This window comes from Carcharodon carcharias, chromosome 31 (genome assembly GCF_017639515.1).
Source record: "Carcharodon carcharias isolate sCarCar2 chromosome 31, sCarCar2.pri, whole genome shotgun sequence".
NCBI classification, from domain to species: Eukaryota; Metazoa; Chordata; class Chondrichthyes; order Lamniformes; family Lamnidae; genus Carcharodon; species Carcharodon carcharias.
The window spans coordinates 8,859,153-8,931,241 of record NC_054497.1 but is presented as its reverse complement, the minus strand read 5'-3'; positions in this window follow the sequence as shown (position 1 = coordinate 8,931,241).

The following is a 72,089-nucleotide window of genomic DNA, read 5'->3' as shown; positions in this document are numbered from 1 at the left end:
TAACACACTCCAGCCTGTTTTAGTCTGTATCTAACACATTCCAGCTTGTGTTAGTCTGAGTCTTACACACTCCAGCCTGTGTTAGTCTGTGACTAATACACTCCAGCCTGTCTTACCCTGTGTCTAACACATTCCAGCCAGAGATACACTATGTCTAACACGACTCCAGCCTGTGTTACACTGTCTCTAACATACTCCAGGCTGTGTTACACTGTGTCTAACACATTCCAGCCTTGTGTTACCCTGTGTCTAACACATTCCAGCCTGTGTTACCCTGTGTATAACACACTCCAGCCTGTGTTAATTTGTGTCTAACATATTCCAGCCTGAGTTACCCTGTGTCTAACACATTCCAGCCTGTGCTAACCTGTGTCTAACACATTCCAACCTGTGTTAACCTGTGTCCAACACATTCCAGCCTGAGTTGATCTGTGTCTAACACACTCCATCCTGTGTTACCCTGTGTCTAACACATTCCAGCCTGAGTTAAACTGTGTCTAACAAACTCTAGCTTGCGTTAGTCTGCGCCTTACACACTCCAGCCTGACTTACCCAGTGTTTAACACATTCCAGCCTGAGTTACACTGTGTCTAACACACTCCAGGCTGTGTTACACTGTGTCTAGCACCTTCCAGCCTGAGTTACCCTGTGGCTAATACATTCCAGCCTGAGTTACCCTGTGTCTAACACACTCCAGGCTGTGTTAGTCTACGTCTAACGCACTCCAGCCTGTGTTAGTCAGTGTCGAACACACTCCAGCCTGTGTTAGTCTGTGTCTAACACACTCCAGCCTGTGTTAATCTGTATCTAACACACTCCAGCCTGTTTTTCCAAGTCTAACACACTCCAGCCTGTGTTACCCTGTATCTAACACATTCCAGCCTGTGTTACCCTGTGTCTAACAGACTCCAGCCTGTGTTAGTTGGTGTCTAACACATTCCAGCCTGAGTTAACCTGTGTCCAACATACTCCAGCCTGTGTTACCCCCTGGCTAACACACTCCAGCCTGTGTTACCCTGTGTCTAACACACTCCAGGCAGAGTTCCCCTGTGTCTAACACACTCCAGCCTGAGTTACACTGTGTCTAACAAAATCCAGCCTGCGTTAGTCTGTGTCTAACACACTCCAGCCTGTTTTAGTCTGTATCTAACAAACTCCAGCCTGTTTTACCCTGAGTCTATCACACTCCAGCCTGAGTTACCCTATGTCTAACACGCTCCAGCCTTTGTTACTCTACGTCTTATACACTCCAGCCTGTGTTAGTCTGTGTCTAACACACTACAGCCTGTGTTACCTGTGTCTAAAACACTCCAGCGTGAGTTACCCTGTGCCTAACACACTCCAGCCTGTGTTACCCTGTGTCTAACACACTCCAGCCTGTGTTAGTCTCTGTCTAACACACTCCAGCCTGTGTAACCTTGTGTATAACATGCTCCAGCCTGTGTTACCCTGTGTCTAACACACTCCAACCTGTCTTACCTTGTGTCTAACACAATACAGCTGTGTTACCCTGTGTTTAAAACACTCCAGCCTGTGCTAGTCCTTGTCTAACACATTCCACCCTGTATTAACCTGTGTCTAACACATTCCAGCCTGTGTTACCTTTTGTCTAACACACTCCAGCCTGTGTTAATCTGTGTCTAAAACACTCCAGCCTGTGTTACCCTGTGTCTAACACCCGCCAGCCTGTGTTAGTCTGTATCTAACACACTCCAGCCTGTGTTAGTCTGTGTCTGACACAATCCCGCCTGTGTTACCCTGTGTCTAACACAATCCAGCCTGTCTTACCCTGTGTCTAACACACTCCAGCCTGTGTTACCCTGTGTCTAACACACCCCAGTCTTTGTTACCCTTTGTCTAACTCACACCAGCCTGTGTTAGTCTCTGTCTAACACGCTCCAGCCTGTGTTACCCTGTGTCTAACACACTCCAGCCTGTGTTACCCTGTGTCTAATGCATTCCAGCCTGAGTTAAACTGTGTCTAACCATCTCCAGCTTGTGTTACTCTGTGTCTAACACAATCTAGCCTCTCTTACTCTGTGGGTAACACACTCCAGCCTGTTTTAGTCTGAATCTAACACACTTCAGCCTGTGTTAGTCTGCGTCTTACACACTCCAGCCTGTGTTAGTCTGTGACTAATACACTCCAGCCTGTCTTAACCTTTGTCTAACACATTCCAGCCAGAGTTACACTGTGTCCAACACACTCCAGCCTGTGCTACACTGTGTCTAACACACTCCAGGCTGTGTTACACTGTGTCTAACACATTCCAGCCTGTGTTACCCTGTGTCTAACACATTGCAGCCTGTGTTACCCTGTGTCTAACACATTCCAGCCTGTGTTACCCTGTGTCCAACACATTCCAGCCTATATTAGTCTGCGTCTAACACACTGCAGGCTGTGTTACACTGTGTCTAACACATTCCAGCCTGTGTTACCCTGTGTCTAACACATTCCAGCCAGTGTTACCCTGTGTCTAACACACTCCAGCCTGTGTTACCTTGTATCTAACACAATCCAGCCTGTGTTACCCTATGTCTAACACACTCCAGACTGTGTTAGTTTGTGTCTAACACATTCCAGCCTGTGTTACCCTGTGTCTAACACATTCCAGCCTGTGCTAACCTGTGTCTAACATATTCCACCCTGTGTTAACCTGTGTCCAACACTTTCCAGCCTGTGTTACCCTGTGTCTAACACATTCCAACCTGTGTTAACCTGTGTCCAACACTTTCCAGCCTGTGTTACCTTGTATCTAACACAATCCAGCCTGTGTTACCCTATGTCTAACACACTCCAGACTGTGTTAGTTTGTGTTTAACACATTCCAGCCTGAGTTACCCTGTGTCTAACACATTCCAGCCTGTGCTAACCTGTGTCTAACACATTCCAACCTGTGTTAACCTGTGTCCAACACATTCCAGCCTGTATTAGTCTGCATCTAACACACTCCAGCCTGTGTTACCCTGTATCTAACACACTCCAGCCAGTGTTACCCTGTATCTAACACACTCCAAGCTGTGTTACCCTGTGTCTAACACACTCCAGCCTGTGTTAGTCTGTGTCTAACACATTACAGCCTGAGTTAACTTGTGTCCAACATACTCCAGCCTGTGTTACCCCGTGCTAACACACTCCAGCCTGTGTTACCCTGTGACTAACACACTCCAGCCAGTGTTACCCTGTGTCTAAAACACTCCAGCCTGAGTTACACTGTGTCTAACAAAATCCAGCCTGCGTTAGTCTTTGTCTAACATACTCCAGCCTGTTTTACACTGTGTCTAACACACTCCAGGCTGTGTTACACTGTGTCTAACACATTCCAGCCTTGTGTTACCCTGTGTCTAACACATTCCAACCTGTGTTACCCTGTGTATAACACACTCCAGCCTGTGTTACCTTGTATCTGACTCAATCCAGCCTGTGTTACCCTAAGTCTAACACACTCCATACTGTGTTAGTTTGTGTCTAACACATTCCAGCCTGAGTTACCTTGTGTCTAACACATTCCAGCCTGTGCTAACCTGTGTCTAACACATTCCAACCTGTGTTAACCTGTGTCCAACACGTTCCAGCCTGAGTTGCCCTGTGTCCAACAATCTCCAGCCTCTATTACTCTGCGTCTAACACAATCCAGCCTGTGTTACCCTGTGTCTAACACACTCCAGCCAGTGTTACCCTGTGTCTCAAACACTCCAGCCTGAGTTACACTGTGTCTAACAAAATCCAGCCTGCATTAGTCTGTGTCTAACATACTCCAGCCTGTGTTAGTCTGCGTCTAACACACTCCAGCCTGTTTTAGTCTGTATCTAACAGACTCCGGACTGTGTTAGTTTGTGTTTAACACAGACCAGCCTGAGTTACCCTGTGTCAAACATATTCCAGCCTCTGCTAACCTGTGTCTAACACATTCTAGCCTGTGTTAACCTGTGTCCAACACATTCCAGCCTGAGTTCCCAATGTCCAACACACTCCAGCCTGTGTTACCTTGTGTCTAACACTCTCCAGCCAGTGTTACCCTAAGTCTAACACACTCCAGCCTCTGTTACCCTGTGTCAAATATACTCCAGCCTGTGTTACCCTTTGTCTAACACCCTCCAGCCTGTGTTAGTTTGTGTCTAACACATTCTAGACTGAGGTACCCGGTGTCCAACTCATTCCAGCCTGAGGTACCCTGTGTCCAACACATTCCAGCCTGTGTTACCCTGGGTCTAACACACTCCAGCCTGTGTTTGTCTGCCTCTAACATTCCAGCCTGTCTTGGTCTTTGTCCAACACACTCCAGCCTGTGTTACCTTGTGTCTAACAGTCTCCAGCAAGTGTTACCCTGAATCTAACACACTCCAGCCTCTGTTACCCTGTGTCAAATATACTCCAGCCTTTGTTACCCTTTGTCTAACACACTCCAGCCTGTGTTACCCTGTGTCTAATGCATTCCAGCCTGAGTTAAACTGTGTCTAACCATCTCCAGCTTGTGTTACTCTGTGTCTAACACAATCTAGCCTCTCTTACTCTGTGGGTAACACACTCCAGCCTGTTTTAGTCTGAATCTAACACACTTCAGCCTGTGTTAGTCTGCGTCTTACACACTCCAGCCTGTGTTAGTCTGTGTCTAAAACACCCCAGCCTATTTTACCCTGTGTCTAAAACCCGCCAGCCTGTGTTAGTCTGTACCTAACATACTCCAGCCTGTGTTAGTCTGTATCTGACACAATCCAGCCTGTGTTACCCTGTGTCTAACACACTCCAGCCTATGTTAGTCTCTGTCTAACACGCTCCAGCCTGTGTTATCCTGTGTCTAACACACTCCAGCCTGTGTTACACTGTGTCTAACACACTCCAGCCTGTATTAATCTGTATCTAACATACACCAGCCTGTGATGGCCTGTGTCTAATACACTCGAGTTTGTGTTACCCTGTGTCTAACACACTCCAGCCTGTGTTACCCTGTGTCTAACACAGTCCAGCCTGTGTTACCCTGTGTCTAACACACTCCAGCCTGTGCTAGTCTGTGTCTAACACACTCCAGCCTGTGTTACCCTGTGTCTAACACCCGCCAGCCTGTGTTAGTCTGTATCTAACACACTCCAGCCTGTGTTACCCTGTGTCTAACACACTCCAGCCTGTGTTACACTGTGTCTAATACATTCCAGCCTGTGTTACCTTTTGTCTAACACACTCTAGCCTGTGCTACCCTGTGTCTAACACACTCCAGCGTGTGTTACCCTGTGTCCAACACACTCCAGCCAGTGTTACCCTGTGTCTAACACACTCCAGCCTGTGTTACCTCGTGTCTAACACACTCCAGCCTGTGTTAGTCTCTGTCTAACACACTCCAGCCTGTGTAACCTTGTGTATAACATGCTCCAGCCTGTGTTACCCTGTGTCTAACACACTCCAACCTGTCTTACCTTGTGTCTAACACAATACAGCTGTGTTACCCTGTGTTTAAAACACTCCAGCCTGTGCTAGTCCTTGTCTAACACATTCCACCCTGTATTAACCTGTGTCTAACACATTCCAGCCTGTGTTACCTTTTGTCTAACACACTCCAGCCTGTGTTAATCTGTGTCTAAAACACTCCAGCCTGTGTTACCCTGTGTCTAACACCCGCCAGCCTGTGTTAGTCTGTATCTAACACACTCCAGCCTGTGTTAATCTGTGTCTGACACAATCCCGCCTGTGTTACCCTGTGTCTAACACAATCCAGCCTGTCTTACCCTGTGTCTAACACACTCCAGCCTGTGTTACCCTGTGTCTAACACACCCCAGTCTTTGTTACCCTTTGTCTAACTCACACCAGCCTGTGTTAGTCTCTGTCTAACACGCTCCAGCCTGTGTTACCCTGTGTCTAACACACTCCAGCCTGTGTTACCCTGTGTCTAATGCATTCCAGCCTGAGTTAAACTGTGTCTAACCATCTCCAGCTTGTGTTACTCTGTGTCTAACACAATCTAGCCTCTCTTACTCTGTGGGTAACACACTCCAGCCTGTTTTAGTCTGAATCTAACACACTTCAGCCTGTGTTAGTCTGCGTCTTACACACTCCAGCCTGTGTTAGTCTGTGACTAATACACTCCAGCCTGTCTTAACCTTTGTCTAACACATTCCAGCCAGAGTTACACTGTGTCCAACACACTCCAGCCTGTGCTACACTGTGTCTAACACACTCCAGGCTGTGTTACACTGTGTCTAACACATTCCAGCCTGTGTTACCCTGTGTCTAACACATTGCAGCCTGTGTTATCCTGTGTCTAACACATTCCAGCCTGAGTTACCCTGTGTCTAACACATTCCAGCCTGTGCTAACCTGTGTCTAACACATTCCAACCTGTGTTAACCTGTGTCCAACACATTCCAGCCTATATTAGTCTGCGTCTAACACACTGCAGGCTGTGTTACACTGTGTCTAACACATTCCAGCCTGTGTTACCCTGTGTCTAACACATTCCAGCCAGTGTTACCCTGTGTCTAACACACTCCAGCCTGTGTTACCTTGTATCTAACACAATCCAGCCTGTGTTACCCTATGTCTAACACACTCCAGACTGTGTTAGTTTGTGTCTAACACATTCCAGCCTGTGTTACCCTGTGTCTAACACATTCCAGCCTGTGCTAACCTGTGTCTAACATATTCCAACCTGTGTTAACCTGTGTCCAACACTTTCCAGCCTGTGTTACCCTGTGTCTAACACATTCCAACCTGTGTTAACCTGTGTCCAACACCTTCCAGCCTGTGTTACCTTGTATCTAACACAATCCAGCCTGTGTTACCCTATGTCTAACACACTCCAGACTGTGTTAGTTTGTGTTTAACACATTCCAGCCTGAGTTACCCTGTGTCTAACACATTCCAGCCTGTGCTAACCTGTGTCTAACACATTCCAACCTGTGTTAACCTGTGTCCAACACATTCCAGCCTGTATTAGTCTGCATCTAACACACTCCAGCCTGTGTTACCCTGTATCTAACACACTCCAGCCAGTGTTACCCTGTATCTAACACACTCCAAGCTGTGTTACCCTGTGTCTAACACACTCCAGCCTGTGTTAGTCTGTGTCTAACACATTACAGCCTGAGTTAACTTGTGTCCAACATACTCCAGCCTGTGTTACCCCGTGCTAACACACTCCAGCCTGTGTTACCCTGTGACTAACACACTCCAGCCAGTGTTACCCTGTGTCTAAAACACTCCAGCCTGAGTTACACTGTGTCTAACAAAATCCAGCCTGCGTTAGTCTTTGTCTAACATACTCCAGCCTGTTTTACACTGTGTCTAACACACTCCAGGCTGTGTTACACTGTGTCTAACACATTCCAGCCTTGTGTTACCCTGTGTCTAACACATTCCAACCTGTGTTACCCTGTGTATAACACACTCCAGCCTGTGTTACCTTGTATCTGACTCAATCCAGCCTGTGTTACCCTAAGTCTAACACACTCCATACTGTGTTAGTTTGTGTCTAACACATTCCAGCCTGAGTTACCTTGTGTCTAACACATTCCAGCCTGTGCTAACCTGTGTCTAACACATTCCAACCTGTGTTAACCTGTGTCCAACACGTTCCAGCCTGAGTTGCCCTGTGTCCAACAATCTCCAGCCTCTATTACTCTGCGTCTAACACAATCCAGCCTGTGTTACCCTGTGTCTAACACACTCCAGCCAGTGTTACCCTGTGTCTAAAACACTCCAGCCTGAGTTACACTGTGTCTAACAAAATCCAGCCTGCATTAGTCTGTGTCTAACATACTCCAGCCTGTGTTAGTCTGCGTCTAACACACTCCAGCCTGTTTTAGTCTGTATCTAACAGACTCCGGACTGTGTTAGTTTGTGTTTAACACAGACCAGCCTGAGTTACCCTGTGTCAAACATATTCCAGCCTCTGCTAACCTGTGTCTAACACATTCTAGCCTGTGTTAACCTGTGTCCAACACATTCCAGCCTGAGTTCCCAATGTCCAACACACTCCAGCCTGTGTTACCTTGTGTCTAACACTCTCCAGCCAGTGTTACCCTAAGTCTAACACACTCCAGCCTCTGTTACCCTGTGTCAAATATACTCCAGCCTGTGTTACCCTTTGTCTAACACCCTCCAGCCTGTGTTAGTTTGTGTCTAACACATTCTAGACTGAGGTACCCGGTGTCCAACTCATTCCAGCCTGAGGTACCCTGTGTCCAACACATTCCAGCCTGTGTTACCCTGGGTCTAACACACTCCAGCCTGTGTTTGTCTGCCTCTAACATTCCAGCCTGTCTTGGTCTTTGTCCAACACACTCCAGCCTGTGTTACCTTGTGTCTAACAGTCTCCAGCAAGTGTTACCCTGAATCTAACACACTCCAGCCTCTGTTACCCTGTGTCAAATATACTCCAGCCTTTGTTACCCTTTGTCTAACACACTCCAACCTGTGTTAGTTTGTGTCTAACACATTCTAGACTGAGGTACCCTGTGTCCAACACATTCCAGCGTGTGTTACCCTGTGTCTAACACACTCCAGCCTGTGTTAGTCTGCCTCTAACACATTCCAGCCCGTCGTGGTCTGTGTCTAACACACTCCAGCATGTGTTACCCAGTGTCTAACACACTCCAGCCTGTGTTAGTTGGTGTCTGACACATTCCAGCCTGAGTTAACCTGTGTCCAACATACTCCAGCCTGTGTTATCCCGTGGCTAACACACTCCAGCCTGTGTTACCCTGTGTCTATCACACTCCAGCCTGTGTTACCCTATGTCTAACAGACTCCAGACTGTGTTAGTTTGTGTCTAACATATTCCAGCCTGAGCTACCCTGTGTCAAAGACATTCCAGCATCTGCTAAACTGTGTCTAACACCTTGCAGCCTGAGTTAACCTGTGTCCAACACATTCCAGACTGGTTTACCAAATGTCCAACACACTCCAGCCTGTGTTACCTTGTGTCTAACACTCTCCAGCCAGTGTTACCCTTTGTCTAACACACTCCAGCCTGTGTTAGTTTGTTTCTTACACATTCTAGACTGAGGTACCCTGTGTCCAACACATTCCAGCCTGTGTTACCCTGTGTCTAACACACTCCAGCCTGTGTTTGTCTGCCTCTAACACATTCCAGCCTGTCTTGGTCTGTGTCTAACACACTCCAGCCTGTGTTACCCTTTATCTAACACACCCCAGCCTGTGTTACCCTGTGTCCAACACACTCCAGCCTGTGTTACCCCGTGTCTAACACTCTCCAGCCTTTGTTAACCTGTGTCCAACACACTCCAGCCTGTGTTATCATGTGTCTTACACACTCCAGCCTGTGTTAGTCTGCATCTAACACACTCCAGCCTGTGTTAGTCTGTGTCTAACACACTCCAGCCTGTTTTAGTCTGTATCTAACACACTCCAGCTTGTGTTAGTCTGAGTCTTACACACTCCAGCCTGTGTTAGTCTGTGACTAATACACTCCAGCCTGTCTTACCCTGTGTCTAACACATTCCAGCCAGAGATACACTATGTCTAACACGACTCCAGCCTGTGTTACACTGTCTCTAACATACTCCAGGCTGTGTTACACTGTGTCTAACACATTCCAGCCTTGTGTTACCCTGTGTCTAACACATTCCAGCCTGTGTTACCCTGTGTATAACACACTCCAGCCTGTGTTAATTTGTGTCTAACACATTCCAGCCTGAGTTACCCTGTGTCTAACACATTCCAGCCTGTGCTAACCTGTGTCTAACACATTCCAACCTGTGTTAACCTGTGTCCAACACATTCCAGCCTGAGTTGATCTGTGTCTAACACACTCCATCCTGTGTTACCCTGTGTCTAACACATTCCAGCCTGAGTTAAACTGTGTCTAACAAACTCTAGCTTGCGTTAGTCTGCGCCTTACACACTCCAGCCTGACTTACCCAGTGTTTAACACATTCCAGCCTGAGTTACACTGTGTCTAACACACTCCAGGCTGTGTTACACTGTGTCTAGCACCTTCCAGCCTGAGTTACCCTGTGGCTAATACATTCCAGCCTGAGTTACCCTGTGTCTAACACACTCCAGGCTGTGTTAGTCTACGTCTAACGCACTCCAGCCTGTGTTAGTCAGTGTCGAACACACTCCAGCCTGTGTTAGTCTGTGTCTAACACACTCCAGCCTGTGTTAATCTGTATCTAACACACTCCAGCCTGTTTTTCCAAGTCTAACACACTCCAGCCTGTGTTACCCTGTATCTAACACATTCCAGCCTGTGTTACCCTGTGTCTAACAGACTCCAGCCTGTGTTAGTTGGTGTCTAACACATTCCAGCCTGAGTTAACCTGTGTCCAACATACTCCAGCCTGTGTTACCCCCTGGCTAACACACTCCAGCCTGTGTTACCCTGTGTCTAACACACTCCAGGCAGAGTTCCCCTGTGTCTAACACACTCCAGCCTGAGTTACACTGTGTCTAACAAAATCCAGCCTGCGTTAGTCTGTGTCTAACACACTCCAGCCTGTTTTAGTTTGTATCTAACAAACTCCAGCCTGTTTTACCCTGAGTCTATCACACTCCAGCCTGAGTTACCCTATGTCTAACACGCTCCAGCCTTTGTTACTCTACGTCTTATACACTCCAGCCTGTGTTAGTCTGTGTCTAACACACTACAGCCTGTGTTACCTGTGTCTAAAACACTCCAGCGTGAGTTACCCTGTGCCTAACACACTCCAGCCTGTGTTACCCTGTGTCTAACACATTCCAGCCTGAGTTACATTGTGTCTAACACACTCCAGCCTGTGTTACCCTGTGTCTAACACACTCCAGGCTATTACCCTGTGTGTTACACATTCCAGCCTGAGTTACCCTGTGACTAACACATTCCAGCCTGAGTTACCCTGTGTATAACACACTCCAGACTGTGTTAGTTCGTTTCTAACACATTCCAGCCTGAGTTACTCTGTGTCTAACACATTCCAGCCTGTGCTAACATGTGTCTAACACACTCCAGCCGGTGTTACCCTGTATCTTACACACTCCAGCCTGTGTTGCCCTGTGTCTAACAAACTCCAGCCTGTGTTAGTTGGTGTCTACCACATTCCAGCCTGAGTTAACCTGTGTCCAACATACTCCAGCCTGTGTTACCCCGTGGCTAACACACTCTAGCCTGGGTTACACTGTGTCTAACAAAATACGGCCTGTGTTAGTCTGTGTCTAACACACTCCTGCCTGTTTTAGTCTGCGTCTAACACACTCCAGCCTGTTTTCGTCTGTATCTAACACACTCCAGCCTGTGTTACCCTGTGTCTATCACACTCCAGCCTGAGTTAAACTGTGTCTAACACGCTCCAGCCTTTGCTACTTTGTGTCTAACACATTCCAGCCTGTGTTAACCTGTGTCCAACACATTCCAGCCTGAGTTACCCTGTGTCTAACACACTCCAGCCTGAGTTACCCTGTGTCTTAAACACTCCAGGCCATTACCCAGTGTCCAACACATTCCAGCCTGAGTTACCTTGTGACTAACACTCTCCAGCCTGAGTTAACCTGTGTCTAACACATTCCAACCTGTGTTACCCTGTGTCTAACACACTCCAGGCTGTGTTACCCTGTTCTATCACATTCCAGCCTGAGTTAAACTGTGTCTAACAAACTCCAGCTTGCATAAGTCTGTGTCTAACACACTCCAGACTGTGTTAGTTTGTGTCTAACACACTCCAGCCTGTTTTAGTCTGTATCTAACACACTCCAGCTTGTGTTAGTCTGAGTCTTACACACTCCAGCCTGTGTTAGTCTGTGACTAATACACTCCAGCCTGTCTTACCCTGTGTCTAACACATTCCAGCCAGAGATACACTATGTCTAACACAATCCAACCTGTGTTATACTGTCTCTAACATACTCCAGGCTGTGTTACACTGTGTCTAACACATTCCTGCCTTGTGTTACCCTGTGTATAACACACTCCAGCCTGTGTTACCGTGTATCTAACACAATCCAGCCTGTGCTACCCTATGTCTAACACACTCCAGACTGTGTTAGTTTGTGTCTAACACATTCCAGCCTGAGTTACCCTGTGTCTAACACATTCCAGCCTGTATTAGTCTGCGTCTAACACACTCCAGGCTATGTTACACTGTGTCTAACACATTCCAGCCTGTGCTAACCTGAGTCTAAAACATTCCAAACTGTGTTAACCTGTGTCCAACACATTCCAGCCTGAGTTGCCCTGTGTCTAACAAACTCTATCCTGTGTTACCGTGTGTCTAACACATTCCAGCCTGAGTTAAACGGTGTCTAACAAACTCTTGCTTGCGTTAGTCTGCATCTAACACAATCCAGCCTGTTTTAGTCTGTGTCTAACACACGCCATCCTGTGTTAGTCTGCTTCTTACACACTCCAGCCTGTGTTAGTCTGTGAGTAATACACTCCATCCTGTGTTACCCTGTGCCTTACACCCTCCAGCCTGACTTACCCAGTTTTTAACACATTCCAGCCTGAGTTACACTGTGTCTAACACACTCCAGCCTGTGTTAGTCTATATCTAACACACTCCAACCTGTGTTAATCTGTATCTAACACATTCCAGCCTATGTTTCCTTTTGTCTAACACACTCCAGCCTGTATTAGTCTGCGTCTAACACACTCCAGCCTGTGTTACCCTGTGTCTAACAAACTCCAGCCTGTGTTACCCTGTGTCTAACACACTCCAGCCTGTGTTACCCCGTGGCTAACACACTCCAGCCTTTGTTACCCTGTGTCTAACATACTGCAGCCAGTGTTACCCTGTGTCTAACACACTCCAGCCTGAGTTACACTGTGTCTAACAAAATCCAGCCTGTGTTACCCTGTGTCTAACACACTCCAGCCTGTTCTAGTCTGCGTCTAACACACTCCAGCCTGTTTTCGTCTGTATCTAACACACTCCAGCCTGTGTTACCCTGTGTCTAACACCCTCCAGCCTGTCTTAGTTTGTGTCTAACACACTCAAGCCTGAGTTACCCTGTGTCCAACACACTCCAGCTTGTGTCACCCTTTGTCTAACACACTCCAGCCTGTGTTACCCTGTGTCTAACACACTCCAGCCTCTGTTACCCTGTGTCTAACACACTCCAGCCTATGTTAGTTTGTGTCTAACACATTCCAGCCTGAGTTACCCTGTGTCCAACACACTGCAGCCTGTGTTGCACTGTGGCTAACACACTCCAGCCATATGTTAGTTTGTGTCTAACACATTCCAGCCTGAGTTACCCTGTGTGCAACACAAACCAACCTGTGTTACCCTGTGTCTAACATAATCCAGCCTGTGTTACCCTGTGTCTAACACACTCCAGCCTGTGTTACCATCTGTCTAACATACGCCAGCCTGTGTTAAACTTTGTCTAACACACTCCAGCCTCTTTTAGTTTGTGTCTAACATATCCCAGCCTGAGTTACCCTGTGTTCAACACACGCCAGCCTGTGTTACCCTGTGTCTAACACACTCCAGCCTGTGTTACCCTGTGTCTAACACACTCCAGCCTGTGTTACCCTGTATCTAACACACTCTAGCCTGTGGTAACCTGTGTCTAACAAACTCCAGCCTGTGTTAGTTTGTGTCTAACATATTCCAGCCCGAGTTACCCTGTGTCCAACACACTCTAGCCAGTGTTACCCTGTGTCTAACACACTCCAGCCTGTGTTTGTTTGTGTCTAACACATTCCAGCCTGAGTTACCCTGTATCCAACACACTCCAGCCTGTGTTACCTGTGTCTAACATACTCCAGCCTGTGTTAGTCAGTGTCTAACACACTCCAGCCTGTGTTACCTGTGTCTAACATACTCCAGCCTGTGTTAGTCAGTGTCTAACACACTCCAGCCTGTGTTAGTCTGTGTCTAACAGACTCTAGCCTGTGCTACCCTGTGTCTATCAGACTCCAGCCTATGTTACCCTGTGTCTAACACACTGCAGCCTGTGGTGGTCTGTGTGTAACACACTCCTGCCAGTGATACCCTGTGTTTAATACACTTCAGCCTGTGTTAGGCATTATCTAAAACAATCCAGCCAGTGTTAGTCTGTGTCTAACACGCTCGAGCCTGTGTTACCCTGTGTCTAACATACTCCAGCATGTGTTACCCTGTGTCTAACACACTCCATCCTGTGTTAGCCTGTCTCAAACACATTCCAGAATGAGTTACAATGTATCAAACACACTCCAGCCTGTTTAACCTGTGTCTAACATACTCCAGCCCGTGTTAGTCAGTGTCTAACAGATTCCAGCCTGAGTTACCCTGTATCCAACACACTCCATCCTGTGTTACCTGTGTCTAACACATTCCAGCCTGTGTTACCCTTTGTCTAACACAGTCCAGCCTGTGTTATCCTGTGTCTACCACACTCCAGCCTGTGTTAGTCTGTGTCTAAAACACTCCAGCCCATGTTACCCTGTTTCTAACATACTGCAGCCTGTGATTGTCTGTGTCTAACACACTCCAGCCTGTTTTACTCTGTTTCTAACGCACTCCAGCCTGAGTTACCCTGTATCTAACACACTCCAGCCTGTGTTTCACTGTCTCTAACACATTCCAGCCTGTGTGTCCTTCTGTCAAACACACTCCAGCCTGTGCAACCCTGTGTCTAACACATTCCAGCCTGTGTTACCCTGTGTCTAACACACTCCAGCCGGTGTTACCTCGTGTCTAACACACTCCAGCCTGTGTTAGTCTGTGTCTCATACACTCCAGCCTGTGTAACCGTGTGTATAACACACTCAAGCCTGTGTTACCCTGTGTCTAACATACTCCAGGCCTGTGTTACCCTGTGAATAACACGCTCCAGCTTGTGTTACCTTGTGTCTAACATACTCCAGGCCTGTGTTACCCTGTGAATAACACGCTCCAGCCTGTGTTACCCTGTGTCTAACACACTCCAGCCTGTGTTAGTCTGTGTCTAACACACTCCAGCCTGCATTACCCTGTGTCTAACACATTCTAGACTGTGTTACCTTGTGTCTAACACACTCCAGCCTGTGTTTGTCTGAGTGTAACACACTCCAGCCTGGATTACAGTGCGTCTAACACCATCCTGCCTGTGTTAGTCTGTATCTAACACACTTCAGCCTGTGTCAGTCTGTGTCTAAAACACCCCAGCCTATTTTACCCTGTGTCTAAAACCCGCCAGCCTGTGTTAGTCTGTACCTAACATACTCCAGCCTGTGTTAGTCTGTATCTGACACAATCCAGCCTGTGTTACCCTGTGTCTAACACACTCCAGCCTATGTTAGTCTCTGTCTAACACGCTCCAGCCTGTGTTATCCTGTGTCTAACACACTCCAGCCTGTGTTACACTGTGTCTAACACACTCCAGCCTGTATTAATCTGTATCTAACATACACCAGCCTGTGATGGCCTGTGTCTAATACACTCGAGTTTGTGTTACCCTGTGTCTAACACACTCCAGCCTATGTTAGTCTCTGTCTAACACGCTCCAGCCTGTGTTATCCTGTGTCTAACACACTCCAGCCTGTGTTACACTGTGTCTAACACACTCCAGCCTGTATTAATCTGTATCTAACACCCGCCAGCCTGTGTTAGTCTGTATCTAACACACTCCAGCCTGTGTTACCCTGTGTCTAACACACTCCAGCCTGTGTTACACTGTGTCTAATACATTCCAGCCTGTGTTACCTTTTGTCTAACACACTCTAGCCTGTGCTACCCTGTGTCTAACACACTCCAGCGTGTGTTACCCTGTGTCCAACACACTCCAGCCAGTGTTACCCTGTGTCTAACACACTCCAGCCTGTGTTACCTCGTGTCTAACACACTCCAGCCTGTGTTAGTCTCTGTCTAACACACTCCAGCCTGTGTAACCTTGTGTATAACATGCTCCAGCCTGTGTTACCCTGTGTCTAACACACTCCAACCTGTCTTACCTTGTGTCTAACACAATACAGCTGTGTTACCCTGTGTTTAAAACACTCCAGCCTGTGCTAGTCCTTGTCTAACACATTCCACCCTGTATTAACCTGTGTCTAACACATTCCAGCCTGTGTTACCTTTTGTCTAACACACTCCAGCCTGTGTTAATCTGTGTCTAAAACACTCCAGCCTGTGTTACCCTGTGTCTAACACCCGCCAGCCTGTGTTAGTCTGTATCTAACACACTCCAGCCTGTGTTAATCTGTGTCTGACACAATCCCGCCTGTGTTACCCTGTGTCTAACACAATCCAGCCTGTCTTACCCTGTGTCTAACACACTCCAGCCTGTGTTACCCTGTGTCTAACACACCCCAGTCTTTGTTACCCTTTGTCTAACTCACACCAGCCTGTGTTAGTCTCTGTCTAACACGCTCCAGCCTGTGTTACCCTGTGTCTAACACACTCCAGCCTGTGTTACCCTGTGTCTAATGCATTCCAGCCTGAGTTAAACTGTGTCTAACCATCTCCAGCTTGTGTTACTCTGTGTCTAACACAATCTAGCCTCTCTTACTCTGTGGGTAACACACTCCAGCCTGTTTTAGTCTGAATCTAACACACTTCAGCCTGTGTTAGTCTGCGTCTTACACACTCCAGCCTGTGTTAGTCTGTGTCTAAAACACCCCAGCCTATTTTACCCTGTGTCTAAAACCCGCCAGCCTGTGTTAGTCTGTACCTAACATACTCCAGCCTGTGTTAGTCTGTATCTGACACAATCCAGCCTGTGTTACCCTGTGTCTAACACACTCCAGCCTATGTTAGTCTCTGTCTAACACGCTCCAGCCTGTGTTATCCTGTGTCTAACACACTCCAGCCTGTGTTACACTGTGTCTAACACACTCCAGCCTGTATTAATCTGTATCTAACATACACCAGCCTGTGATGGCCTGTGTCTAATACACTCGAGTTTGTGTTACCCTGTGTCTAACACACTCCAGCCTGTGTTACCCTGTGTCTAACACAGTCCAGCCTGTGTTACCCTGTGTCTAACACACTCCAGCCTTGCTAGTCTGTGTCTAACACACTCCAGCCTGTGTTACCCTGTGTCTAACACCCGCCAGCCTGTGTTAGTCTGTATCTAACACACTCCAGCCTGTGTTACCCTGTGTCTAACACACTCCAGCCTGTGTTACACTGTGTCTAATACATTCCAGCCTGTGTTACCTTTTGTCTAACACACTCTAGCCTGTGCTACCCTGTGTCTAACACACTCCAGCGTGTGTTACCCTGTGTCCAACACACTCCAGCCAGTGTTACCCTGTGCCTAACACACTCCAGCCTGTGTTACCTCGTGTCTAACACACTCCAGCCTGTGTTAGTCTCTGTCTAACACACTCCAGCCTGTGTAACCTTGTGTATAACATGCTCCAGCCTGTGTTACCCTGTGTCTAACACACTCCAACCTGTCTTACCTTGTGTCTAACACAATACAGCTGTGTTACCCTGTGTTTAAAACACTCCAGCCTGTGCTAGTCCTTGTCTAACACATTCCACCCTGTATTAACCTGTGTCTAACACATTCCAGCCTGTGTTACCTTTTGTCTAACACACTCCAGCCTGTGTTAATCTGTGTCTAAAACACTCCAGCCTGTGTTACCCTGTGTCTAACACCCGCCAGCCTGTGTTAGTCTGTATCTAACACACTCCAGCCTGTGTTAATCTGTGTCTGACACAATCCCGCCTGTGTTACCCTGTGTCTAACACAATCCAGCCTGTCTTACCCTGTGTCTAACACACTCCAGCCTGTGTTACCCTGTGTCTAACACACCCCAGTCTTTGTTACCCTTTGTCTAACTCACACCAGCCTGTGTTAGTCTCTGTCTAACACGCTCCAGCCTGTGTTACCCTGTGTCTAACACACTCCAGCCTGTGTTACCCTGTGTCTAATGCATTCCAGCCTGAGTTAAACTGTGTCTAACCATCTCCAGCTTGTGTTACTCTGTGTCTAACACAATCTAGCCTCTCTTACTCTGTGGGTAACACACTCCAGCCTGTTTTAGTCTGAATCTAACACACTTCAGCCTGTGTTAGTCTGCGTCTTACACACTCCAGCCTGTGTTAGTCTGTGTCTAAAACACCCCAGCCTATTTTACCCTGTGTCTAAAACCCGCCAGCCTGTGTTAGTCTGTACCTAACATACTCCAGCCTGTGTTAGTCTGTATCTGACACAATCCAGCCTGTGTTACCCTGTGTCTAACACACTCCAGCCTATGTTAGTCTCTGTCTAACACGCTCCAGCCTGTGTTATCCTGTGTCTAACACACTCCAGCCTGTGTTACACTGTGTCTAACACACTCCAGCCTGTATTAATCTGTATCTAACATACACCAGCCTGTGATGGCCTGTGTCTAATACACTCGAGTTTGTGTTACCCTGTGTCTAACACACTCCAGCCTGTGTTACACTGTGTCTAACACAGTCCAGCCTGTGTTACCCTGTGTCTAACACACTCCAGCCTTGCTAGTCTGTGTCTAACACACTCCAGCCTGTGTTACCCTGTGTCTAACACCCGCCAGCCTGTGTTAGTCTGTATCTAACACACTCCAGCCTGTGTTACCCTGTGTCTAACACACTCCAGCCTGTGTTACACTGTGTCTAATACATTCCAGCCTGTGTTACCTTTTGTCTAACACACTCTAGCCTGTGCTACCCTGTGTCTAACACACTCCAGCGTGTGTTACCCTGTGTCCAACACACTCCAGCCAGTGTTACCCTGTGCCTAACACACTCCAGCCTGTGTTACCTCGTGTCTAACACACTCCAGCCTGTGTTAGTCTCTGTCTAACACACTCCAGCCTGTGTAACCTTGTGTATAACATGCTCCAGACTGTGTTACCCTGTGTCTAACACACTCCAACCTGTCTTACCTTGTGTCTAACACAATACAGCTGTGTTACCCTGTGTTTAAAACACTCCAGCCTGTGCTAGTCCTTGTCTAACACATTCCACCCTGTATTAACCTGTGTCTAACACATTCCAGCCTGTGTTACCTTTTGTCTAACACACTCCAGCCTGTGTTAATCTGTGTCTAAAACACTCCAGCCTGTGTTACCCTGTGTCTAACACCCGCCAGCCTGTGTTAGTCTGTATCTAACACACTCCAGCCTGTGTTAATCTGTGTCTGACACAATCCCGCCTGTGTTACCCTGTGTCTAACACAATCCAGCCTGTCTTACCCTGTGTCTAACACACTCCAGCTTGTGTTACCCTGTGTCTAACACACCCCAGTCTTTGTTACCCTTTGTCTAACTCACACCAGCCTGTGTTAGTCTCTGTCTAACACGCTCCAGCCTGTGTTACCCTGTGTCTAACACACTCCAGCCTGTGTTACCCTGTGTCTAATGCATTCCAGCCTGAGTTAAACTGTGTCTAACCATCTCCAGCTTGTGTTACTCTGTGTCTAACACAATCTAGCCTCTCTTACTCTGTGGATAACACACTCCAGCCTGTTTTAGTCTGAATCTAACACACTTCAGCCTGTGTTAGTCTGCGTCTTACACACTCCAGCCTGTGTTAGTCTGTGACTAATACACTCCAGCCTGTCTTAACCTTTGTCTAACACATTCCAGCCAGAGTTACACTGTGTCCAACACACTCCAGCCTGTGCTACACTGTGTCTAACACACTCCAGGCTGTGTTACACTGTGTCTAACACATTCCAGCCTGTGTTACCCTGTGTCTAACACATTGCAGCCTGTGTTACCCTGTGTCTAACACATTCCAGCCTGAGTTACCCTGTGTCTAACACATTCCAGCCTGTGCTAACCTGTGTCTAACACATTCCAACCTGTGTTAACCTGTGTCCAACACATTCCAGCCTATATTAGTCTGCGTCTAACACACTGCAGGCTGTGTTACACTGTGTCTAACACATTCCAGCCTGTGTTACCCTGTGTCTAACACATTCCAGCCAGTGTTACCCTGTGTCTAACACACTCCAGCCTGTGTTACCTTGTATCTAACACAATCCAGCCTGTGTTACCCTATGTCTAACACACTCCAGACTGTGTTAGTTTGTGTCTAACACATTCCAGCCTGTGTTACCCTGTGTCTAACACATTCCAGCCTGTGCTAACCTGTGTCTAACATATTCCAACCTGTGTTAACCTGTGTCCAACACTTTCCAGCCTGTGTTACCCTGTGTCTAACACATTCCAACCTGTGTTAACCTGTGTCCAACACTTTCCAGCCTGTGTTACCTTGTATCTAACACAATCCAGCCTGTGTTACCCTATGTCTAACACACTCCAGACTGTGTTAGTTTGTGTTTAACACATTCCAGCCTGAGTTACCCTGTGTCTAACACATTCCAGCCTGTGCTAACCTGTGTCTAACACATTCCAACCTGTGTTAACCTGTGTCCAACACATTCCAGCCTGTATTAGTCTGCATCTAACACACTCCAGCCTGTGTTACCCTGTATCTAACACACTCCAGCCAGTGTTACCCTGTATCTAACACACTCCAAGCTGTGTTACCCTGTGTCTAACACACTCCAGCCTGTGTTAGTCTGTGTCTAACACATTACAGCCTGAGTTAACTTGTGTCCAACATACTCCAGCCTGTGTTACCCCGTGCTAACACACTCCAGCCTGTGTTACCCTGTGACTAACACACTCCAGCCAGTGTTACCCTGTGTCTAAAACACTCCAGCCTGAGTTACACTGTGTCTAACAAAATCCAGCCTGCGTTAGTCTTTGTCTAACATACTCCAGCCTGTTTTACACTGTGTCTAACACACTCCAGGCTGTGTTACACTGTGTCTAACACATTCCAGCCTTGTGTTACCCTGTGTCTAACACATTCCAACCTGTGTTACCCTGTGTATAACACACTCCAGCCTGTGTTACCTTGTATCTGACTCAATCCAGCCTGTGTTACCCTAAGTCTAACACACTCCATACTGTGTTAGTTTGTGTCTAACACATTCCAGCCTGAGTTACCTTGTGTCTAACACATTCCAGCCTGTGCTAACCTGTGTCTAACACATTCCAACCTGTGTTAACCTGTGTCCAACACGTTCCAGCCTGAGTTGCCCTGTGTCCAACAATCTCCAGCCTCTATTACTCTGCGTCTAACACAATCCAGCCTGTGTTACCCTGTGTCTAACACACTCCAGCCAGTGTTACCCTGTGTCTCAAACACTCCAGCCTGAGTTACACTGTGTCTAACAAAATCCAGCCTGCATTAGTCTGTGTCTAACATACTCCAGCCTGTGTTAGTCTGCGTCTAACACACTCCAGCCTGTTTTAGTCTGTATCTAACAGACTCCGGACTGTGTTAGTTTGTGTTTAACACAGACCAGCCTGAGTTACCCTGTGTCAAACATATTCCAGCCTCTGCTAACCTGTGTCTAACACATTCTAGCCTGTGTTAACCTGTGTCCAACACATTCCAGCCTGAGTTCCCAATGTCCAACACACTCCAGCCTGTGTTACCTTGTGTCTAACACTCTCCAGCCAGTGTTACCCTAAGTCTAACACACTCCAGCCTCTGTTACCCTGTGTCAAATATACTCCAGCCTGTGTTACCCTTTGTCTAACACCCTCCAGCCTGTGTTAGTTTGTGTCTAACACATTCTAGACTGAGGTACCCGGTGTCCAACTCATTCCAGCCTGAGGTACCCTGTGTCCAACACATTCCAGCCTGTGTTACCCTGGGTCTAACACACTCCAGCCTGTGTTTGTCTGCCTCTAACATTCCAGCCTGTCTTGGTCTTTGTCCAACACACTCCAGCCTGTGTTACCTTGTGTCTAACAGTCTCCAGCAAGTGTTACCCTGAATCTAACACACTCCAGCCTCTGTTACCCTGTGTCAAATATACTCCAGCCTTTGTTACCCTTTGTCTAACACACTCCAACCTGTGTTAGTTTGTGTCTAACACATTCTAGACTGAGGTACCCTGTGTCCAACACATTCCAGCGTGTGTTACCCTGTGTCTAACACACTCCAGCCTGTGTTAGTCTGCCTCTAACACATTCCAGCCCGTCGTGGTCTGTGTCTAACACACTCCAGCATGTGTTACCCAGTGTCTAACACACTCCAGCCTGTGTTAGTTGGTGTCTGACACATTCCAGCCTGAGTTAACCTGTGTCCAACATACTCCAGCCTGTGTTATCCCGTGGCTAACACACTCCAGCCTGTGTTACCCTGTGTCTATCACACTCCAGCCTGTGTTACCCTATGTCTAACAGACTCCAGACTGTGTTAGTTTGTGTCTAACATATTCCAGCCTGAGCTACCCTGTGTCAAAGACATTCCAGCATCTGCTAAACTGTGTCTAACACCTTGCAGCCTGAGTTAACCTGTGTCCAACACATTCCAGACTGGTTTACCAAATGTCCAACACACTCCAGCCTGTGTTACCTTGTGTCTAACACTCTCCAGCCAGTGTTACCCTTTGTCTAACACACTCCAGCCTGTGTTAGTTTGTTTCTTACACATTCTAGACTGAGGTACCCTGTGTCCAACACATTCCAGCCTGTGTTACCCTGTGTCTAACACACTCCAGCCTGTGTTTGTCTGCCTCTAACACATTCCAGCCTGTCTTGGTCTGTGTCTAACACACTCCAGCCTGTGTTACCCTTTATCTAACACACCCCAGCCTGTGTTACCCTGTGTCCAACACACTCCAGCCTGTGTTACCCCGTGTCTAACACTCTCCAGCCTTTGTTAACCTGTGTCCAACACACTCAGCCTGTGTTATCATGTGTCTTACACACTCCAGCCTGTGTTAGTCTGCGTCTAACACACTCCAGCCTGTGTTAGTCTGTGTCTAACACACTCCAGCCTGTTTTAGTCTGTATCTAACACATTCCAGCTTGTGTTAGTCTGAGTCTTACACACTCCAGCCTGTGTTAGTCTGTGACTAATACACTCCAGCCTGTCTTACCCTGTGTCTAACACATTCCAGCCAGAGATACACTATGTCTAACACGACTCCAGCCTGTGTTACACTGTCTCTAACATACTCCAGGCTGTGTTACACTGTGTCTAACACATTCCAGCCTTGTGTTACCCTGTGTCTAACACATTCCAGCCTGTGTTACCCTGTGTATAACACACTCCAGCCTGTGTTAATTTGTGTCTAACACATTCCAGCCTGAGTTACCCTGTGTCTAACACATTCCAGCCTGTGCTAACCTGTGTCTAACACATTCCAACCTGTGTTAACCTGTGTCCAACACATTCCAGCCTGAGTTGATCTGTGTCTAACACACTCCATCCTGTGTTACCCTGTGTCTAACACATTCCAGCCTGAGTTAAACTGTGTCTAACAAACTCTAGCTTGCGTTAGTCTGCGCCTTACACACTCCAGCCTGACTTACCCAGTGTTTAACACATTCCAGCCTGAGTTACACTGTGTCTAACACACTCCAGGCTGTGTTACACTGTGTCTAGCACCTTCCAGCCTGAGTTACCCTGTGGCTAATACATTCCAGCCTGAGTTACCCTGTGTCTAACACACTCCAGGCTGTGTTAGTCTACGTCTAACGCACTCCAGCCTGTGTTAGTCAGTGTCGAACACACTCCAGCCTGTGTTAGTCTGTGTCTAACACACTCCAGCCTGTGTTAATCTGTATCTAACACACTCCAGCCTGTTTTTCCAAGTCTAACACACTCCAGCCTGTGTTACCCTGTATCTAACACATTCCAGCCTGTGTTACCCTGTGTCTAACAGACTCCAGCCTGTGTTAGTTGGTGTCTAACACATTCCAGCCTGAGTTAACCTGTGTCCAACATACTCCAGCCTGTGTTACCCCCTGGCTAACACACTCCAGCCTGTGTTACCCTGTGTCTAACACACTCCAGGCAGAGTTCCCCTGTGTCTAACACACTCCAGCCTGAGTTACACTGTGTCTAACAAAATCCAGCCTGCGTTAGTCTGTGTCTAACACACTCCAGCCTGTTTTAGTCTGTATCTAACAAACTCCAGCCTGTTTTACCCTGAGTCTATCACACTCCAGCCTGAGTTACCCTATGTCTAACACGCTCCAGCCTTTGTTACTCTACGTCTTATACACTCCAGCCTGTGTTAGTCTGTGTCTAACACACTACAGCCTGTGTTACCTGTGTCTAAAACACTCCAGCGTGAGTTACCCTGTGCCTAACACACTCCAGCCTGTGTTACCCTGTGTCTAACACACTCCAGCCTGTGTTAGTCTCTGTCTAACACACTCCAGCCTGTGTAACCTTGTGTATAACATGCTCCAGCCTGTGTTACCCTGTGTCTAACACACTCCAACCTGTCTTACCTTGTGTCTAACACAATACAGCTGTGTTACCCTGTGTTTAAAACACTCCAGCCTGTGCTAGTCCTTGTCTAACACATTCCACCCTGTATTAACCTGTGTCTAACACATTCCAGCCTGTGTTACCTTTTGTCTAACACACTCCAGCCTGTGTTAATCTGTGTCTAAAACACTCCAGCCTGTGTTACCCTGTGTCTAACACCCGCCAGCCTGTGTTAGTCTGTATCTAACACACTCCAGCCTGTGTTAGTCTGTGTCTGACACAATCCCGCCTGTGTTACCCTGTGTCTAACACAATCCAGCCTGTCTTACCCTGTGTCTAACACACTCCAGCCTGTGTTACCCTGTGTCTAACACACCCCAGTCTTTGTTACCCTTTGTCTAACTCACACCAGCCTGTGTTAGTCTCTGTCTAACACGCTCCAGCCTGTGTTACCCTGTGTCTAACACACTCCAGCCTGTGTTACCCTGTGTCTAATGCATTCCAGCCTGAGTTAAACTGTGTCTAACCATCTCCAGCTTGTGTTACTCTGTGTCTAACACAATCTAGCCTCTCTTACTCTGTGGGTAACACACTCCAGCCTGTTTTAGTCTGAATCTAACACACTTCAGCCTGTGTTAGTCTGCGTCTTACACACTCCAGCCTGTGTTAGTCTGTGACTAATACACTCCAGCCTGTCTTAACCTTTGTCTAACACATTCCAGCCAGAGTTACACTGTGTCCAACACACTCCAGCCTGTGCTACACTGTGTCTAACACACTCCAGGCTGTGTTACACTGTGTCTAACACATTCCAGCCTGTGTTACCCTGTGTCTAACACATTGCAGCCTGTGTTACCCTGTGTCTAACACATTCCAGCCTGAGTTACCCTGTGTCTAACACATTCCAGCCTGTGCTAACCTGTGTCTAACACATTCCAACCTGTGTTAACCTGTGTCCAACACATTCCAGCCTATATTAGTCTGCGTCTAACACACTGCAGGCTGTGTTACACTGTGTCTAACACATTCCAGCCTGTGTTACCCTGTGTCTAACACATTCCAGCCAGTGTTACCCTGTGTCTAACACACTCCAGCCTGTGTTACCTTGTATCTAACACAATCCAGCCTGTGTTACCCTATGTCTAACACACTCCAGACTGTGTTAGTTTGTGTCTAACACATTCCAGCCTGTGTTACCCTGTGTCTAACACATTCCAGCCTGTGCTAACCTGTGTCTAACATATTCCAACCTGTGTTAACCTGTGTCCAACACTTTCCAGCCTGTGTTACCCTGTGTCTAACACATTCCAACCTGTGTTAACCTGTGTCCAACACTTTCCAGCCTGTGTTACCTTGTATCTAACACAATCCAGCCTGTGTTACCCTATGTCTAACACACTCCAGACTGTGTTAGTTTGTGTTTAACACATTCCAGCCTGAGTTACCCTGTGTCTAACACATTCCAGCCTGTGCTAACCTGTGTCTAACACATTCCAACCTGTGTTAACCTGTGTCCAACACATTCCAGCCTGTATTAGTCTGCATCTAACACACTCCAGCCTGTGTTACCCTGTATCTAACACACTCCAGCCAGTGTTACCCTGTATCTAACACACTCCAAGCTGTGTTACCCTGTGTCTAACACACTCCAGCCTGTGTTAGTCTGTGTCTAACACATTACAGCCTGAGTTAACTTGTGTCCAACATACTCCAGCCTGTGTTACCCCGTGCTAACACACTCCAGCCTGTGTTACCCTGTGACTAACACACTCCAGCCAGTGTTACCCTGTGTCTAAAACACTCCAGCCTGAGTTACACTGTGTCTAACAAAATCCAGCCTGCGTTAGTCTTTGTCTAACATACTCCAGCCTGTTTTACACTGTGTCTAACACACTCCAGGCTGTGTTACACTGTGTCTAACACATTCCAGCCTTGTGTTACCCTGTGTCTAACACATTCCAACCTGAGTTACCCTGTGTATAACACACTCCAGCCTGTGTTACCTTGTATCTGACTCAATCCAGCCTGTGTTACCCTAAGTCTAACACACTCCATACTGTGTTAGTTTGTGTCTAACACATTCCAGCCTGAGTTACCTTGTGTCTAACACATTCCAGCCTGTGCTAACCTGTGTCTAACACATTCCAACCTGTGTTAACCTGTGTCCAACACGTTCCAGCCTGAGTTGCCCTGTGTCCAACAATCTCCAGCCTCTATTACTCTGCGTCTAACACAATCCAGCCTGTGTTACCCTGTGTCTAACACACTCCAGCCAGTGTTACCCTGTGTCTCAAACACTCCAGCCTGAGTTACACTGTGTCTAACAAAATCCAGCCTGCATTAGTCTGTGTCTAACATACTCCAGCCTGTGTTAGTCTGCGTCTAACACACTCCAGCCTGTTTTAGTCTGTATCTAACAGACTCCGGACTGTGTTAGTTTGTGTTTAACACAGACCAGCCTGAGTTACCCTGTGTCAAACATATTCCAGCCTCTGCTAACCTGTGTCTAACACATTCTAGCCTGTGTTAACCTGTGTCCAACACATTCCAGCCTGAGTTCCCAATGTCCAACACACTCCAGCCTGTGTTACCTTGTGTCTAACACTCTCCAGCCAGTGTTACCCTAAGTCTAACACACTCCAGCCTCTGTTACCCTGTGTCAAATATACTCCAGCCTGTGTTACCCTTTGTCTAACACCCTCCAGCCTGTGTTAGTTTGTGTCTAACACATTCTAGACTGAGGTACCCGGTGTCCAACTCATTCCAGCCTGAGGTACCCTGTGTCCAACACATTCCAGCCTGTGTTACCCTGGGTCTAACACACTCCAGCCTGTGTTTGTCTGCCTCTAACATTCCAGCCTGTCTTGGTCTTTGTCCAACACACTCCAGCCTGTGTTACCTTGTGTCTAACAGTCTCCAGCAAGTGTTACCCTGAATCTAACACACTCCAGCCTCTGTTACCCTGTGTCAAATATACTCCAGCCTTTGTTACCCTTTGTCTAACACACTCCAACCTGTGTTAGTTTGTGTCTAACACATTCTAGACTGAGGTACCCTGTGTCCAACACATTCCAGCGTGTGTTACCCTGTGTCTAACACACTCCAGCCTGTGTTAGTCTGCCTCTAACACATTCCAGCCCGTCGTGGTCTGTGTCTAACACACTCCAGCATGTGTTACCCAGTGTCTAACACACTCCAGCCTGTGTTACCCTGTGTCTAACACACTCCAGGCTATTACCCTGTGTGTTACACATTCCAGCCTGAGTTACCCTGTGTCTAACACATTCCAGCCTGAGTTACCCTGTGTATAACACACTCCAGACTGTGTTAGTTCGTTTCTAACACATTCCAGCCTGAGTTACTCTGTGTCTAACACATTCCAGCCTGTGCTAACATGTGTCTAACACACTCCAGCCGGTGTTACCCTGTATCTTACACACTCCAGCCTGTGTTGCCCTGTGTCTAACAAACTCCAGCCTGTGTTAGTTGGTGTCTACCACATTCCAGCCTGAGTTAACCTGTGTCCAACATACTCCAGCCTGTGTTACCCCGTGGCTAACACACTCTAGCCTGGGTTACACTGTGTCTAACAAAATACGGCCTGTGTTAGTCTGTGTCTAACACACTCCTGCCTGTTTTAGTCTGCGTCTAACACACTCCAGCCTGTTTTCGTCTGTATCTAACACACTCCAGCCTGTGTTACCCTGTGTCTATCACACTCCAGCCTGAGTTAAACTGTGTCTAACACGCTCCAGCCTTTGCTACTTTGTGTCTAACACATTCCAGCCTGTGTTAACCTGTGTCCAACACATTCCAGCCTGAGTTACCCTGTGTCTAACACACTCCAGCCTGAGTTACCCTGTGTCTTAAACACTCCAGGCCATTACCCAGTGTCCAACACATTCCAGCCTGAGTTACCTTGTGACTAACACTCTCCAGCCTGAGTTAACCTGTGTCTAACACATTCCAACCTGTGTTACCCTGTGTCTAACACACTCCAGGCTGTGTTACCCTGTTCTATCACATTCCAGCCTGAGTTAAACTGTGTCTAACAAACTCCAGCTTGCATAAGTCTGTGTCTAACACACTCCAGACTGTGTTAGTTTGTGTCTAACACACTCCAGCCTGTTTTAGTCTGTATCTAACACACTCCAGCTTGTGTTAGTCTGAGTCTTACACACTCCAGCCTGTGTTAGTCTGTGACTAATACACTCCAGCCTGTCTTACCCTGTGTCTAACACATTCCAGCCAGAGATACACTATGTCTAACACAATCCAGCCTGTGTTATACTGTCTCTAACATACTCCAGGCTGTGTTACACTGTGTCTAACACATTCCTGCCTTGTGTTACCCTGTGTATAACACACTCCAGCCTGTGTTACCGTGTATCTAACACAATCCAGCCTGTGCTACCCTATGTCTAACACACTCCAGACTGTGTTAGTTTGTGTCTAACACATTCCAGCCTGAGTTACCCTGTGTCTAACACATTCCAGCCTGTATTAGTCTGCGTCTAACACACTCCAGGCTATGTTACACTGTGTCTAACACATTCCAGCCTGTGCTAACCTGAGTCTAAAACATTCCAAACTGTGTTAACCTGTGTCCAACACATTCCAGCCTGAGTTGCCCTGTGTCTAACAAACTCTATCCTGTGTTACCGTGTGTCTAACACATTCCAGCCTGAGTTAAACGGTGTCTAACAAACTCTTGCTTGCGTTAGTCTGCATCTAACACAATCCAGCCTGTTTTAGTCTGTGTCTAACACACGCCATCCTGTGTTAGTCTGCTTCTTACACACTCCAGCCTGTGTTAGTCTGTGAGTAATACACTCCATCCTGTGTTACCCTGTGCCTTACACCCTCCAGCCTGACTTACCCAGTTTTTAACACATTCCAGCCTGAGTTACACTGTGTCTAACACACTCCAGCCTGTGTTAGTCTATATCTAACACACTCCAACCTGTGTTAATCTGTATCTAACACATTCCAGCCTATGTTTCCTTTTGTCTAACACACTCCAGCCTGTATTAGTCTGCGTCTAACACACTCCAGCCTGTGTTACCCTGTGTCTAACAAACTCCAGCCTGTGTTACCCTGTGTCTAACACACTCCAGCCTGTGTTACCCCGTGGCTAACACACTCCAGCCTTTGTTACCCTGTGTCTAACATACTGCAGCCAGTGTTACCCTGTGTCTAACACACTCCAGCCTGAGTTACACTGTGTCTAACAAAATCCAGCCTGTGTTACCCTGTGTCTAACACACTCCAGCCTGTTCTAGTCTGCGTCTAACACACTCCAGCCTGTTTTCGTCTGTATCTAACACACTCCAGCCTGTGTTACCCTGTGTCTAACACCCTCCAGCCTGTCTTAGTTTGTGTCTAACACACTCAAGCCTGAGTTACCCTGTGTCCAACACACTCCAGCTTGTGTCACCCTTTGTCTAACACACTCCAGCCTGTGTTACCCTGTGTCTAACACACTCCAGCCTCTGTTACCCTGTGTCTAACACACTCCAGCCTATGTTAGTTTGTGTCTAACACATTCCAGCCTGAGTTACCCTGTGTCCAACACACTGCAGCCTGTGTTGCACTGTGGCTAACACACTCCAGCCATATGTTAGTTTGTGTCTAACACATTCCAGCCTGAGTTACCCTGTGTGCAACACAAACCAACCTGTGTTACCCTGTGTCTAACATAATCCAGCCTGTGTTACCCTGTGTCTAACACACTCCAGCCTGTGTTACCATCTGTCTAACATACGCCAGCCTGTGTTAAACTTTGTCTAACACACTCCAGCCTCTTTTAGTTTGTGTCTAACATATCCCAGCCTGAGTTACCCTGTGTTCAACACACGCCAGCCTGTGTTACCCTGTGTCTAACACACTCCAGCCTGTGTTACCCTGTGTCTAACACACTCCAGCCTGTGTTACCCTGTATCTAACACACTCTAGCCTGTGGTAACCTGTGTCTAACAAACTCCAGCCTGTGTTAGTTTGTGTCTAACATATTCCAGCCCGAGTTACCCTGTGTCCAACACACTCTAGCCAGTGTTACCCTGTGTCTAACACACTCCAGCCTGTGTTTGTTTGTGTCTAACACATTCCAGCCTGAGTTACCCTGTATCCAACACACTCCAGCCTGTGTTACCTGTGTCTAACATACTCCAGCCTGTGTTAGTCAGTGTCTAACACACTCCAGCCTGTGTTACCTGTGTCTAACATACTCCAGCCTGTGTTAGTCAGTGTCTAACACACTCCAGCCTGTGTTAGTCTGTGTCTAACAGACTCTAGCCTGTGCTACCCTGTGTCTATCAGACTCCAGCCTATGTTACCCTGTGTCTAACACACTGCAGCCTGTGGTGGTCTGTGTGTAACACACTCCTGCCAGTGATACCCTGTGTCTAATACACTTCAGCCTGTGTTAGGCATTATCTAAAACAATCCAGCCAGTGTTAGTCTGTGTCTAACACGCTCGAGCCTGTGTTACCCTGTGTCTAACATACTCCAGCATGTGTTACCCTGTGTCTAACACACTCCATCCTGTGTTAGCCTGTCTCAAACACATTCCAGAATGAGTTACAATGTATCAAACACACTCCAGCCTGTTTAACCTGTGTCTAACATACTCCAGCCCGTGTTAGTCAGTGTCTAACAGATTCCAGCCTGAGTTACCCTGTATCCAACACACTCCATCCTGTGTTACCTGTGTCTAACACATTCCAGCCTGTGTTACCCTTTGTCTAACACAGTCCAGCCTGTGTTATCCTGTGTCTACCACACTCCAGCCTGTGTTAGTCTGTGTCTAAAACACTCCAGCCCATGTTACCCTGTGTCTAACATACTGCAGCCTGTGATTGTCTGTGTCTAACACACTCCAGCCTGTTTTACTCTGTGTCTAACACACTCCAGCCTGAGTTAGTCTGTGTCTAACACTCTCCAGCCTGTTTTAGTCTGTATCTAACACACTCCAGCCTGAGTTACCCTGTGTATTACACGCTCCAGCCTGTGTCCGTCTGCATCTAACACACTCCAGCCTCTGTTAGTCTGTGTCTAACACACTCCAGCCTGTGTTGCACTGTGTCTAACACACTCCAGCCGGTGTTATTTTGTGTCTAACACAATCCAGCCTGAGATAACCTGTGTCCAACACACTCCAGCCTGTGTTAGTCTGCGTCCAACACACTCCAGCCTGTGTTAGTCTGTGTCTAACACACTCCAGCCTGTGTTCCCCTGTATCTAACACATTCCAACCTGTGTTACTATATGTCTAACACACTCCAGTCTGTGTTAGTTTGTGTCTAACACATTCCAGCCTGGATTACCCTGTGTCCAACAGTCTCCAGCCTGAGTTACCCTGTGTCTAACACACTCCAGCCTGTTTTAGTCCATTTCTAACACACTCCATCCTCTGTTAGTCTGTATCTAAAACACTCCAGCCTGTGTTACCCTGTGTCTCACAATCTCCAGCCTCTGTTAGTCTGGGTCTAACACACTCCATCCAGTGTTTGTCTGCGTCAAACACACTCCAGCCTTTGTTACCCTGTGTCTAACACACTGCAGCCTGTATTAGTTGGTATCTAACACACTCTAGCCTGTGATGGTCTGTGTGTAACACATTCCAGCCTGAGTTACGCTGTATCTAACACAGTCCAGCCTGTGTTAACCTGTGTCCAACACACTCCAGCCTGTGTTATCCTGTGTCTAACACACTCCAGCCTGTGTTAGTTTGTGTCTAACAAATTCCAGCCCGAGCTACCCTGTGTCCAACGCACAGCAGCTTGTGTTATCTTGTGTCTAACACACTCCAGCCTGTGTTAGTCTGTGTCTAACACACTCCAGCCTGTGTAACTTTGTGTATAACACACTCAGGTCTGTGTTACCCTGTGTCTAACACACTCCAGGCCTGTGTTACCCTGTGAATAACATGCTCCAGCCTGAGTTACCATGTGTCTAAAACACTCCAGCCTGTGTTTGTCTCTGTGTAACACACTCCAGCCTGGATTACCCTGTGTCTAACACCCTCCAGCCTGTGTTAGTCTGTGTCTGACACAATCCAGCCTGTGTTAACCAGTGTCTAACAAACTCCAGCTTGTCTTACCCTGTGTCTAAAACATTCCAGCCTGTGTTATCCTGTGTCTAAGACACCCCAGTCTGTGTTAGTCTGTGTCTAACACACTCCAGCCTGTGTTACACTGTGTCTAACACATTCCAGCCTTTGTTACCCTTTGTCTAACACACTCCAGCCTGTATTAGTCTCTGTCTAACACGCTCCAGCCTGTGTAACCCTGTGTCTAACACACTCCAGCCTTTGTTACACTTTGTCTAACACACACCAGCCTGTATTAGTCTCTGTCTAAAACGCTGCAGCCTGTGTTACCCTGTGTCTAACACACTCCAGCCTTTGTTAGTCTGTGTCTAACACACTCCAGCCTGTGTTACCCTTTGTCTAAGACACTCCAGCCTGTGTTGCCCTGTGTCTAACATACTCCAGCCTATGTTATTCTGTGTCTAACATACTCCAGCCTGTGTTAGTTTGTATCTAACTCACTCCAGCCTGTGTTAGTCTGTATCTAACCCACTCCAGCCTGTGATGGTCTGTGTCTAACACACTCCAGCCTGTGTTAACCTGTGTCTAACACTCTCCAGCCTGTGTTAGTCTCTGTCTAACACACTCCAGCCTGTATTACCCTGTGTCTAACACACTCCAGCCTGTGTTACCCTGTGTCTACCACACTCCAGCCTGTGTTAGTCGGTATGTAACACACGCCAGCCTTTGTTAGTCTTTGCCAAACACTCTCCAGCCTGTGTCACCCTGTGTCAAACACATTCCAGCCAATGTTACCCTGTGTTTAACATGGTCCAGCCAGTGTTACCCTTTGTCTAACACACTCCAGCCTGTGTTACCCTGTGTTTAACACACTCCAGCCTGTGTTAGTCTGCGTCTAACACACTCCAGCCTGTGTTTGTTTGTGTCTAACACACTCCAGCCTTTGTTACCTGTGTCTAACAAAATCCAGCCTGTGTTAGTCGGCATCTAACACACTCCAGCCGGTGTTAGTCTGTGTCTAACACACTCCATCCTGAATTACCCTGTGTCTAACACACTCCAGCCTGTGCTAGTCTGTATCTAACAAACTCCAGCCTGTGTTACGCTGTTTCTAACACACTGCAGCCTGTATTAGTCTGTGTCTAGTACACTGCAGCCTTTGTTGCCCTGTGTCTAATGCACCCCAGCCTTTGTTTCCCTGTATCTAACAAACTCCAGCCTGTGTTACCCTGTGTCTAATTCATTCCAGCCTGTGTTACCTTCTGTCTAACACACTCCAGCCTGTACTACCCTGTGTCTAACACTCTCCAGCCTCTGTTACCCTGTGTCTAACACACTCCAGCCTGTGTTACCCTGAGTCTAACACACTCCAGCCTGTGTTAGTTTGTATCTAACACACTCCAGCCTGTGTTAGTCTGTGTGTAACAGACTCCAGCCTGTGTTACCCTGTGTCTCACACAATCCTGCCTGTGTTAGGCTGTGTCTAACACACTCCAGCCTGTGACGGTCTGTGTGTAACACTCTGCAGCCTGTGTTACCCTGTGTCCAACACACTCCAGCCTTTGTTAGTCTGTGTCTAACACACTCCAGACTGTGTTAGTTTGTGTCTAACACATTCCAGCATGAGTTACCCTGTGTCCAAAACACTCCAGCCTGTCTTACCCTGTGTCTAACACACTCCAGCCCGTGTTACCCTGTATCTAACATACTCCAGCCTGTGTTACCATGTGTCTATCCCACTCCAGCCTGTGTTACCCTATGTCTGACATACGCCAGCCTGTGTTACACATTGCCTTACACATTCCAGCCTGTGTTAGATTGTGTCTAACACATTCCCGCCTTAGGTTCCCTGTTTCCAATGCACTCCAGCCTGTGTTAGTCTGTGTCTAACACACTCCAGCCTGTGTTAGCCTGTATCTAACATACTGCACAGCCTGGGTTAGTCTGTGTCTAACACAGTCCAGCCTGTGTTACCCTGTGTCTAACGCACTCCAGCCTGTGTTACCCTGTATCTAACACACTCCAGCCTGTGTTTCACTGTGTCTAACACATTCCAGCCTGTGTTACCTTCTGTCTAACACACTCCAGCCTGTGCTACCCTGTGTCTAACACATTCCAGCCTCTGTTACCCTGTGTCTAACACACTCCAGCCTCTGTTACCCTGTGTCTAACACACTCCAGCCTGTGTTACCTCGTGTCTAACACACTCCAGGATGTGTTAGTCTGTGTCTAACACACTCCAGCCTGTGTAACCTTGTGTATAACACACTCAGGTCTGTGTTACCCTGTGTCTAACACACTCCTGGCCTGTGTTACCCTGTGAATAACACGCTCCAGCCTGTGTTACTATGTGTCTAAAACACTCCAGCCTGTGTTTGTCTGTGTGTAACAAACTCCAGCCTGGATTACCCTGTGTCTAAAACATTCCAGCCTAAGTTACCCTGTGTCTAAGACACCCCAGCCTGTGTTAGTCTGTGTCTAACACACTCCAGCCTGTGTAACTTTGTGTATAACACACTCAGGTCTGTGTTACCCTGTGTCTAACACACTCCAGGCCTGTGTTACCCTGTGAATAACATGCTCCAGCCTGAGTTACCATGTGTCTAAAACACTCCAGCCTGTGTTTGTCTCTGTGTAACACACTCCAGCCTGGATTACCCTGTGTCTAACACCCTCCAGCCTGTGTTAGTCTGTGTCTGACACAATCCAGCCTGTGTTAACCAGTGTCTAACAAACTCCAGCTTGTCTTACCCTGTGTCTAACACATTCCAGCCTGTGTTATCCTGTGTCTAAGACACCCCAATCTGTGTTAGTCTGTGTCTAACACACTCCAGCCTGTGTTAATTTGTGTCTAACACATTCCAGCCTGAGTTTCCCTGTGTCCAAAACTCTCCAGCCTCGGTTACCCTGTGCCTAACACACTAAAGCCTGTGTTAGTCTGCGTCTAACACACTCCAGCCTGTGTTAGTCTGTGTCTAACACACTCCAGCATGTGTTACCCAGTGTCTAACACACTGCAGCCTGTGTTACCCTGTGTGTAACATACTCCAGCCTGTGTTATTCTGTGTCTAACACACTCCAGCCTGTGTTGGTCTGTATGTAACACACTCCAGCCTGTGTTAGTCAGTGTCAAACACACTCCAGCCTGTGACACCCTTTGTCTAACACACTCCAGCCAATGTTACCCTGTGTCTAAAATGCTCCAGCCTGTGTTACCCTTTGTCTAACACACTCCAGCCTGTGTTACCCTGTGTCTAACACACTCCAGCCTGTGTTAGTTTGTGTCTAACACATTCCAGCCTGAGTTACCCTGTGTCCAACACACTCCAGCCTGTGTTACCCTGTGGCTAACACATTCAAGCCTGTGTTACCTATGTCTAACACACGCCAGCCTGTGTTTGTTTGTGTCTATTACACTCCAGCCTTTTTTTGTTTGTGTCTAACACACTCCAGCCTGTGCTTGTTTGTGTTCAACACACTCTAGCCTTTGTTACCCTTTGTCTAACACACTCCAGCCTTTGTTAGTCTGTGTCTAACACACTGCAGCCTGTGTTACACTGTGTCTAACACACTCCAGCCTGTGTTACCCTGTGTCCAACATACTCCAGCCTATGTTATTCTGTGTCTAGCACACTCCAGCCTGTGTTAGTCTGTATGTAACACACTCCAGCCTGTGTTAGTCAGTGTCAAACACCCTCCAGCCTGTGACACCTTGTGTCTAACGCACTCCAGCCAATGTTACCCTGTGCCTAAAATGCTCCAGCCTGTGTTACCCATTGTCTAACACACTCCAGCCTGTGTTACCCTGTGTCTAACACACTCTTCCTGTGTTAGTCTGTGTTTAACACACTCCAGCCTTTGTTACACTGTGTCTAACACACTCCAGCCTGTGTTACCCTGTGTAAAACACACTCCAGCCTGTGTTGCCCTGTGTATAACACACTCCAGCCTGTGTTACCCTGTGTCTAACACAATCCAGCCTGTATTAGTTTGTATCTAACACCCTCAAGCCCGTGTTAGTCTGTATCTAATAAAGTCCAGCCTGTGATGGTCTGTTTCTAACACACTCCAGCCTGTGTTACCCTGTATCTAACACACTCCAGCCTGTATTACCCTGTGTCTAACACATTCCAGCCTGTGTTAACCAGTGTCTAACAAACACCAGCTTTTCTTACCCTGTGTCTAAAACACTCCAGCCTGTGTTATCCTGTGTCTAAGACACCCCAGTCTGTGTTAGTCTGTGTCTAACACTTTCCAGCCTGTGTTACACTGTGTCTAACACATTCCAACCTTTGTAACCCTTTGTCTAACACACACCAGCCTGTATTAGTCAATGTCTAACACGCTCCAGCCTGTGTTACCTTGTGTCTAACACGCTCCAGCCTTTGTTACCCTTTGTCTAAAACACACCAGCCTGTATTAGTCTCTGTCTAACATGCTCCAGCCTGTGTTGGTCTGTATGTAACACATTCCAGCCTGTATTAGTCAGTGTCAACCACACTCCAGCCTGTGTTACCTTGTGTGTATCATACTCCAGCCTGTGTTATTCTGTGTCTAACACACTCCAGCCTGTGTTAGTCTGTATGTAACACACTCCAGCCTGTGTTAGTCAGTGTCAAACGCAATCCAGCCTGTGACACCCTGTGTCTAACACACTCCAGCCAATGTTACCCTGTGTCTAAAATGCTCCAGCCTGTGTTACCCTTTGTCTAACACACTCCAGCCTGTGTTACCCTGTGTCTAACTCACTCCAGCCTGTGTTATTCTGTGTTTAACACACTCCAGCCTTTGTTACACTGTGTCTAACACACTCCAGCCTGTGTTACCCTGTGTAAAACACACTCCAGCCTGTGTTGCCCTGTGTATAACACTCTCCAGCCTGGGTTACCCTGTGTCTAACACAATCCAGCCTGTATTAGTTTGTATCTAACACCCTCAAGCCCGTGTTAGTCTGTATCTAACAAAGTCCAGCCTGTGATGGTCTGTTTCTAACACACTCCAGCCTGCGTTACCCTATGTCTAACACACTCCAGCCTTTGTTACCCTTTGTCTAAAACACACCAGCCTGTATTAGTCTCTGTCTAACATGCTCCAGCCTGTGTTAGTCTGTATGTAACACATTCCAGCCTGTATTAGTCAGTGTCAACCACACTCCAGCCTGTGTTACCTTGTGTGTATCATACTCCAGCCTGTGTTATTCTGTGTCTAACACACTCCAGCCTGTGTTAGTCTGTATGTAACACACTCCAGCCTGTGTTAGTCAGTGTCAAACGCAATCCAGCCTGTGACACCCTGTGTCTAACACACTCCAGCCAATGTTACCCTGTGTCTAAAATGCTCCAGCCTGTGTTACCCTTTGTCTAACACACTCCAGCCTGTGTTACCCTGTGTCTAACTCACTCCAGCCTGTGTTATTCTGTGTTTAACACACTCCAGCCTTTGTTACACTGTGTCTAACACACTCCAGCCTGTGTTACCCTGTGTAAAACACACTCCAGCCTGTGTTGCCCTGTGTATAACACTCTCCAGCCTGGGCTCCCCTGTGTCTAACACAATCCAGCCTGTATTAGTTTGTATCTAACACCCTCAAGCCCGTGTTAGTCTGTATCTAACAAAGTCCAGCCTGTGATGGTCTGTTTCTAACACACTCCAGCCTGCGTTACCCTGTGTCTAACACACTCCAGCCTGTGTTAACCAGTGTCTAACAAACACCAGCTTGTCTTACCCTGTGTCTAAAACACTCCAGCCTGTGTTACCCTGTGTCTAAGACACCCCAGTCTGTGTTAGTCTGTGTCGAACACTTTCCAGCCTGTGTTACACTGTGGCTAACACATTCCAGCCTTTGTAACCCTTTGTCTAACACACACAGCCTGTATTAGTCAATGTCTAATACGATCCAGCCTGTGTTACCCTTTGTCTAACACGCTCCAGCCTTTGTTACCCTTTGTCTAAAACACACCAGCCTGTATTAGTCTCTGTCTAACATGCTCCAGCCTGTGTTAGTCTGTATGTAACACATTCCAGCCTGTGTTAGTCAGTGTCAACCACACTCCAGCCTGTGTTACCCTGTGTGTATCATACTCCAGCCTGTGTTATTCTGTGTCTAACACACTCCAGCCTGTGCTAGTCTGTATGTAACACACTCCAGCCTGTGTTAGTCAGTGTCAAACGCACTCCAGCCTGTGACACCCTGTGTCTAACACACTCCAGCCAATGTTACCCTGTGTCTAAAATGCTCCAGCCTGTGTTACCCTTTGTCTAACACACTCCAGCCTGTGTTACCCTGTGTCTAACACACTCCAGCCCGTGTTAGTCTGTAGTTACCATCTCCAGCCTTTGTTACACTGTGTCTAACACACTCCAACCTGTGTTAGTTTGTGTCTAACACATTCCAGCCTAAGATATCCTGTGTCCAACACACTCCAGCCTGTGTTACCCTGTGGCTAACACATTCAAGCCTGTGTTACCTATGTCTAACACACTCCAGCCTGTGTTAGTCTGCGTCTAACACACTCCAACCTGTGTTTGTTTGTGTCTAACACACTCCAGCCTGTGTTTGTTTGTGTCCAACACACTCCAGCCTTTGTTACCTGTGTCTAACAAACTCCAGCCTGTGTTAGTCGGCATCTAACACACTCCAGCCAGTGTTAGTCTGTGTCTAACACACTCCATCCTGTGTTACCCTGTGTCTACCACACTCCAGCCTGTGTTAGTCTGTGTCTAACAAACTCCAGCCTGTGTTACGCTGTTTCTAACACACTGCAGCCTGTATTAGTCTGTGTCTAACACACTGCAGCCTATGTTGCCCTGTGTCTAGTGCACTCCAGCCTTTGTTTCCCTGTATCTAACAAACTCCAGCCTGTGTTACCCTGTGTCTAACACTCTCCAGCCTCTGTTACCCTGTGTCTAACACACTCCAGCCTGTGTTACCCTGAGTCTAACACACTCCAGCCTGTGTTAGTTTGTATCTAACACACTCCAGCCTGTGTTAGTCTGTGTGTAACAGACTCCAGCCTGTGTTACCCTGTGTCTCACACAATCCTGCCTGTGTTAGGCTGTGTCTAACCCACTCCAGCCTGTGACGGTCTGTGTGTAACACACTGCAGCCTGTGTTACCCTGTGTCCAACACACTCCAGCCTTTGTTAGTCTGTGTCTAACACACTCCAGCCTGTGTTAGTTTGTGTCTAACCCATTCCAGCATGAGTTACCCTGTGTCAAAAACACTCCAGCCTGTCTTACCCTGTGTCTAACAAACTCCAGCCCGTGTTACCCTGTATCTAACATACTCCAGCCTGTGTTACCATGTGTCTATCCCACTCCAGCCTGTGTTACCCTATGTTTGACATATGCCAGCCTGTGTTATACCTTGCCTTACACATTCCAGCCTGTGTTAGTTTGTGTCTAACACATTCCTGCCTTAGGTTCCCTGTTTCCAACACACTCCAGCCTGTGTTAGTCTGTGTCTAACACAGTCCAGCCTGTGTTACCCTGTGTCTAACGCACTCCAGCCTGTGTTACCCTGTATATAACACACTCCAGCCTGTGTTTCACTGTGCCTAACACATTCCAGCCTCTGTTACCCTGTGTCTAACACAATCCAGCCTCGGTTACCCTGTGTCTAACACACTCCAGCCTGTGTTACCTCGTGTCTAACACACTCCAGCCTGTGTTAGTCTGTGTCTAACTCACTCCAGCATGTGTAACTTTGTGTATAACACAATCAGGTCTGTGTTACCCTGTGTCTAACACACTCCAGCCTGTGTTACCCTGAGTCTAACACACTCCAGCCTGTGTTACCCTGTGTCTAACACACTCCAGGCCTGTGTTACCCTGTGAATAACACGCTCCAGCCTGAGTTACCATGTGTCTAAAACACTCCAGCCTGTGTTTGTCTCTGTGTAACACACTCCAGCCTGGATTACACTGTGTCTAACACCCTCCAGCCTGTGATAGTCTGTATCTAACACACTCTAGCCTGTGATAGTCTGTGTCTGACACAATCCAGCCTGTGTTAACCAGTGTCTAACAAACTCCAGCTTGTCTTACCCTGTGTCTAAAACACTCCAGCCTGTGTTACCCTGTGTCTAAGACATCCCAGTCGTTGTTAGTCTGTGTCTAACACACTCCAGCCTGTGTTACACTGTGTCTAACACATTCCAGCCTTTGTTACCCTTTGTCTAACACAATCCAGCCTGTATTAGTCTCTGTCAAACACGCTCCAGTCTGTGTTACCCTGTATCTAACACACTCCAGCCTTTGTTACCGTTTGTCTAACACACACCAGCCTGTATTAGTCTCTGTATAACACGCTCCAGCCTGTGTTACACTGTGTCTAACACACTCCAGCCTGTGTTACCCTGTGTCCAACATAATCCAGCCTATGTTATTCTGTGTCTAACAACCTCCAGCCCGTGGTAGTTTGTATCTAACACACTCCAGCCTGTGTTAGTCTGTATCTAACCCACTCCAGCCTGTGATGGTCTGTGTCTAACACACTCCAGCCTGTGTTAACCTGTGTCTAACACACTCCAGCCTGTGTTAGTCTCTGTCTAACACACACCAGGCTGTATTACCCTGTGTCTAACACACTCCAGCCTGTGTTACCCTGTGTCTAACACACTCCAGCCTTTGCTACCCTCTGTCTAACAGACTCCAGACTGTGTTAGTCTGTGCCTACACAGTCCAGCCTGCGTATCCTTGTGTCTACCAAACTCCAGACTATGTTTCTCTGTGTCCAACATATTCCAGCCTGTGTTACCCTGTGTCTAACACACTCCAGCCTGTGTTAGTCTGTGTCCAACACACTCCAGCCTGTGTTATTCTGTGTCTAACACACTCCAGGTGTGTTAGTCTGTATCTAATACATTCCAGCCCCTGTTAGTCTGTGTCTAACACACTCCAGCCTGTGTTACCCTGTGCCTAACACACTCCAGCCTGTGTTAGTCTGTATGTAACACACTCCAGCCTGTGTTAGTCTGTGCCAAACACTCTCCAGCCTGTGTCACCGTGTGTCTAAAACATTCCAGCCAATGTTACCCTGTGTCTAAAATGGTCCAGCCTGTGTTACCCTTTGTCTAACACACTCCAGCCTGTGTTAACCCGTGTTTAACACACTCCAGCCTGTGTTAGTCTGTGTCTAACACACTCCATCCTTTGTTACACTGTGTCTAACACACTCCAGCCTGTGTATCCTGTGTCTAACAATCTCCAGCCTGTATTTCCTTGTGTCTGAAACATTCCAGCCTGTGTTACCTTTTGTGTAACAGACTCCAACCTTTGTTAGTCTGTGTGTAACACACTCCAGCCTGGATTACCCTGTGTCTAACACATTCCAGCCTGTGTTACCTTGTGTCTAACACACTCCAACCTGTGTTAGTCTGTGTGTAACACACTCCAGCCTGGATTACCCTGTGTAAAACTCACTCCAGCCTGTGTTAGTCTGTGTCTAACACACTCCAGCCTGTGTTACCCTGTGTCTTACACACGGCAGCCTGTGTTAGTCTGTAGCTAACACTCTCCAGCCTGTGATAGTCTGTGTCTGACACAATCCAGCCTGTGTTTCCCTGTGTCTAACAAACTCCAGCTTGTCTTACCCTGTGTCTAAAACACTCCAGCCTGTATTACCCTGTGACTAAGACACCCCAGTCTGTGTTAGTCTCTGTCTAACTCACTCCAGCCTGTGTTACACTGTGTCTAACACATTCCAGCCTTTGTTACCCTGTGTCTAACACACTCCAGCCTTTGTTAGTCTGTGTTTAACACACTCCAACCTGTGTTACCCTGAGTCTAACACACTCCAGCCTGTGTTACCTCGTGTCTAACACACTCCAGCCTGTGTTAGTCTGTGTCTAACACACTCCAGCCTGTGTAACTTTGTGTATAACACAATCAGGTCTGTGTTAGTCTGTGTCTAACACACTCCAGCCTGTGTTACCCTGAGTCTAACACACTCCAGCCTGTGTTACCCTGTGTCTAACACACTCCAGGCCTGTGTTACCCTGTGAATAACACGCTCCAGCCTGAGTTACCATGTGTCTAAAACACTCCAGCCTGTGTTTGTCTCTGTGTAACACACTCCAGCCTGGATTACACTGTGTCTAACACCCTCCAGCCTGTGATAGTCTGTATCTAGCACACTCCAGCCTGTGATAGTCTGTGTCTGACACAATCCAGCCTGTGTTAACCAGTGTCTAACAAACTCCAGCTTGTCCTACCCTGTGTCTAAAACACTCCAGCCTGTGTTACCCTGTGTCTAAGACATCCCAGTCTTTGTTAGTCTGTGTCTAACACACTCCAGCCTGTGTTACACTGTGTCTAACACATTCCAGCCTTTGTTACCCTTTGTCTAACACACTCCAGCCTGTATTAGTCTCTGTCAAACACGCTCCAGTCTGTGTTACCCTGTGTCTAACACACTCCAGCCTTTGTTACCATTTGTCTAACACACACCAGCCTGTATTAGTCTCTGTATAACATGCTCCAGTCTGTGTTACCATGTGTCTAACACACTCCAGCCTTTGTTAGTCTGTTTCTAACACACTCCAGCCTGTGTTACACTGTGTCTAACACACTCCAGCCTGTGTTACCCTGTGTCCAACATAATCCAGCCTATGTTATTCTGTGTCTAACACACTCCAGCCTGTGGTAGTTTGTATCTAACCCACTCCAGCCTGTGATGGTCTGTGTCTAACACACTCCAGCCTGTGTTAACCTGTGTCTAACACACTCCAGCCTGTGTTAACCTGTGTCTAACACACTCCAGCCTGTGTTAGTCTCTGTCTAACAGACTCCAGACTGTGTTAGTCTGTGCCTACACAGTCCAGCCTGCGTAACCTTGTGTCTACCAAGCTCCAGACTATGTTTCTCTGTGTCCAACATATTCCAGCCTGTGTTACCCTGTGTCTAACACACTCCAGCCTGTGTTAGTCTGTGTCCATCACACTCCAGCCTGTGTTAGTCTGTGTCTAACACACTCCAGGTGTGTTAGTCTGTATCTAATACATTCCAGCCCCTGTTAGTCTGTGTCTAACACACTCCAGCCTGTGTTACCCTGTGCCTAACACACTCCAGCCTGTGTTAGTCTGTATGTAACACACTCCAGCCTGTGTTAGTCTGTGCCAAACACTCTCCAGCCTGTGTCACCGTGTGTCTAAAACATTCCAGCCAATGTTACCCTGTGTCTAAAATGGTCCAGCCTGTGTTACCCTTTGTCTAACACACTCCAGCCTGTGTTAACCCGTGTTTAACACACTCCAGCCTGTGTTAGTCTGTGTCTAACACACTCCAGCCTTTGTTACACTGTGTCTAACACACTCCAGCCTGTGTTTCCCTGTGTCTAACACACTCCAGCCTGTGTTGCCCTGTGTATAACACTCTCCAGCCTGTGTTACCCTGTGTCTAACACACTCCATCCTTTGTTACACTGTGTCTAACACACTCCAGCCTGTGTATCCTGTGTCTAACAATCTCCAGCCTGTATTTCCCTGTGTCTGAAACATTCCAGCCTGTGTTACCTTTTGTCTAACACACTCCAACCTTTTTTAGTCTGTGTGTAACACACTCCAGCCTGGATTACCCTGTGGTAACACATTCCAGCCTGTGTTACCCTGTGTCTAACACACTCCAGGCTGTGTTACCCTGTGTCTAACATACTCCAGCCTTTATTACCCTGTGTCTAACACATTCCAGCCTGTGTTACCTTGTGTCTAACACACTCCAACCTCTGTTAGTCTGTGTCTAACACACGCCAGCCTGTGTTAGTCTGTAGCTAACACTCTCCAGCCTGTGATAGTCTGTGTCTGACACAATCCAGCCTGTGCTTCCCTGTGTCTAACAAACTCCAGCTTGTCTTACCCTGTGTCTAAAACACTCCAGCCTGTGTTACCCTGTGACTAAGACACCCCAGTCTGTGTTAGTCTCTGTCTAACACACTCCAGCCTGTGTTACACTGTGTCTAACACATTCCAGCCTTTGTTACCCTTTGTCTAACACACTCCAGCCTTTATTAGTCTCTGTCTAACACGCTCCCGCCTGTGTTACCCTGTGTCTAACACACTCCAGCCATTGTTAGTCTGTGTTTAACACACTCCAACCTGTGTTAATTTGTGTCTAACACATTCCAGCCTGAGTTTCCCTGTCTCCAAAACTCTCCAGCCTCGGTTTCCTGTGCCTAACACACTAAAGCCTGTGTTAGTCTGTATCTAACACACTCCAGCCTGTGTTACCCTGTGTCTAACACACTCCAGCCTGTGTTACCCTGTGTGTAACATACTCCAGCCTGTGCTATTCTGTGTCTAACACACTCCAGCCTGTGTTAGTCTGTATCTAACACACTCCAGCCTGTGTTACCCTGTGTCTAACACACTCCAGCCTGTGTTACCCTGTGTGTAACATACTCCAGCCTGTGCTATTCTGTGTCTAACACACTCCAGCCTGTGTTAGTCTGTATGTAACACACTCCAGCCTGAGTTAGTCAGTGTCAAACACACTCCAGCCTGTGACACCTTGTGTCTAACACACTCCAGCCAATGTTACCCTGTGTCTAAAATGCTCCAGCCTGTGTTACCCTTTGTCTAACACACTCCAGCCTGTGTTACCCTTTGTCTAACACACTCCAGCCTGTGTTACCCTGTGTCTAACACACTCCAGCCTGTGTTAGTCTGTGTTTAACACACTCCATCCTTTGTTACACTGTGTCTAACACACTCCAGCCTGTGTTACCCTGTGTAAAACACACTCCAGCCTGTGTTGCCCTGTGTATAACACTCTCCAGCCTGTGCTATTCTGTGTCTAACACACTCCAGCCTGTGTTAGTCTGTATGTAACACACTCCAGCCTGAGTTAGTCAGTGTCAAACACACTCCAGCCTGTGACACCTTGTGTCTACCAAACTCCAGACTATGTTTCTCTGTGTCCAACATATTCCAGCCTGTGTTACCCTTTGTCTAACACACTCCAGCCTGTGTTAGTCTGTGTCCAACACACTCCAGCCTGTGTTATTCTGTGTCTAACACACTCCAGGTGTGTTAGTCTGTATCTAATACATTCCAGCCCCTGTTAGTCTGTGTCTAACACACTCCAGCCTGTGTTACCCTGTGCCTAACACACTCCAGCCTGTGTTAGTCTGTATGTAACACACTCCAGCCTGTGTTAGTCTGTGCCAAACACTCTCCAGCCTGTGTCACCGTGTGTCTAAAACATTCCAGCCAATGTTACCCTGTGTCTAAAATGGTCCAGCCTGTGTTACCCTTTGTCTAACACACTCCAGCCTGTGTTAACCCGTGTTTAACACACTCCAGCCTGTGTTAGTCTGTGTCTAACACACTCCATCCTTTGTTACACTGTGTCTAACACACTCCAGCCTGTGTATCCTGTGTCTAACAATCTCCAGCCTGTATTTCCTTGTGTCTGAAACATTCCAGCCTGTGTTACCTTTTGTGTAACAGACTCCAACCTTTGTTAGTCTGTGTGTAACACACTCCAGCCTGGATTACCCTGTGTCTAACACATTCCAGCCTGTGTTACCTTGTGTCTAACACACTCCAACCTGTGTTAGTCTGTGTGTAACACACTCCAGCCTGGATTACCCTGTGTAAAACTCACTCCAGCCTGTGTTAGTCTGTGTCTAACACACTCCAGCCTGTGTTACCCTGTGTCTTACACACGGCAGCCTGTGTTAGTCTGTAGCTAACACTCTCCAGCCTGTGATAGTCTGTGTCTGACACAATCCAGCCTGTGTTTCCCTGTGTCTAACAAACTCCAGCTTGTCTTACCCTGTGTCTAAAACACTCCAGCCTGTATTACCCTGTGACTAAGACACCCCAGTCTGTGTTAGTCTCTGTCTAACTCACTCCAGCCTGTGTTACACTGTGTCTAACACATTCCAGCCTTTGTTACCCTGTGTCTAACACACTCCAGCCTTTGTTAGTCTGTGTTTAACACACTCCAACCTGTGTTACCCTGAGTCTAACACACTCCAGCCTGTGTTACCTCGTGTCTAACACACTCCAGCCTGTGTTAGTCTGTGTCTAACACACTCCAGCCTGTGTAACTTTGTGTATAACACAATCAGGTCTGTGTTAGTCTGTGTCTAACACACTCCAGCCTGTGTTACCCTGAGTCTAACACACTCCAGCCTGTGTTACCCTGTGTCTAACACACTCCAGGCCTGTGTTACCCTGTGAATAACACGCTCCAGCCTGAGTTACCATGTGTCTAAAACACTCCAGCCTGTGTTTGTCTCTGTGTAACACACTCCAGCCTGGATTACACTGTGTCTAACACCCTCCAGCCTGTGATAGTCTGTATCTAGCACACTCCAGCCTGTGATAGTCTGTGTCTGACACAATCCAGCCTGTGTTAACCAGTGTCTAACAAACTCCAGCTTGTCCTACCCTGTGTCTAAAACACTCCAGCCTGTGTTACCCTGTGTCTAAGACATCCCAGTCTTTGTTAGTCTGTGTCTAACACACTCCAGCCTGTGTTACACTGTGTCTAACACATTCCAGCCTTTGTTACCCTTTGTCTAACACACTCCAGCCTGTATTAGTCTCTGTCAAACACGCTCCAGTCTGTGTTACCCTGTGTCTAACACACTCCAGCCTTTGTTACCATTTGTCTAACACACACCAGCCTGTATTAGTCTCTGTATAACATGCTCCAGTCTGTGTTACCATGTGTCTAACACACTCCAGCCTTTGTTAGTCTGTTTCTAACACACTCCAGCCTGTGTTACACTGTGTCTAACACACTCCAGCCTGTGTTACCCTGTGTCCAACATAATCCAGCCTATGTTATTCTGTGTCTAACACACTCCAGCCTGTGGTAGTTTGTATCTAACCCACTCCAGCCTGTGATGGTCTGTGTCTAACACACTCCAGCCTGTGTTAACCTGTGTCTAACACACTCCAGCCTGTGTTAACCTGTGTCTAACACACTCCAGCCTGTGTTAGTCTCTGTCTAACAGACTCCAGACTGTGTTAGTCTGTGCCTACACAGTCCAGCCTGCGTAACCTTGTGTCTACCAAGCTCCAGACTATGTTTCTCTGTGTCCAACATATTCCAGCCTGTGTTACCCTGTGTCTAACACACTCCAGCCTGTGTTAGTCTGTGTCCATCACACTCCAGCCTGTGTTAGTCTGTGTCTAACACACTCCAGGTGTGTTAGTCTGTATCTAATACATTCCAGCCCCTGTTAGTCTGTGTCTAACACACTCCAGCCTGTGTTACCCTGTGCCTAACACACTCCAGCCTGTGTTAGTCTGTATGTAACACACTCCAGCCTGTGTTAGTCTGTGCCAAACACTCTCCAGCCTGTGTCACCGTGTGTCTAAAACATTCCAGCCAATGTTACCCTGTGTCTAAAATGGTCCAGCCTGTGTTACCCTTTGTCTAACACACTCCAGCCTGTGTTAACCCGTGTTTAACACACTCCAGCCTGTGTTAGTCTGTGTCTAACACACTCCAGCCTTTGTTACACTGTGTCTAACACACTCCAGCCTGTGTTTCCCTGTGTCTAACACACTCCAGCCTGTGTTGCCCTGTGTATAACACTCTCCAGCCTGTGTTACCCTGTGTCTAACACACTCCATCCTTTGTTACACTGTGTCTAACACACTCCAGCCTGTGTATCCTGTGTCTAACAATCTCCAGCCTGTATTTCCCTGTGTCTGAAACATTCCAGCCTGTGTTACCTTTTGTCTAACACACTCCAACCTTTTTTAGTCTGTGTGTAACACACTCCAGCCTGGATTACCCTGTGGTAACACATTCCAGCCTGTGTTACCCTGTGTCTAACACACTCCAGGCTGTGTTACCCTGTGTCTAACATACTCCAGCCTTTATTACCCTGTGTCTAACACATTCCAGCCTGTGTTACCTTGTGTCTAACACACTCCAACCTCTGTTAGTCTGTGTCTAACACACGCCAGCCTGTGTTAGTCTGTAGCTAACACTCTCCAGCCTGTGATAGTCTGTGTCTGACACAATCCAGCCTGTGCTTCCCTGTGTCTAACAAACTCCAGCTTGTCTTACCCTGTGTCTAAAACACTCCAGCCTGTGTTACCCTGTGACTAAGACACCCCAGTCTGTGTTAGTCTCTGTCTAACACACTCCAGCCTGTGTTACACTGTGTCTAACACATTCCAGCCTTTGTTACCCTTTGTCTAACACACTCCAGCCTTTATTAGTCTCTGTCTAACACGCTCCCGCCTGTGTTACCCTGTGTCTAACACACTCCAGCCTTTGTTAGTCTGTGTTTAACACACTCCAACCTGTGTTAATTTGTGTCTAACACATTCCAGCCTGAGTTTCCCTGTCTCCAAAACTCTCCAGCCTCGGTTTCCTGTGCCTAACACACTAAAGCCTGTGTTAGTCTGTATCTAACACACTCCAGCCTGTGTTACCCTGTGTCTAACACACTCCAGCCTGTGTTACCCTGTGTGTAACATACTCCAGCCTGTGCTATTCTGTGTCTAACACACTCCAGCCTGTGTTAGTCTGTATCTAACACACTCCAGCCTGTGTTACCCTGTGTCTAACACACTCCAGCCTGTGTTACCCTGTGTGTAACATACTCCAGCCTGTGCTATTCTGTGTCTAACACACTCCAGCCTGTGTTAGTCTGTATGTAACACACTCCAGCCTGAGTTAGTCAGTGTCAAACACACTCCAGCCTGTGACACCTTGTGTCTAACACACTCCAGCCAATGTTACCCTGTGTCTAAAATGCTCCAGCCTGTGTTACCCTTTGTCTAACACACTCCAGCCTGTGTTACCCTTTGTCTAACACACTCCAGCCTGTGTTACCCTGTGTCTAACACACTCCAGCCTGTGTTAGTCTGTGTTTAACACACTCCATCCTTTGTTACACTGTGTCTAACACACTCCAGCCTGTGTTACCCTGTGTAAAACACACTCCAGCCTGTGTTGCCCTGTGTATAACACTCTCCAGCCTGGGTTACCCTGTGTCTAACACAATCCAGCCTGTATTAGTTTGTATCTAACACCCTCAAGCCTGTGTTAGTCTGTATCTAACAAAGTCCAGCCTGTGATGGTCTGTTTCTAACACACTCCAGCCTGCGTTACCCTATGTCTAACACACTCCAGCCTGTGTTACCCTGTATCTAACACACTCCAGCCTGTATTACCCTTTGTCTAACACATTCCAGCCTGTGTTAACCAGTGTCTAACAAACACCAGCTTGTCTTACCCTGTGTCTAAAACACTCCAGCCTGTGTTACCCTGTGTCTAAGACACCCCAGTCTGTGTTAGACTGTGTCTAACACTTTCCAGCCTGTGTTACACTGTGTCTAACACATTCCAGCCTTTGTAACCCTTTGTCTAACACACACCAGCCTGTATTAGTCAATGTCTAACACGCTCCAGCCTGTGTTACCCTGTGTCTAACACGCTCCAGCCTTTGTTACCCTTTGTCTAACACACACCAGCCTGTATTAGTCTCTGTCTAACACGCTCCAGCCTGTGTTAGTCTGTATGTAACACATTCCAGCCTGTGTTATTCAGTGTCAAACACACTCCAGCCTGTGACACCTTGTGTCTAACACACTCCAGCCAATGTTATCCTGTGTCTAAAATGCTCCAGCCTGTGTTACCCTTTGTCTAACACACTCCAGCCTGTGTTACCCTGTGTCTAACACACTCCAGCCTGTGTTAGTCTGTGTCTAACACACTCCAGCCTTTGTTACACTGTGTCTAACACACTCCAGCCTGTGTTACCCTGTGTCTAACACACTCCAGCCTGTGTTGCCCTGTGTATAACACTCTCCAGCTTTTGTTACCCTGTGTCTAACACAATCCAGCCTGTATTAGTTTGTATCTAACACACTCAAGCCTGTGGTAGTCTGTATCCACCAAAGTCCAGCCTGTGATGGTCTGTTTCTAACACACTCCAGCCTGCGTTACCCTGTATCTAACACACTTCAGCCTGTATTACCCTGTGTCTAACACATTCCAGCCTGTGTTAACCAGTGTCTAACAAACACCAGCTTGTCTTACCCTGTGTCTAAAACACTCCAGCCTGTGTTACCCTGTGTCTAAGACACCCCAGTCTGTGTTAGTCTGTGTCTAACACACTCCAGCCTGTGTTACACTGTGTCTAACACATTCCAGCCTTTGTAACACTTTGTCTAACACACACCAGCCTGTATTAGTCACTGTCTAACACGCTCCAGCCTGTGTTACCCTGTGTCTAACACAATCCAGCCTTTGTTACCATTTGTCTAACACACACCAGCCTGTATTAGTCTCTGTCTATCACAAACTTCAGCCTATGTTACCCTGTGTCTAACACACTCCAGCCTGCTTTAGACTGTGTCTAACACACTCCAGCCTTTATTATCCTGTGTCTAACACACTCCAGCCTGTGTTATCCTTTGTCTAACACTCTCGGGCGTTTATTATCCTGTATCTAACACACTCCAGCCTGTATTACCCTGTGTCTTACACATTCCAGCCTGTATTACCCTGTGTCTAACAAACTCCAGCCTGTGTTAGTCTGAATCTAACACACTCCAGCCTGTGTTACCCTATATCTAACACACTCCAGCCTATGTTTGTCTTTGTCTAACACACTCCAGACTCTGTTACCCTTTGTCTAACACACGCCTGCCTGTGTTAGTCTGTATCTAACACACTCCAGCCTGTGCTAGTCTGTGTCTAACACACTCCAGCCTGTGTTACCCTGTATCTAACACACTCCAGCCTGTCATACCCTGTGTCTAACACACTTCAGCCTGTGTTACCCTGTGTCTAACACACCCCAGTCTGTGTTAGTCTGTGTCTAACACTCTCCAGCCTGTGTTACACTGTGTCTAACATTCTCCAGCCTTTGTTACCCTTTGTCGAACACACTCCAGCCTGTGTTACTCTCTGTCTAACATGCTCCAGCCTGTGTTACCCTGTGTCCAACACACTCCAGCCTGTGTTAATCTGTGTTTAACACTCTCCTGCCTGTGTTACCCTTTATCTAACACACTCCAGCCTGTGTTACCCTTTATCTAAGACACTCCAGCCTGTGTTACCCTTGTGTCTAACACATTCCAGCCTGTGTTACCTTGTGTCTAACACACTCCAGCCTTTATTACCCTGTATCTAACACACTCCAGCCTGTATTACCTTGTGTCTAACAAACTCCAACATTTGTTAGTCTGTGCCTAACACACTCCAGCCTTGGCTACCCTGTGTCTAACACACTCCAGCCTGTGTTACCCTGTGTCTAACACACTCCAGCCTGTGTTACCCTGTGTCTAACACACTCCAGCCTTTGTTACATTGTGTCTAACACACTCCAGCCTGTGTTCCCCTGAGTCTAACACACTCCAGCCTGTGTTAGTCTGGGCCTAACACACTCCAGACTTTGTTACACTGTGTCTAACAGACTCCAGCCTGTGTTGCCCTGAATCTAACGCACTCCAGCCTGTATTACCCTGTGTCTGACACATTCCAGCCAGAGTTACCTTTTGTCTAACACACTCCAGCCTGTGCTAGTCTGTGTCTAACACACTCCAGCCTGTGTTACCCTGTATCTAACACACTCCAGCCTGTCATACCCTGTGTCTAACACACTCCAGCCTGTGTTACCCTGTGTCTAACACACCCCAGTCTGTGTTAGTCTGTGTCTAACACTCTCCAGCCTGTGTTACACTGTGTCTAACATTCTCCAGCCTTTGTTACCCTTTGTCGAACACACTCCAGCCTGTGTTACTCTCTGTCTAACATGCTCCAGCCTGTGTTACCCTGTGTCCAACACACTCCAGCCTGTGTTAATCTGTGTTAACACACTCCAGCCTGTGTTACCCTTTATCTAAGACATTCCAGCCTGTGTTACCCTATGTCTAAAACACTCCAGCCTGTTTTAGTCTGTGTCTAACAAACTCCAGCCTTTGTTATCCTGTGTCTAACACACAACAGCCTGTGTTACCTTTTGTCTAACACATTCCAGCGTTTGTTATCCTATATCTAACACAATCCAGCCTGAATTACACTGTGCCTTACACATTCCAGCCTGGATTACCCTGTGTCTAACAAACTCCAGCCTGTGTTATTCTGTATCTAACACACTCCAGCCTGTGTTACCCTGTATCTAACACACTCCAGCCCGTGTTTGTCTTTGTCTAACACACTCCAGCCTGTGCTAGTCTGTGTCTAACACACTCCAGCCTGTGTTACCCTGTATCTAACACACTCCAGCCTGTCTTACCCTGTGTCTAACACACTCCAGCCTGTGTTACCCTGTGTCTAACACACCCCAGTCTGTGTTAGTCTGTGTCTAACATTCTCCAGCCTGTGTTGTACTGTGTCTAACACTCTTCAGACTTTGTTACACTTTGTCTAACACTCTCCAGCCTTTGTTACCCTTTGTCTAACACACTCCAGCCTGTGTTACCCTTTATCTAAGACACTCCAGCCTGTGTTACAATGTGTCTAACACACTCCAGCCTGTGTTACCTTGTGTCTAACACACTCCAGCCTGTATTACCATGTAACTAACACACTCCAGCCTGTGTTAGTTGGTGTCTAACACATTCCAGCCTATGTTACCTTGTGTCTAACACACTCCAGCCTTTGTTAGTCTGTGTCTAACACACTCCAGCCTTGGCTACCCTGTGTCTAACACACTCCAGCCTGTGTTACTCCTTGTCTAACAGACTCCAGCCTGTGATACCCTGTGTCTAACACACACCGGCCTGTGTTACCCTGTGTGTAACATACTCCAGCCTGTGCTATTCTGTGTCTAACACACTCCAGCCTGTGTTAGTCTGTATGTAACACACTCCAGCCTGAGTTAGTCAGTGTCAAACACACTCCAGCCTGTGACACCTTGTGTCTAACACACTCCAGCCAATGTTACCCTGTGTCTAAAATGCTCCAGCCTGTGTTACCCTTTGTCTAACACACTCCAGCCTGTGTTACCCTTTGTCTAACACACTCCAGCCTGTGTTACCCTGTGTCTAACACACTCCAGCCTGTGTTAGTCTGTGTTTAACACACTCCAGCCTTTGTTACACTGTGTCTAACACACTCCAGCCTGTGTTACCCTGTGTAAAACACATTCCAGCCTGTGTTGCCCTGTGTATAACACTCTCCAGCCTGGGTTACCCTGTGTCTAACACAATCCAGCCTGTATTAGTTTGTATCTAACACCCTCAAGCCTGTGTTAGTCTGTATCTAACAAAGTCCAGCCTGTGATGGTCTGTTTCTAACACACTCCAGCCTGCGTTACCCTATGTCTAACACACTCCAGCCTGTGTTACCCTGTATCTAACACACTCCAGCCTGTATTACCCTTTGTCTAACACATTCCAGCCTGTGTTAACCAGTGTCTAACAAACACCAGCTTGTCTTACCCTGTGTCTAAAACACTCCAGCCTGTGTTACCCTGTGTCTAAGACACCCCAGTCTGTGTTAGTCTGTGTCTAACACTTTCCAGCCTGTGTTACACTGTGTCTAACACATTCCAGCCTTTGTAACCCTTTGTCTAACACACACCAGCCTGTATTAGTCAATGTCTAACACGCTCCAGCCTGTGTTACCCTGTGTCTAACACGCTCCAGCCTTTGTTACCCTTTGTCTAACACACACCAGCCTGTATTAGTCTCTGTCTAACACGCTCCAGCCTGTGTTAGTCTGTATGTAACACATTCCAGCCTGTGTTATTCAGTGTCAAACACACTCCAGCCTGTGACACCTTGTGTCTAACACACTCCAGCCAATGTTATCCCGTGTCTAAAATGCTCCAGCCTGTGTTACCCTTTGTCTAACACACTCCAGCCTGTGTTACCCTGTGTCTAACACACTCCAGCCTGTGTTAGTCTGTGTCTAACACACTCCAGCCTTTGTTACACTGTGTCTAACACACTCCAGCCTGTGTTACCCTGTGTCTAACACACTCCAGCCTGTGTTGCCCTGTGTATAACACTCTCCAGCTTTTGTTACCATGTGTCTAACACAATCCAGCCTGTATTAGTTTGTATCTAACACACTCAAGCCTGTGGTAGTCTGTATCCACCAAAGTCCAGCCTGTGATGGTCTGTTTCTAACACACTCCAGCCTGCGTTACCCTGTATCTAACACACTTCAGCCTGTATTACCCTGTGTCTAACACATTCCAGCCTGTGTTAACCAGTGTCTAACAAACACCAGCTTGTCTTACCCTGTGTCTAAAACACTCCAGCCTGTGTTACCCTGTGTCTAAGACACCCCAGTCTGTGTTAGTCTGTGTCTAACACACTCCAGCCTGTGTTACACTGTGTCTAACACATTCCAGCCTTTGTAACACTTTGTCTAACACACACCAGCCTGTATTAGTCACTGTCTAACAGGCGCCAGCCTGTGTTACCCTGTGTCTAACACAATCCAGCCTTTGTTACCATTTGTCTAACACACACCAGCCTGTATTAGTCTCTGTCTATCACAAACTTCAGCCTATGTTACCCTGTGTCTAACACACTCCAGCCTGCTTTAGACTGTGTCTAACACACTCCAGCCTTTATTATCCTGTGTCTAACACACTCCAGCCTGTGTTATCCTTTGTCTAACACTCTCGGGCGTTTATTATCCTGTATCTAACACACTCCAGCCTGTATTACCCTGTGTCTTACACATTCCAGCCTGGATTACCCTGTGTCTAACAAACTCCAGCCTGTGTTAGTCTGAATCTAACACACTCCAGCCTGTGTTACCCTATATCTAACACACTCCAGCCTATGTTTGTCTTTGTCTAACACACTACAGACTCTGTTACCCTTTGTCTAACACACGCCTGCCTGTGTTAGTCTGTATCTAACACACTCCAGCCTGTGCTAGTCTGTGTCTAACACACTCCAGCCTGTGTTACCCTGTATCTAACACACTCCAGCCTGTCATACCCTGTGTCTAACACACTCCAGCCTGTGTTACCCTGTGTCTAACACACCCCAGTCTGTGTTAGTCTGTGTCTAACACTCTCCAGCCTGTGTGACACTGTGTCTAACATTCTCCAGCCTTTGTTACCCTTTGTCGAACACACTCCAGCCTGTGTTACTCTCTGTCTAACATGCTCCAGCCTGTGTTACCCTGTGTCCAACACACTCCAGCCTGTGTTAATCTGTGTTTAACACTCTCCTGCCTGTGTTACCCTTTATCTAACACACTCCAGCCTGTGTTACCCTTTATCTAAGACACTCCAGCCTGTGTTACCCTTGTGTCTAACACATTCCAGCCTGTGTTACCTTGTGTCTAACACACTCCAGCCTTTATTACCCTGTATCTAACACACTCCAGCCTGTATTACCTTGTGTCTAACAAACTCCAACATTTGTTAGTCTGTGCCTAACACACTCCAGCCTTGGCTACCCTGTGTCTAACACACTCCAGCCTGTGTTACCCTGTGTCTAACACACTCCAGCCTGTGTTAGTCTGTGTCTAACACACTCCAGCCTTTGTTACATTGTGTCTAACACACTCCAGCCTGTGTTCCCCTGAGTCTAACACACTCCAGCCTGTGTTAGTCTGAATCTAACACACTCCAGACTTTGTTACACTGTGTCTAACAGACTCCAGCCTGTGTTGCCCTGAATCTAACGCACTCCAGCCTGTATTACCCTGTGTCTGACACATTCCAGCCAGAGTTACCTTTTGTCTAACACACTCCAGCCTGTGCTAGTCTGTGTCTAACACACTCCAGCCTGTGTTACCCTGTATCTAACACACTCCAGCCTGTCATACCCTGTGTCTAACACACTCCAGCCTGTGTTACCCTGTGTCTAACACACCCCAGTCTGTGTTAGTCTGTGTCTAACACTCTCCAGCCTGTGTTACACTGTGTCTAACATTCTCCAGCCTTTGTTACCCTTTGTCGAACACACTCCAGCCTGTGTTACTCTCTGTCTAACATGCTCCAGCCTGTGTTACCCTGTGTCCAACACACTCCAGCCTGTGTTAATCTGTGTTTAACACTCTCCTGCCTGTGTTACCCTTTATCTAACACACTCCAGCCTGTGTTACCCTTTATCTAAGACACTCCAGCCTGTGTTACCCTTGTGTCTAACACATTCCAGCCTGTGTTACCTTGTGTCTAACACACTCCAGCCTTTATTACCCTGTATCTAACACACTCCAGCCTGTATTACCTTGTGTCTAACAAACTCCAACATTTGTTAGTCTGTGCCTAACACACTCCAGCCTTGGCTACCCTGTGTCTAACACACTCCAGCCTGTGTTACCCTGTGTCTAACACACTCCAGCCTGTGTTAGTCTGTGTCTAACACACTCCAGCCTTTGTTACATTGTGTCTAACACACTCCAGCCTGTGTTCCCCTGAGTCTAACACACTCCAGCCTGTGTTAGTCTGGGCCTAACACACTCCAGACTTTGTTACACTGTGTCTAACAGACTCCAGCCTGTGTTGCCCTGAATCTAACGCACTCCAGCCTGTATTACCCTGTGTCTGACACATTCCAGCCAGAGTTACCTTTTGTCTAACACACTCCAGCCTGTGCTAGTCTGTGTCTAACACACTCCAGCCTGTGTTACCCTGTATCTAACACACTCCAGCCTGTCATACCCTGTGTCTAACACACTCCAGCCTGTGTTACCCTGTGTCTAACACACCCCAGTCTGTGTTAGTCTGTGTCTAACACTCTCCAGCCTGTGTTACACTGTGTCTAACATTCTCCAGCCTTTGTTACCCTTTGTCGAACACACTCCAGCCTGTGTTACTCTCTGTCTAACATGCTCCAGCCTGTGTTACCCTGTGTCCAACACACTCCAGCCTGTGTTAATCTGTGTTAACACACTCCAGCCTGTGTTACCCTTTATCTAAGACATTCCAGCCTGTGTTACCCTATGTCTAAAACACTCCAGCCTGTTTTAGTCTGTGTCTAACAAACTCCAGCCTTTGTTATCCTGTGTCTAACACACAACAGCCTGTGTTACCTGTTGTCTAACACATTCCAGCGTTTGTTATCCTATATCTAACACAATCCAGCCTGAATTACACTGTGCCTTACACATTCCAGCCTGGATTACCCTGTGTCTAACAAACTCCAGCCTGTGTTATTCTGTATCTAACACACTCCAGCCTGTGTTACCCTGTATCTAACACACTCCAGCCTGTGTTTGTCTTTGTCTAACACACTCCAGCCTGTGCTAGTCTGTGTCTAACACACTCCAGCCTGTGTTACCCTGTATCTAACACACTCCAGCCTGTCTTACCCTGTGTCTAACACACTCCAGCCTGTGTTACCCTGTGTCTAACACACCCCAGTCTGTGTTAGTCTGTGTCTAACATTCTCCAGCCTGTGTTGTACTGTGTCTAACACTCTTCAGACTTTGTTACACTTTGTCTAACACTCTCCAGCCTTTGTTACCCTTTGTCTAACACACTCCAGCCTGTGTTACCCTTTATCTAAGACACTCCAGCCTGTGTTACCCTGTGTCTAACACACTCCAGCCTGTGTTACCTTGTGCCTAACACACTCCAGCCTGTATTACCATGTAACTAACACACTCCAGCCTGTGTTAGTTGGTGTCTAACACATTCCAGCCTATGTTACCTTGTGTCTAACACACTCCAGCCTTTGTTAGTCTGTGTCTAACACACTCCAGCCTTGGCTACCCTGTGTCTAACACACTCCAGCCTGTGTTACTCCTTGTCTAACAGACTCCAGCCTGTGATACCCTGTGTCTAACACACACCGGCCTGTGTTACCCTGTGTGTAACATACTCCAGCCTGTGCTATTCTGTGTCTAACACACTCCAGCCTGTGTTAGTCTGTATGTAACACACTCCAGCCTGAGTTAGTCAGTGTCAAACACACTCCAGCCTGTGACACCTTGTGTCTAACACACTCCAGCCAATGTTACCCTGTGTCTAAAATGCTCCAGCCTGTGTTACCCTTTGTCTAACACACTCCAGCCTGTGTTACCCTTTGTCTAACACACTCCAGCCTGTGTTACCCTGTGTCTAACACACTCCAGCCTGTGTTAGTCTGTGTTTAACACACTCCAGCCTTTGTTACACTGTGTCTAACACACTCCAGCCTGTGTTACCCTGTGTAAAACACACTCCAGCCTGTGTTGCCCTGTGTATAACACTCTCCAGCCTGGGTTACCCTGTGTCTAACACAATCCAGCCTGTATTAGTTTGTATCTAACACCCTCAAGCCTGTGTTAGTCTGTATCTAACAAAGTCCAGCCTGTGATGGTCTGTTTCTAACACACTCCAGCCTGCGTTACCCTATGTCTAACACACTCCAGCCTGTGTTACCCTGTATCTAACACACTCCAGCCTGTATTACCCTTTGTCTAACACATTCCAGCCTGTGTTAACCAGTGTCTAACAAACACCAGCTTGTCTTACCCTGTGTCTAAAACACTCCAGCCTGTGTTACCCTGTGTCTAAGACACCCCAGTCTGTGTTAGTCTGTGTCTAACACTTTCCAGCCTGTGTTACACTGTGTCTAACACATTCCAGCCTTTGTAACCCTTTGTCTAACACACACCAGCCTGTATTAGTCAATGTCTAACACGCTCCAGCCTGTGTTACCCTGTGTCTAACACGCTCCAGCCTTTGTTACCCTTTGTCTAACACACACCAGCCTGTATTAGTCTCTGTCTAACACTCTCCAGCCTGTGTTAGACTGTATGTAACACATTCCAGCCTGTGTTATTCAGTGTCAAACACACTCCAGCCTGTGACACCTTGTGTCTAACACACTCCAGCCAATGTTATCCCGTGTCTAAAATGCTCCAGCCTGTGTTACCCTTTGTCTAACACACTCCAGCCTGTGTTACCCTGTGTCTAACACACTCCAGCCTGTGTTAGTCTGTGTCTAACACACTCCAGCCTTTGTTACACTGTGTCTAACACACTCCAGCCTGTGTTACCCTGTGTCTAACACACTCCAGCCTGTGTTGCCCTGTGTATAACACTCTCCAGCTTTTGTTACCCTGTGTCTAACACAATCCAGCCTGTATTAGTTTGTATCTAACACACTCAAGCTTGTGGTAGTCTGTATCCACCAAAGTCCAGCCTGTGATGGTCTGTTTCTAACACACTCCAGCCTGCGTTACCCTGTATCTAACACACTTCAGCCTGTATTACCCTGTGTCTAACACATTCCAGCCTGTGTTAACCAGTGTCTAACAAACACCAGCTTGTCTTACCCTGTGTCTAAAACACTCCAGCCTGTGTTACCCTGTGTCTAAGACACCCCAGTCTGTGTTAGTCTGTGTCTAACACACTCCAGCCTGTGTTACACTGTGTCTAACACATTCCAGCCTTTGTAACACTTTGTCTAACACACACCAGCCTGTATTAGTCACTGTCTAACACGCTCCAGCCTGTGTTACCCTGTGTCTAACACAATCCAGCCTTTGTTACCATTTGTCTAACACACACCAGCCTGTATTAGTCTCTGTCTATCACAAACTTCAGCCTATGTTACCCTGTGTCTAACACACTCCAGCCTGCTTTAGACTGTGTCTAACACACTCCAGCCTTTATTATCCTGTGTCTAACACACTCCAGCCTGTGTTATCCTTTGTCTAACACTCTCGGGCGTTTATTATCCTGTATCTAACACACTCCAGCCTGTATTACCCTGTGTCTTACACATTCCAGCCTGGATTACCCTGTGTCTAACAAACTCCAGCCTGTGTTAGTCTGAATCTAACACACTCCAGCCTGTGTTACCCTATATCTAACACACTCCAGCCTATGTTTGTCTTTGTCTAACACACTCCAGACTCTGTTACCCTTTGTCTAACACACGCCTGCCTGTGTTAGTCTGTATCTAACACACTCCAGCCTGTGCTAGTCTGTGTCTAACACACTCCAGCCTGTGTTACCCTGTATCTAACACACTCCAGCCTGTCATACCCTGTGTCTAACACACTCCAGCCTGTGTTACCCTGTGTCTAACACACCCCAGTCTGTGTTAGTCTGTGTCTAACACTCTCCAGCCTGTGTTACACTGTGTCTAACATTCTCCAGCCTTTGTTACCCTTTGTCGAACACACTCCAGCCTGTGTTACTCTCTGTCTAACATGCTCCAGCCTGTGTTACCCTGTGTCCAACACACTCCAGCCTGTGTTAATCTGTGTTAACACACTCCAGCCTGTGTTACCCTTTATATAAGACATTCCAGCCTGTGTTACCCTTGTGTCTAACACATTCCAGCCTGTGTTACCTTGTGTCTAACACACTCCAGCCTTTATTACCCTGTATCTAACACACTCCAGCCTGTATTACCTTGTGTCTAACAAACTCCAACATTTGTTAGTCTGTGCCTAACACACTCCAGCCTTGGCTACCCTGTGTCTAACACACTCCAGCCTGTGTTACCCTGTGTCTAACACACTCCAGCCTGTGTTAGTCTGTGTCTAACACACTCCAGCCTTTGTTACATTGTGTCTAACACACTCCAGCCTGTGTTCCCCTGAGTCTAACACACACCAGCCTGTGTTAGTCTGGGCCTAACACACTCCAGACTTTGTTACACTGTGTCTAACAGACTCCAGCCTGTGTTGCCCTGAATCTAACGCACTCCAGCCTGTATTACCCTGTGTCTGACACATTCCAGCCAGAGTTACCTTTTGTCTAACACACTCCAGGCTTTGTTAGTCTGTGTGTAACACACTCCAGCCTGGATTACCCTGTGTCTAAAATACACCAGCCTGTGTTAGTCTGTATCTAACACACTCCAGCCTGTATTAGTCTGTGTCTAACACACTCCAGACTGTGTTACCCTGTGTCTAACTCACGCCAGCCTGTGTTAGCCTGTATCTAACACATTCCAGCCTGTGTTAGTCTGTGTCTGACACACTCCAGCCTGTGTTACCCTATGTCTAAAACACTCCAGCCTGTTTTAGTCTGTGTCTAACAAACTCCAGCCTTTGTTATCCTGTGTCTAACACACAACAGCCTGTGTTACCTTTTGTCTAACACACTCCAGCGTTTGTTATCCTATATCTAACACAATCCAGCCTGAATTACACTGTGCCTTACACATTCCAGCCTGGATTACCCTGTGTCTAACAAACTCCAGCCTGTGTTATTCTGTATCTAACACACTCCAGCCTGTGTTACATTGTGTCTAACAAACTCCAACATTTGTTAGTCTGTGTCTAACACACTCCAGCCTGTGCTACCCTGTGTCTAACACACTCCAGCCTGTGTTACCCTTTGTCTAACACACTCCAGCCTGTGTTACCATGTGTCTAACACACTCCAGCCTGTGTTAGTCTGTGTCTAAAACTCTCCAGCCTTTGTTACATTGTGTCTAACACACTCCAGCCTGTGTTCCCCTGAGTCCAACACACTCCAGCCTGTGTTAGTTTGGGTCTAACACACTCCAGACTTTGTTACACTGTGTCTAACACACTCCAGCCTGTTTTACACTGTGTCTAACAGACTCCAGCCTGTGTTGCCCTGAATCTAACGCACTCCAGCCTGTATTACCCTTTGTCTGACACATTCCAGCCAGAGTTACCTTTTGTCTAACACACTCCAGGCTTTGTTAGTCTGTGTGTAACACACTCCAGCCTGGATTACCCTGTGTCTAAAATACACCAGCCTGTGTTACTCTGTATCTAACACACTCCAGCCTGTATTAGTCTGTGTCTAACACACTCCAGACTGTGTTACCCTGTGTCTAACTCACGCCAGCCTGTGTTAGCCTGTATCTAACACACTCCAGCCTGTGTTAGTCTGTGTCTAACACACTCCAGCCTGTGTTACCCTATGTCTAAAACACTCCAGCCTGTTTTAGTCTGTGTCTAACAAACTCCAGCCTTTGTTATCCTGTGTCTAACACACAACAGCCTGTGTTACCTTTTGTCTAACACATTCCAGCGTTTGTTATCCTATATCTAACACAATCCAGCCTGAATTACACTGTGCCTTACACATTCCAGCCTGGATTACCCTGTGTCTAACAAACTCCAGCCTGTGTTATTCTGTATCTAACACACTCCAGCCTGTGTTACCCTGTATCTAACACACTCCAGCCTGTGTTTGTCTTTGTCTAACACACTCCAGCCTGTGCTAGTCTGTGTCTAACACACTCCAGCCTGTGTTACCCTGTATCTAACACACTCCAGCCTGTCTTACCCTGTGTCTAACACACTCCAGCCTGTGTTACCCTGTGTCTAACACACCCCAGTCTGTGTTAGTCTGTGTCTAACATTCTCCAGCCTGTGTTGTACTGTGTCTAACACTCTTCAGACTTTGTTACACTTTGTCTAACACTCTCCAGCCTTTGTTACCCTTTGTCTAACACACTCCAGCCTGTGTTACCCTTTATCTAAGACACTCCAGCCTGTGTTACCCTGTGTCTAACACACTCCAGCCTGTGTTACCTTGTGTCTAACACACTCCAGCCTGTATTAGCATGTAACTAACACACTCCAGCCTGTGTTAGTTGGTGTCTAACACATTCCAGCCTATGTTACCTTGTGTCTAACACACTCCAGCCTTTGTTAGTCTGTGTCTAACACACTTCAGCCTTGGCTACCCTGTGTCTAACACACTCCAGCCTGTGTTACTCCTTGTCTAACAGACTCCAGCCTGTGATACCCTGTGTCTAACACACACCGGCCTTTGTTACCCTGTGTATAACACACTCCAGCCTGTGTTCCCCTGTGTCTAACACACTCCAGCCTGTGTTAGACTGTGTCTAACACACTCCAGCCTTTGTAACCCTGTGTCTAACACACTCCAGCCTGTGTTGCCCTGTGTCTAACGTATTCCAGCCTGTGTTATCTTGTGCCTAACACACTCCAGCCTGTATTACCCTGTACCTAACACACTCCAGACTGTGTTAGTTGGTACCTAACACAAACCAGCCGTTGTTACCTTGTGTATAACACACTCCAGACTTTCTTAGTCTGTGTCTAACACACTCCAGACTTGGCTACATTGTGTCTAACACACTCCAGCCTGTGTTAGTCTGTGTCTAACACACTCCAGCCTGTGTTACCCTGTGCCTAACTCACTCCAGCCTTTTTTACCCTGTGTATAACAAACTCCAGCCTGTGTTATCCTGTGCCTAACACACTCCAGCCTTTGTTAGTCTGTTTCTAACACACGCCAGCCTTTGTTACACTGTGTCTAACACAATCCAGCCTGTGTTACCCTGTGTCTAACACAATCCAGCTTGTGTTACCCTTTGTCTAACACACTACAGCCTGTGTAACCTTGTGTAAAACACACTCAAGCCTGTGTTACCCTTTGTCTAACACACTCCAGTCCTGTGTTACCCTGTGTATAACACGCTCCAGCTGTGTTACCCTATATCTAACACACTCCAGCCTGTCTTACCCTGTTTCTAACACACTCCAGCCTGTGTTACCCTGTGTCTAACATACTTCAGCCTGTGTTAGTCTGTGTCCAACACACTCCAGCCTGTGTTAGTCTGTATCTAATACACTCAAGCCTGTGTTAATCTGTGTCTAACACACTCCTGCCTTTGTTCCCCTTTGTCTAACACAATCAAGCCTGTGTTAGTCTTTATGTAAGACACTCCAGCCTGTTTTAGTCTATGTCAAACACACTCCAGCCAATGTTACCCTGTGTCTAAAATGCTCCAGCCTGTGCTACCCTTTGTCTAACACACTACAGCCTGAGTTACCCTGTGTCTAACACACTCCAGCCTGTGTTTGTCTGTGTCTAACACACTCCAGCCTTTGTTACACTGTGCCTAACACACTCCAGCCTGTGTTACCTTATGTCTAACACACTCCAGCCTGTGTTACCCTGTAGCTAACATACTCCAGCTTGTATTACCCTTTGTCCGACACATTCCAGCCTGTGTTACCTTTTTTCTAACACACTCCAGCCTGTGTTATTCTGTATCTAACACACTCCAGCCTGTGTTACCCTGTATCTAACACACTCCAGCCTGTGTTTTTCTTTGTCTAACACACGCCTGCCTGTGCTAGTCTGTGTCTAACACACTCCAGCCTGTGTTACCCTGTATCTAACACACTCCAGCCTGTCTTACCCTGTGTCTAACACACTCCAGCCTGTGTTACCCTGTGTCTAACACACCCCAGTCTGTGTTAGTCTGTGTCTAACATTCTCCAGCCTGTGTTGTACTGTGTCTAACACTCTCCAGACTTTGTTACCCTTTGTCTAACACTCTCCAGCCTTTGTTAACCTTTGTCTAACACACTCCAGCCTGTCTTACTCTCTGTCTAACACACTACAGCCTGTGTTACCCGTGGTCTAACACGTTCCAGCCTGTGTTACCTAGTGTCTAACACACTGCAGCCTGTATTACCATGTAACTAACAGACTCCAGCCTGTGTTAGTTGGTGTCTAACACATTCCAGCCTTTGTTAGTCTGTGTCTAAGACACTCCAGCCTTGGCTACTCTGTGTCTAACACACTCCAGCCTGTGTTACTCCTTGTCTAACAGACTCCAGCCTGTGATACCCTGTGTCTAACACACACCGGCCTTTGTTACCCTGTGTATAACACACTCCAGCCTGTGTTCCCCTGTGTCTAACACACTCCAGCCTGTGTTACCCTGTGTCTAAGGTATTCCAGCCTGTGTTATCTTGTGCCTAACACACTCCAGCCTGTCTTACCCTGTGCCTAACACACTCCAGTCTGTGTTACCCTGTGTCTAACATACTCCAGCCTGTGTTAGTCTGTGTCTAACACACTCCAGCCTTTGTTACCCTGTGGCTAACACACTCCAGCCTTAGTTACCCTGTGTCTAACACACACCGGCCTTTGTTACCCTGTGTATAACACACTCCAGCCTGTGTTCCCCTGTGTCTAACACACTCCAGCCTGTGTTAGACTGTGTCTAACACACTCCAGCCTTTGTAACCCTGTGTCTAACACACTCCAGCCTGTGTTGCCCTGTGTCTAACGTATTCCAGCCTGTGTTATCTTGTGCCTAACACACTCCAGCCTGTATTACCCTGTACCTAACACACTCCAGACTGTGTTAGTTGGTATCTAACACAAACCAGCCGTTGTTACCTTGTGTATAACACACTCCAGACTTTCTTAGTCTGTGTCTAACACACTCCAGACTTGGCTACATTGTGTCTAACACACTCCAGCCTGTGTTACCCTTTGTCTAACACACTCCAGCCTGTGTTACCCTGTGCCTAACTCACTCCAGCCTTTTTTACCCTGTGTATAACAAACTCCAGCCTGTGTTATCCTGTGTCTAACACACTCCAGCCTTTGTTACACTGTGTCTAACACACGCCAGCCTTTGTTACACTGTGTCTAACACACTCCAGCCTGTGTTACCCTGTGTCTAACACAATCCAGCTTGTGTTACCCTTTGTCTAACACACTACAGCCTGTGTAACCTTGTGTAAAACACACTCAAGCCTGTGTTACCCTTTGTCTAACACACTCCAGTCCTGTGTTACCCTGTGTATAACACGCTCCAGCTGTGTTACCCTATATCTAACACACTCCAGCCTGTCTTACCCTGTTTCTAACACACTCCAGCCTGTGTTACCCTGTGTCTAACATACTTCAGCCTGTGTTAGTCTGTGTCCAACACACTCCAGCCTGTGTTAGTCTGTATCTAATACACTCAAGCCTGTGTTAATCTGTGTCTAACACACTCCTGCCTTTGTTTCCCTTTGTCTAACACAATCAAGCCTGTGTTAGTCTTTATGTAAGACACTCCAGCCTGTTTTAGTCTATGTCAAACACACTCCAGCCAATGTTACCCTGTGTCTAAAATGCTCCAGCCTGTGCTACCCTTTGTCTAACACACTACAGCCTGAGTTACCCTGTGTCTAACACACTCCAGCCTGTGTTTGTCTGTGTCTAACACACTCCAGCCTTTGTTACACTGTGCCTAACACACTCCAGCCTGTGTTACCTTATGTCTAACACACTCCAGCCTGTGTTACCCTGTAGCTAACATACTCCAGCTTGTATTACCCTTTGTCTGACACATTCCAGCCTGTGTTACCTTTTTTCTAACACACTCCAGCCTGTGTTATTCTGTATCTAACACACTCCAGCCTGTGTTACCCTGTATCTAACACACTCCAGCCTGTGTTTTTCTTTGTCTAACACACTCCAGCCTGTGCTAGTCTGTGTCTAACACACTCCAGCCTGTGTTACCCTGTATCTAACACACTCCAGCCTGTCTTACCCTGTGTCTAACACACTCCAGCCTGTGTTACCCTGTGTCTAACACACCCCAGTCTGTGTTAGTCTGTGTCTAACATTCTCCAGCCTGTGTTGTACTGTGTCTAACACTCTCCAGACTTTGTTACCCTTTGTCTAACACTCTCCAGCCTTTGTTAACCTTTGTCTAACACACTCCAGCCTGTCTTACTCTCTGTCTAACACACTACAGCCTGTGTTACCCGTGGTCTAACACGTTCCAGCCTGTGTTACCTAGTGTCTAACACACTGCAGCCTGTATTACCATGTAACTAACAGACTCCAGCCTGTGTTAGTTGGTGTCTAACACATTCCAGCCTTTGTTAGTCTGTGTCTAAGACACTCCAGCCTTGGCTACTCTGTGTCTAACACACTCCAGCCTGTGTTACTCCTTGTCTAACAGACTCCAGCCTGTGATACCCTGTGTCTAACACACACCGGCCTTTGTTACCCTGTGTATAACACACTCCAGCCTGTGTTCCCCTGTGTCTAACACACTCCAGCCTGTGTTACCCTGTGTCTAAGGTATTCCAGCCTGTGTTATCTTGTGCCTAACACACTCCAGCCTGTCTTACCCTGTGCCTAACACACTCCAGTCTGTGTTACCCTGTGTCTAACATACTCCAGCCTGTGTTAGTCTGTGTCTAACACACTCCAGCCTTTGTTACCCTGTGGCTAACACACTCCAGCCTTAGTTACCCTGTGTCTAACACACAACTGCCTGTGTTACCCTGTGTCTAACACACTCAAGCCTGTGTTACCCTTTTTCTATCAGACTCCAGGCCTGTGTTACCCTGTGTATAACACGCTCCAGCCTGTGTTACCCTTTGTCTAACAAACTCCAATCTGTCTTACCCTGTGTCTAACACTATGCAGCTGTGTTTGCCTGTGTCTAACACACTCCAGCCTGTGTTACCCTTTGTCTAACACACTCCAGCCTTTTTTACCCTGTGTATAACACACGCCAGCCTGTGTTATCCTGTGTCTAACACACTCCAGCCTTTGTTAGTCTGTGTCTAACACTCTCCAGCCTTTGTTACCCTTTGTCTAACACACTCCAGTCCTGTGTTACCCTGTGTATAACACGCTCCAGCCTGTGTTACCCTTTGTCAACACACTCCAACCTGTCTTACCCTGTGTCTGACACACTCCAGCTGTGTTACCCTGTGTCTAAGACACTCAAGCCTGTGTTACCCTGTGTCTAAAATACTCCAGCCTGTGTTAGTCTGTGTCCAGCACACTCCAGCCTGTGTTACCCTGTATCTAACACACTCTAGCCTGTCTTACCCTGTGTCTAACACACTCCAGCCTGTGTTAGTCTGTATCTAATACACTCCAGCCTGTGTTAGTCTGTGTCTAACACACTCCAGCCTGTGTTAACCTGTATCTAATACACTCCAGCCTGTGTTAGTCTGTGTCTAACACACTCCAGCCTGTGTTAACCTGTATCTAACACACTCCAGCCTGTCTTACCCTGTGTCTAACACACTCCAGCCTATGTTACCCTGTGTCTAACATACTTCAGCCTGTGTTAGTCTGTGTCCAACACACTCCAGCCTGTGTTAGTCTGTATCTAATACACTCCAGCCTGTGTTAGTCTGTGTCCAACACACTCCAGCCTGTGTTAGTCTGTATCTAATACACTCCAGCCTGTGTTAATCTGTGTCTAACACACTCCTGCCTTTGTTCCCCTTGGTATAAAACAATCCAGCCTGTGTTAGTCTTTATGTAAGACACTCCAGCCTGTTTTAGTCTGTGTCAAACACACTCCAGCCTGTGTCACCCTGTGTCTAACACACTCCACCCAATGTTACCCTGTGTCTAAAATGCTCCAGCCTGTGTTACCCTTTGTCTAACACACTCCAGCCTGAGTTACACTGTGTCTAACACACTCCAGCCTTTGTTTGTCTGTGTCTAACACACTCCAGCCTTTGTTACAGTGTGCCTAACACACTCCAGCCTGTGTTACCCTGTGTCTAACACACTGCAGCCTGTGTTACCCTGTAGCTAACATACGCCAGCCTGTATTACCCTTTGTCTGACACATTCCAGCCTTTGTTACTTTTTTTCTAACACACTCCAGCCTATGTTAGTCTGTGTGTAACAGACTCCAGCCAGGATTACCCTGTGTCTAACACACTCCATCCTGTGTTAGTCAGTATCTAACACACTCTAGCCTGTGTTAGTCTGTGTCTAACACACGCCAGCCTGTGTTAGCCTGTATCTAACACACTCCAGCCTGTGTTATACTGTGTCTAACACACTCCAGCCTGTGTTACCCTGTGTCAAACACAATCCAGCCTGTGTTAGTCTGTGTCTGACAAACTCCAGCCTTTGTTATCCTGTGTCTAACACACTCCAGCGTTTGTTACCCTTTATCTAACACACTCCAGGCTGTATTTCCCTGTGTCTAACACATTCCAGCCTGGATTACCCTGTGTCTAACACACTCCAGCCTTTGTTTGTCTTTATCAGCACACTCCAACCTGTGTTATCCTTTGCCTAATACATTCCAGCCTGTGTTAGTCTGTATCTAACACACTCCAGCCTGTATTACTCTGAGTCTAACACACTCCAGCCTGTGTTAGCCTGTATCTAACACACTCCAGCCTGTCTTAACCTGTGTCTAACACACTCCAGCCTGTGTTACCCTGTGTCTAACACACTCCAGCCTGTCTTACCCTGTGTCTAACACAGTCCTGCCTGTGTAACCTTGTGTATAACACACTCAAGCCTGTGTTACCCTTTGTCTAACTCAATCCAGCTGTGTTACCATGTGTCTAACACACTCCAGCTTGTGTTACCCTGTGTCTAACATATTCCAGCCAATGTTAATCTGTGTCCAACAAACTCCACCTGTGTTATTCTGTATCTAATACACTCCAGCCTGTGTTAGTCTGTGTCTAACACAATCCAGCCTGTGTTACCCTGTCTTTAACACACTCCAGCCTGTCTTACCCTGTTTCTAACACACTCCAGCCTGTGTTACCCTGTGTCTAACATACTCCAGCCTGTGTTAGTCTCTGTCCAACATGCTCCAGCCTGTGTTAGTCTGTATCTTATACACTTCAGCCTGTGTTAGTCTCTGTCTAACACACTCCAGCCTGTGTTACCCTGTATCTAACACACTCCAGCCTTTGTTTGTCTGTGTCTAACACACTCCAGCCTTTGTTACAGTGTGCCTAACACACTCCAGCCTGTGTTACCCTGTGTCTAACACACTGCAGCCTGTGTTACCCTGTAGCTAACATACGCCAGCCTGTATTACCCTTTGTCTGACACACTCCAGCCTGTGTTACCCTGTATCTAACACACTCCAGCCTGTGTTACCCTGTGTCTAACACACTCCAGCCTGTGTTACCCTGTGTCTAACACACTCCAGCCTGTGTTACCCTGTATCTAACACACTCCAGCCTGTCTTACCATGTGTCTAACACACTCCATCCTGTCTTACCCTGTGTCTAACATACTTCAGCCTGTGTTAGTCTGTGTCCAACACACTCCAGCCTGTGTTAGTCTGTATCTAATACACTCCAGCCTGTGTTAGTCTGTGTCCAACACACTCCAGCCTGTGTTAGTCTGTATCTAATACACTCCAGCCTATGTTAATCTGTGTCTAACACACTCCTGCCTTTGTTCCCCTTGGTATAAAACAATCCAGCCTGTGTTAGTCTTTATGTAAGACACTCCAGCCTGTTTTAGTCTGTGTCAAACACACTCCAGCCTGTGTCACCCTGTGTCTAACACACTCCACCCAATGTTACCCTGTGTCTAAAATGCTCCAGCCTGTGTTACCCTTTGTCTAACACACTCCAGCCTGAGTTACACTGTGTCTAACACACTCCAGCCTGTGTTTGTCTGTGTCTAACACACTCCAGCCTTTGTTACAGTGTGCCTAACACACTCCAGCCTGTGTTACCCTGTGTCTAACACACTGCAGCCTGTGTTACCCTGTAGCTAACATACGCCAGCCTGTATTACCCTTTGTCTGACACATTCCAGCCTTTGTTACCTTTTTTCTAACACACTCCAGCCTATGTTAGTCTGTGTGTAACAGACTCCAGCCAGGATTACCCTGTGTCTAACACACTCCATCCTGTGTTAGTCAGTATCTAACACACTCTAGCCTGTGTTAGTCTGTGTCTAACACACGCCAGCCTGTGTTAGCCTGTATCTAACACACTCCAGCCTGTGTTATACTGTGTCTAACACACTCCAGCCTGTGTTACCCTGTGTCAAACACAATCCAGCCTGTGTTAGTCTGTGTCTGACACAATCCAGCCTGTGTTACCCTGTCTTTAACACACTCCAGCCTGTCTTACCCTGTTTCTAACACACTCCAGCCTGTGTTACCCTGTGTCTAACATACTCCAGCCTGTGTTAGTCTCTGTCCAACATGCTCCAGCCTGTGTTAGTCTGTATCTTATACACTTCAGCCTGTGTTAGTCTCTGTCTAACACACTCCAGCCTGTGTTACCCTGTATCTAACACACTCCAGCCTGTCTTAACCTGTGTCTAACACACTCCAGCCTGTGTTACCCTGTGTCTAACACACCCCAGTCTGTGTTAGTCTGTGTCTAACACTCTCCAGCCTGTGTTACCCTGTGTCTAACACACTCCAGCCTGTGTTACCCTGTGTCTAACATGCTCCAGCCTGTGTTAGTCTCTGTCCAACATGCTCCAGCCTGTGTTAGTCTGTATCTTATACACTTCAGCCTGTGTTAGTCTCTGTCTAACACACTCCAGCCTGTGTTACCCTGTATCTAACACACTCCAGCCTGTCTTAACCTGTGTCTAACACACTCCAGCCTGTGTTACCCTGTGTCTAACACACCCCAGTCTGTGTTAGTCTGTGTCTAACACTCTCCAGCCTGTGTTACCCTTTATCTAAGAAAACCCAGTCTGTGTTTGGCTGTGTCTAACACTCTCCAGCCTGTGTTACCCTGTGTCTAACATACTCCAGCCTGTGTTACCCTGGGTCTAACACATTCCAGCCTGTGTTACCTTGTGTCTAACACACTCCAGCCTGTGTTACCCTGTATCTAACACACTCCAGCCTGTGTTACTCTGTGTCTAACACACTCCAGCCTGTGTTACCCTGTGTCTAACACACCCCAGTCTGTGTTAGTCTGTGTCTAACACTCTCCAGCCTGTGTTACCCTTTATCTAAGAAAACCCAGTCTGTGTTTGGCTGTGTCTAACACTCTCCAGCCTGTGTTACCCTGTGTCTAACATACTCCAGCCTGTGTTACCCTGGGTCTAACACATTCCAGCCTGTGTTACCTTGTGCCTAACACACTCCAGCCTGTGTTACCCTGTATCTAACACACTCCAGCCTGTGTTACTCTGTGTCTAACACACTCCAGCCTGTGTTACCCTGTGTCTAACACACTCCAGCCTGTCTTACCCTGTGTCTAACACAGTCCTGCCTGTGTAACCTTGTGTATAACACACTCAAGCCTGTGTTACCCTTTGTCTAACTCAATCCAGCTGTGTTACCCTGTGTCTAACATATTCCAGCCAATGTTAATCTGTGTCCAACAAACTCCACCTGTGTTATTCTGTATCTAATACACTCCAGCCTGTGTTAGTCTGTGTCTAACACAATCCAGCCTGTGTTACCCTGTCTTTAACACACTCCAGCCTGTCTTACCCTGTTTCTAACACACTCCAGCCTGTGTTACCCTGTGTCTAACATACTCCAGCCTGTGTTAGTCTCTGTCCAACATGCTCCAGCCTGTGTTAGTCTGTATCT